The 72,089-nt window shown below is 37.0% G+C and overlaps 2 protein-coding genes across 4 annotated transcripts in view; one reads left to right on the top strand and one right to left on the bottom strand.

Annotated features, from left to right (window-relative positions):
• Window positions 1-1,009: 1,009 nt before the first annotated feature.
• Window positions 1,010-40,972, bottom strand: LOC115420736 (synaptic vesicle glycoprotein 2B-like). 2 transcript variants are annotated; one of them, XM_030136220.1, is made up of 15 exons: window positions 40,788-40,972; window positions 20,705-21,284; window positions 19,148-19,374; window positions 15,613-15,793; window positions 12,889-13,040; window positions 12,395-12,528; window positions 10,774-10,863; window positions 9,753-9,866; window positions 8,548-8,636; window positions 7,183-7,258; window positions 6,881-6,969; window positions 3,317-3,450; window positions 2,714-2,914; window positions 2,480-2,639; window positions 1,010-1,935 (listed from the first exon to the last, which is right to left on the bottom strand). In XM_030136220.1, exons 2-15 carry the CDS (start codon window positions 20,938-20,940, stop codon window positions 1,752-1,754), a joined length of 2,067 nt encoding a protein of 688 aa, XP_029992080.1. In that variant the 5' UTR covers window positions 20,941-21,284; window positions 40,788-40,972; the 3' UTR covers window positions 1,010-1,751. The 2 variants fall into 2 exon arrangements, with proteins under 2 accessions (XP_029992080.1, XP_029992081.1); XM_030136221.1 differs by lacking the exon at window positions 40,788-40,972 and adding an exon at window positions 33,873-33,884.
• Window positions 40,973-62,006: 21,034 nt separating this feature from the next.
• ctcf (CCCTC-binding factor (zinc finger protein)) overlaps window positions 62,007-72,089 on the top strand; it is a 19,512-nt gene continuing 9,429 nt past the window's right edge. Inside the window, exons 1-11 of one of the 2 annotated variants that reach the window (XM_030136215.1) lie at window positions 62,007-62,116; window positions 64,003-64,034; window positions 64,670-64,850; window positions 64,972-65,117; window positions 66,479-66,598; window positions 66,682-66,861; window positions 67,951-68,157; window positions 68,840-69,002; window positions 70,061-70,231; window positions 70,342-70,475; window positions 71,488-71,608. In XM_030136215.1, the coding sequence (XP_029992075.1) occupies window positions 64,682-64,850; window positions 64,972-65,117; window positions 66,479-66,598; window positions 66,682-66,861; window positions 67,951-68,157; window positions 68,840-69,002; window positions 70,061-70,231; window positions 70,342-70,475; window positions 71,488-71,608 (1,411 nt within the window). In that variant the 5' untranslated portion in view covers window positions 62,007-62,116; window positions 64,003-64,034; window positions 64,670-64,681. The remainder of the gene's footprint in view (window positions 62,117-64,002; window positions 64,035-64,669; window positions 64,851-64,971; window positions 65,118-66,478; window positions 66,599-66,681; window positions 66,862-67,950; window positions 68,158-68,839; window positions 69,003-70,060; window positions 70,232-70,341; window positions 70,476-71,487; window positions 71,609-72,089) is intronic. The other variant, XM_030136217.1, reaches the window with a different exon arrangement.

Consider the following 72,089-nt stretch of genomic DNA (forward strand, 5'->3'; position numbering starts at 1 on the left):
GCAGATTATGCACTTCAGGTGTTTTATTAAGGGCCTCTTTGGACAGATACCGGAGGGATGATACTGGTAATACTCACACCAAATTATGCAAACAAAGTACATTCATGTAGTAATAACTGCAGTATTTCCATCAGCAGATACTACAACAGGAATAAACAGTAACCACATTGTCCTGCTTCATTGAACTTATCTGAAACTGAAGCTGATGAATAAGTATCATGTACAAATGTATAATGATGAAAGTACAGATGAAGCTGAACGGTCAGAACCAGAACCACCTCAGTTCTATGGGTAAAAGCAGGACTAACATGACACAGACCACATGAATCCAACCATCCAGACCCAGAGGAGATGCAGTAAAACATCCCAAAAAAAAAACAAAAAAAACAGAAAATATCCCACAAACAGGTGCAGAACAAAACCCTCTGAAATAAAAACATATGAAACATCAAACTGTACAAGAGTCCCATCGACTAAACACACGGAACAGATTTAACCCTGGAGTGGACACATGAAAATGAAGATGTGATAGAATTTACCCTGAAGCTGAACAAACATGACATTTATGATTCATGTATTTATTATTATTCTATCTTCTATCCTTTTCCACTGTGGCAGAGGTGACAGATCCCAGATCAGATTCAACAGACTCACATCACAGCCATCCACTACGTCTGCATCATCATCTCAAACCTTAAGGTCAAAGGTTAAGGCCACGTCCACACAAAACCACAACTTTTCCTATCCTATCTTTCTCTTTGTCGTTTTCAAAAAAGTGAGACAGAGTCGTTTCAGCGAAGAAGACATAGAGCATATGCATAACGCTTGCTTGGCTCTACTTGGTTTGGTCCCTCCTGGTTGCCCTTCTGGTTTCCCCTCTCTGTGGTAGATTAGCTGTGGTTGTCTGTTGCTCATTGTAAAGAAAAAGTAGCCGAAGATTTTCATTCAATATTTCCAATAAGCTCAATAGCTGTTGTAGCACGGGCACTACTCTGTAATTCGCCACGGTTGTTGTTGTGAAGTGCTGTCTTGCGTCTGGGATGAACGATTCAAGAGGTGGGGCTATGACATCATTGTTTTAGAAAAGTTGCGGTTTGCTCGTGCAGACGAAGACGTGAAACCAGCGTTTTCAAATTTATCCACTCTAGGACCCAGTTTCAAAAAGTTGCGGTTTCAGTGACTAAAAAACACTGGTTTCATGTGGACCAAAGGCCTATCTGATACAAAACTTTTGCAGATATGACCTAAACCATCTTGGTATGGACAGAGCGTCAAACATGCAGATGTGACGTCACAATGACCTTGAACGACTGTTGAATTCTGACCAAATACAAACCGAAAACTAATATGACCTTTTATAACATGAAGTGTAAAGTGTGCATAATATGCTCACCTGGATACCAGAGGGTTCAAAGGACAAGACAAAATGTTTATTTAATATCGACAAATAAATTCAGTAACGTCTGACATTATTTCCCATCATGCACATGGAAGACGATTCAGCCCAAAGTTGTATTGACATAAACTAACATTATTTCTGACAAACATTATGAGTGTGTTTTGTGTAAATTCATTATGTTCTAACTGTTCTTTTTCTTCTCTTAAACCTACACAAAAATATGAAACATTTCACATCATATGAAAATAAATAAACACAGAACAGCAGTGATTTATTTCTGTTCAATCTGAACTCAAACAGCCTCCCAGAATAAGCAGAAATGTTTGGCCCCACCCCCTTGCATCACATGACCTCACAGCAGGATCTTCTCTCGCGTGTCGGGTAGTCTGAGCGCCACCAGGCCGCCGCCCACCAGTGCAGCGAAGGAAAGCAGGATGGGAATAGCTTTGGTCACACCCACGAAGCTGGCGAAGATGGAGCTGCCAAGAACCGCCGCCAGTTTACACAGAGCGTTGAGAACGCCAAACGCTGTCGCCCTGACAACAGAGACAAAAGATGCAACTATACATGGAGAACATGGGGTTTTATTATTATTGGTCATTTTGTTGTTTAGTTTGGTCAGTATCTGTTCATTTTGTTGGTTAGTTTGGTCAGTATTTGTTCATTTTGTTGGTTAGTTTGGTCAGTATTTGTTCATTTTGTTGGTTAGTTTAGTCAGTATTTGTTCATTTTTGTTCATTTTGTTGGTTAGTTTGGTCAGTATTTGTTCATTTTTGTTCATTTTGTTGGTTAGTTTGGTCAGTATTTGTTCATTTTTGTTCATTTTGTTGGTTAGTTTGGTCAGTATTTGTTCATTTTTGTTCATTGTGTCTAGAATCCTTCAACACTGTCTTCACATTGGTGTCAGCTTGTTACAGATTCACCTTGTGTGATTTAACTTATTTATTTATTCTTATTTATTATAGTTTTCATTTGTATCTCCTCCAGACAGCCACAGTTTCATCTCCACAGACCCTGTGGTCCTGGTCTTGGCTTGTTGTCAGACTCATTCCATTAGTAGTTCAACCTTAAATGCGGTACCTCTTGGACGCCGGGTACAGCTCCACCGTCACCACCTCGATGCCGTTCCAAGCAGCGACGCTGACGCCGCAGAACAGACACTGCAGAGCGATGATTGCTGATTGGCTGGAGCTCAGAAACAGCAAGAATGTACATCCTGCTGATATGAGCATGGATCCACCTGAGAGGACAGAGGACAGATGTGGTTAAGGACAGAAACAGTGGTGGTTTTAAAAGTCAAGGTTCCAGCCCCACCTATGATCTTCACTCTGCCGATTTTCTGCATGAACAGGGCGGAGATGATGTTACCGGGCAACACAGCCAGACTCCCCAGGAAGCTGACCAGGTAAATGAGGACGTCGTTTTCCTCCATGGTGTCCAGATGGCAGCCATGTTTGTTGTGTTCGAAGGTGGTGTTTTCCAGTCTACAGTCGATGAACTTCTCCTCCCACAGATCTGAAGAAAACACAAGAACGACAACAAAACGCCGGCAAGGACGGTGAACGATTCAAACATTGGAAAGAAAAAGAATGATTCAACCAACGGAACGAAAAATAATGATTTAACCAACAAAACAAAAAGGAACTCTTTCTGTTTCTGTTCACTTTCTGTCTAGTTGTAGACAGAGCCCCTCATTTCACTGACAAAAACATCCGTCATCTGATTCAAATACAAACTGCATCTCTTTATGCCTTTGATAGATCTGCATATAGATTTACACACACACACACACACATATTTACAGATAAAATACAATCAATGAACTACACAAGCCGCAAGAACACAGGTAAAAAAACAGTTAAAAAAAAAAGGTGAAACACCCCTAAAACCTTAAAGTCATGGTGCGTCTGGACGTACCTGTGTTGTAGAAGACGGTGGATCGGATGGTGCAGTTCTCGAACACTGTGTCCGTGGACTTGATGTCCTCGAAGTGACAGTCTTCAAACAGCGAGTCCACGAACTTCACCGACTTCATCTCTATACTGATGAACCTACGGGGATGGGATGGACACAAACAAACCAAGAGACGCAAAAATATGGACTTCTACTGCCGTGCCCACGCAGAACACAGAGGCAAAGTCATGGCTTCCCCCTGATGGTGACACTGGGGAAACACCATGGACTCATCTGTCCAGATTTACCCTGTGATACACAACATTCAGTTTTACAGGTTTTACTGTAAAATTCTTGTGTGAATTTGTTTTTGATTGTCATCATCAGATCCTTTTCCACATCAGGAACTTTAACTGTACCTGAATTCTGAAAAACCTCTGAGTGTTTCCTGGAATTCTTGGGGGTGGAGCTATGTGTTGAATGCTGACTGGTGGAACACACTGTCACACGTATGTTCACCCTCCATGTTTAATCCAGTTGTGTCTTTGTGTATCAGGTGTTTTTGTATCGTGTGTGTGTATGTAACAGGTGTGTGTGTGTGTGTCAGGTGTGTGTGTGTGTGTGTGTGTATCACAGGGTTGGTTCTGCGTCATAACCATAGAAGTTCAGTCATATACAGTGTCACAGACTGTATATGTGGGCGAAGTTTGTCAGAGGTGAAACTTCCATAAAGATAAACTCACTGGTTTTGTCACATAAACAGTTTCTAGCCTGTGGGCCAAAACAGGCCACTAAAGAGTCCAATCCCCCCTGTGGGATGAATTAGTGAAATGCAAAAACTACACTGAAGATATTACCAATCAAGGATATTAATAAAAAACATTAAAAACATTTTTACCAGGCCCTCTGAAGGGGAGGAAATGGGTATTGTTTTTGGTTCGGTTTGTTTGTTTGTTAACACTTTAGCTGCAAAACTACTGGTTGAATTCATACCAAATTGGGTTTATAGATTGCCAGTGACCCAGAATAGATGTCATAACATTTTGGGAAATGTAGGTCAAAGTTCAAATTTTTTGTGATTTTTTAAAAATCTTACCATTTACTTATAATGGGCAAAATATGTGTGAGGGGCGGGGTTTGTTGTGCCTGGCACCACTTGTTTGGTTGGTTTTTTGTTTTGTTTTGTTTGTTTTTTTGTTAATTTTGTGGAATAGCTTGTTTGAATTGTTGATTATTTTGTTCATTTTAGTTCATTTTCTTAATTATTTTCTTAGTGTTTTTTGTGTTGATAATTTTGTTCATTTGGTTGATTATTTTGTTCATTTTTGTAAAAAAATCTTTTTCAATTTTGTTCATTTTGTTGGATATCTTGTTTGATTTGTTGATTAATTTGTTCATTTTCTTGATTTTGTTGATTATTTTGTTTGATTTATTATTTTATTCAATTTGTTGATTTTGTTTTAGTTAATTTTGTTGATTATTTTATTCAATTTTGTTCATCTTCTTGATCATTTTGTTAGTTTTGTTGAATGTGATGATTATTTTGTTAATTTTCTTGATTATTTTGGTCATTTTTATTCATTATCTTCATCATTTTATTCATCCTTTCTGAAGTTACACACTCCATTTCTGTTGACATTCGCTGACATTTGGTCAAATTAAACTGTTATCGATGCAGAACTATGAGTACTGATTGCTGGTTCATGTTGGAGTTGCTGAAGCTGCTGATTTGAGGAAACATCCAGGTTAATTTTGAAGCAGGACTGATCTTATTGGTTGTCAACGTGGTGATAAAAGTCAACATGAGGATATTTTTTCAGACCCAGTGACTGGACGTCTTTATTCACGCTGCTGCAAATGGAGGTAAAAGTGTATTTTCAAGAACCAAAACGTAAGTGATCTCTTCTGAAATCCGTCTGATCCTATTCCAAAACCAGGGAGAATGTCTTTACCCAGTTCACCGTCATGAGGAGTGAAGCTGCAGAACATGGACGTACAATGGTTAAAAGTGCAGTTCGTCATACCAACCTGTCATGGACGGAAACGTGAAGCGTCCATAAACCTGCACGGTTTACTGTCTTCACAATGTTAATGACTCTTTACTGACCATTAGCATATGCAGTTAGCAAAACCTGTTAACATATCGCTAATGTTTTAAACACACAAAAAAATGCTAATTTGTGACAACAACATAAGAATGAAATGATTGATAGAGTAGAAGAATAGCACTTATATTTGCTGTTTTAAAGTGTTAGTGATGCTTTTTCAGAACAAGACAAGTACATGTACATTAACCCTCTGGTATCCGCCCATAGACGTCCTTCTAATCACCGAAAGCACATTATCTGTAGTCTGGTCAGCCATCTCGTTTTCTCAGTGTAATCAGTACTGAGCAAATGGTCTGGAACCGCTCCATTTGCTGCGAGTTATGCCCAATCTATTTTAAATCGGCCAATCACAAGTCTTGGGGGGCGGGTGTTTCGCAATGTGTCATACACACTGACTTCTTTTTGTTGCGAGTCAAAGTCAATGCCAAGTCCACAAACCTCTTTACAACTGTTGTCGGTTGTTTGATTCAAAACTATGGATTGAATTACAGATTACACCCAGTCCATCTTTCTCAATAACAAAACCATCTGGAATCGCGGCACTTGAAACCAAATATGAAGGCGGGACTAACAGGTGCCAAGTAAACCAATCACAGATAAGATGGACGTGACGCTTTTGTCAGAGAAATTTAAGAATGCAGGGTGTAATCTGTGATTCAATCCTTATTTTTTAATGAAACATGTTAAATTAAACTACATCACTTGCGTATTGCCCCCACAGGTGATGTATGGTATTACACACGTCACTGCGTTGCGCATCAAAAAAATGGATAACACATTTTGAGACGCAAGCATGCCTCATGTCTGCCAATGCATCTCGATGCGCCGCAATGCGTTTGTGTGCCTTTGTGTCGACAATGAAACAGCCCTTAGTGAATTTAACATAGTTTACAATGTGCTGATTCAAGTGGATGGGTCAGAATTTTAAAATTCATGTAAAAATGAACAAGTTTTGAATTCTGACCTAAAACAAATTGTAAAAAAAAAAAAAAAAAAAAAAAGTAATATGACCTTTAATAACATGAAGAGCAAAGTGTGCATCATATGCTCGTCCGGATACTGGAGGGTTAATATGTCATGTGTTGATCTATTAAAGCCTTTGTCTACCCCATCATCTTCATGTTTTATGAAAATAAACAAAATATTTCAAAATTTTGCAGAAAACATGTTGTGCCCTTTTATAAAGTGAAGTGCAAAGTGTGCATAATGTGCTCACCTGGATACTGGAAGGTTAACATATAGTGGGGATATTTCAGATAATCAATATTTTGATCGTTAAAGCAAACAGTTTGATAGTTTAAATTGGTAAAACTGTCTATACAAAGTAAAATTAGCAGAGAATTTGATATTTTTACAGTGGAATATAATGAATATATTCATTTGAAGTATTTTCATTCACTGCTGATGTAATGCAGGTGTGTTTTAACTCTGTTGCAAATCTGTTTTGTTTGTTTGTTTTGCTTAGCTTTGTGAGACTTACTTGTCACGGATGTATTCCTCTTCTTTATGGATCTGATTCTCCAGAGAAAAATTAAAAAGGAAATTCTCCACTCGCACTTTATGGAACACCTTAAATGACACAGAAATGAGTGGAAATGACTAAAAACACCTAAATGAATGTTGACTTTAAGTGAATAAGATGAATTCCATCCACTAGTGCCATAGACATGTGCATCTTCCTGCTGGTATTAGAAGAAGAACATCCCTCAGTTTATGTTTCATTTGTTCAGATTACAGATAATTAATGATCAATATCAATAATGACATGAATGGATCCATTACCTTGACTTTGGACTCGTACTCCTCACGTTGAAGGTGTTTGATCATGTCAGGAAACCACACAGACAGTCCATAGTAACTGCACAGAGACATAAACAACTATACAATTAAACACAAATGCATCGTTATGTGATTGATTCTCATCCTCAGAGGAGCTTCAATCCACATTTATGCCTCATATGTATAAACAGACCTGAGTTAAACCCACAGGGAATATGTGTGTGATCACTAAATCTGTGACAGATCTGTGTTTAGAGTATAAAGTCTGTTCAGTTTCCTGGTTGATTTGGTTATGTTGGTGTTTGTTGTAATACTACTACTACTACTTCTACTACTACTACTAATACTACTACATACATACTACTACTACTACATATATAATACTACTTCTACTACTACTACTAGTAGTACTATTCCATATCTACTACTAATACATATCTACTTTACTACTACATACATAATGCTACTTCTACAACTACTACTACTACATATCTACTATTACTACTAATACTACTACATATCTACTATTACTACTACATATATAATACTACTTCTACTACTACTACTACTACTACTACTACTACAGATCTACTATTACAACTACATATACAATACTACTTCTACTACTACTACTAGTACTATTCCATATCTACTACTCCTACATATCTACTATTACTACTACATACATAATGCTACTTCTACAACTACTACTACTACATATCTACTATTACTACTAATACTACTACATACATAATACTACTACTACTACTACTACTACATATATAATTCTACTTCTACTACTAGTACTATTCCATATCTACTACTACTACATATCTACTATTACTACTACATACATAATGCTACTTCTACAACTACTACTACTACTACCACATATCTACTATTACTCCTAATACTAATACATACATAATACTACTTCTACTACTACTACTACTACTACTACATATCTGCTATTACTACTAATACTACTACATACATAATACTACTACTACATACATAAATAAATACATACTACTACTACTAGTATTATTCCATATCTACCACTACTACATATCTACCATTACTACTACTTCTACCGGAACCAGTGACCAGATTCTCAATATTTTGACTAAAATATTGAAAACAAAAATGATTTTAAATAAATGGTTTTAACAGTTAACATATGCAGTCATTTTTTTTGTTTGTCATTGGACATAAATCCCAGACGTTCCCTGTGGGAGGTTTTGGTTAAGGCGTTTTCAGACAGGAAGGGGTTAAATATATAATTGACAGCTGATTTCATGTCGTGCAGTTTAACCGAGGCCTTCCCTGTCCTTAGTACCTGTTGGACTGTTAACGTGGTCCACTCACCTGAAGGCCATGCAGAACCAGATGACCGCCATGAACAGTGTCGCAAACCTCAGCTCAACAGAAACAAGAGACGCAACGTTCTTCAGAACCTGGAAACAAACACAGCGGAGAACCACGAATACATCCATTTAACTCACACGATATGTACTGCCACACCCCCATTCATATAAATAACAGACAGACAGGCCTCATAGTTACTATACACCAACATGCACGAAAAATACAGTAAATTACACAAAAAATATACTGACATACTCAAAATATGCACTAGAAATATACTGAAATACTCAAAATATACACTAAAATGCACTGAAATATACTCTAAAATACATGAAAATATGCTAGAATACTCAAAATATACAATAAAATGCACTAAAATACATAAAAAAATATTGTAAAATACTCTAAATATACACTAACATACAATAAAATGCACTGAAATATACACCAAAATATACAAAAAATATGTTAGAGTGTTTAAAATATACAATAAAATGCACTAAAATACACACTAAACTGCAGTAAAATACACAAAATATATGCTATAATACACAATCAGTATATGTGCAGGTTTGATGAAGCTGAATTTCTGACTTTTTAAGACATTTATCTCAGCAGCTTTGGTAAAATTTCATTCCTTTCATTCACATAAATAATAGTTCAACAGGCCTCCTAGTTATTATACAGCAGCATGCACAAAAGAATACACAAAAAAACACAGAAAATATAATGAAATACTCAAAATATACACTAAAATACACTAAAAATATAATGAAATAATCAAAATATACAGTAAAATGCATTGAAATATACACTAAAATATACAAAAATATGCTAGAATACTCAAAATATACAATAATATACACAAAAAAATACACTGAAATACTCTAAATATAACCTAAAATACACTTAAGTAACTGTCCAACAGGCTTCATAGTTACTGTGTTGAACCAGTGTCAATACATTGGACTAACTCTGTACGAAGAAAATATAGAAATATCATTTATCTGTGGTAGTTAAGGACCTTTGAGTGTCAGATTTAAGGATTAATTATGACGTTTAATGTGAATGACTTCAGGATGATCCCACTGAAGCCTGTTTAGTGTCTGGTGGTTTTCAGTGGAGGATGTTGTGGATCATCATGTGACTCTGAGTCCATGTAAATAAACCCTGGATGTTGTTGTTGATGTTGTTCCAGTACATACCAGTTTACCCAGGGTCAGTGAGCGGACGGCCCAGCGTTGGATGGGCGTCCCCGTCGCACTCTGGATCTCAATGAACTCATCCTCTGCTGTTTTAGGAGCCTTGATGTGAGTCACCTGAACCACACAAAAACAGATTAATTCTAACAGCTCCATCTAAATCGGAGACATCGGAGGTCCTACAGTCACACCAATAACATAATAATAACATCATAACCTAGAAATAATGGCAAATACAAACTTTACTCTATGCTTTAGAGAGAAAAAAGTATATTACATTATGAAAATGTTAACATCTACAAACTACAAATGTGAATAACATGAACAACCTTGAATTTGATAAGAAAAATAAGAGTCATTTTAACAATATTATGCCCCAACTTACAATTAGTGCATGTTATTTACAGATCACAGTGGATCTAAAAATACACAAAACATTTAGTAACAGGCAGACTATTTGTACAATTACACTGATTTTCCTTAAGACATTTCGTGTTGTAATAATAATAAATAAAATGAACAAAAATGTATAAAAGAATTGACAAAATGAACAAAATTCTCAACAAATCGAACAAAAACCCCCAAAATGAACCAAATAATCAACAAATTGAACAAAATAATGAAAAGAAAAACCGCTAAAAATCTAACAAAAACATTTATTGTTCATATTTGTTCACATTTTTTGTGAAAGATTAGTTTGTAAACATAAATATTTCCCATGTCATTTTTCTTTTTTCACTCTAGAACAAACAGAAGCATTAATCAAATCAATTAGTATTTGTCATTATTTATATGTTACTGTGTTATTATTTTACTGGTTCTGATCCACTTTAGATCATATTGGTCTGAATGTGGAACTTGAACTAAATGATTTTAACATCATTTACTGTTAATATCTTCAGTGTAAGTTTCTCATTTCATGGGCTGTATTGGAGCCTTTGGCGGCCGGTTTTGGCCCACGGGCCGTATGTTTGACCCCCCACCCCACCCACCCACCCACCACTGTAGATGTGTTGATACTCACAGTGAAGACCTTCTCCGGTTGACCCTTGGCCCTCCAGTTGGTGTCATGGACCTGCTTAAGGATCATCCAGGCCTCATCATGTTTGGCGTTCTGTTCCACAAAAAACACACAGAAAATGAAAAGTTACTGTAGGTGAAATAAATCTGAACCTGGCATGTGAAGCACTGACTCTAGATGATAAATCAGTTCGTAAATCTCATCCTAACTCACTGCCAGGTCTGTGCATCTTATACACACAATTTACCAGCTGATATTTTCAACACACTGGCCAAAGTACTTTACACACTGATCCTCATGCAAAAAGCCACACACAAACAAGTGGGGGAAAGGAGGCGGAACTTATAAATAGCCCCGCCCAGTCACACAACCCTTTGCCCCTCCTGCTTACTGGTACCCCGCCCACCCACGGATTGATTTGGAGTCTTAACTTTCAGTCTTTTTAAAAACTTTTCAAAAAATGCAAAACTTGAGAGAAAGGCACATATGAAGAACAAAAAAGGTATAGAGCATGTGTGTGAAATTTGAAAAGAATCGGATGAAAAGAGAATTTAAAAAATGGGTTGGACAAAAATATTAAGAAGGACGGACTATATACCCCCACCCACACCTCTGGATCTAAAATACACTTAAATATATGCTGAAATACACTGACATACACAACAACAGATGGTAAAAAACACAAAAATACACTAAAAATACACTTGAATCTGCTTAATATATGCTAAGACACACTGAAATATACAAAAACAAGGTAAAACACACACACTAATGCACAAAAAAATACACAAAAGTGTCCCAAAAAATCCACAAAAATCCACTTGAATATATGCTAAAATACACTGAAAAACACAAAAAAGATGGTAAAATACGCAAAAATACACAAATATATATAAGGAATATGGTGGAATACACTAAAATATTCAAAAATACACTGAACTCTACTTAAATGTGTGCTAAAATACTGAGAAAAGAAGGTAAAATACACAAAAAAATACACTAACATGTACTGTACAAGAAATTCAGTAGAATACACTAAAATACTCAAAAATACACTCAAATCTGCTTAAAAATATATTAAAATACACCAAAATACTGAAAAAAGATGATAAAATACACTAAAATATGCTAAGATATACTAAAGAAATTTAATGCTGGAGAAAATTTAAGACAAAATATAGGAGAAAATATAAGAGAAAATTTAAGAGAATGTTGCGTAATTGTATCAACATTAACCAAATGTTCTGGATCTGTGTATTCACTCGGGAGTCGTGTGTATTCCCACAGTGATTGATCGTGCAAAAATGTGTGTGTTGTTCGATCCCACAGAGATTAATCAGGTATAAATGTGTGTATTGATTGATCCAACTGTAATTGATCAGGTATAAATGTGTGTATTGATTGATCCAACTGTAATTGATCAGGTATAAATGTGTGTATTGATTGATCCAACTGTAATTGATCAGGTATAAATGTGTGTATTGATCCATCTCACAGTGATTGATCAGATATAAATGTGTCACTGAGCTCCTTTATTGATCTGGGCTGAAACCACCAGTTGCTGAATTCTGACTTTATTGATGATGTATATATCCAGGTTTAATAAACACCATCTCAGTCTGACCTCCAACAGGAAGCGAGGGCTCTCGGGCATGAAGGTGAGTCCGACCAGGGAGGCGATGGCGGGAAGAGCGGCGACCAGGACGAAGACCCTCCAGCTGTGGAACTGGAACTCAGTACCCATACTGAACCCCCAGCCTGGTTTAAACAAACACACAAACACTGGACTAGAACAGACACGTGTCCAAAACAACACACATCATGAACACAACATGTGTCAGCTCTGATTTAAGGATTTAAGGGTCGTTTGGTCAGAATTCTGTTGAAAAAAAATTTTGTGCTAGGTCAAGTGTTAAATGTTAAAACGTCTCAGTGTGCATTTTGTACTCGCTGGGTAGAAGGGTGTTAGTGTAGGAATTTACCCTAGTTTATAATGTGATGATTTTAGTGGATGGGTCAGAATTGTGTATTAGTTACCGTATCAGGGTATGGTAGGTAGGTTGTGTACTTGTAGTTGTGTAGTTGTGTATTTGTAGTTGTATATTGTGTAGTTGTTACCGTATCGGGGTATGATCCCCCAGGCAGTGAAGGAGGCGTAGATCCCACCGATCATCCAGAACATACACAACCAGGACAGATGTTCTCCACGTTTGTCCATCTGTAGAAACTCAGAGAAATAGGAGTAGACGATGGGAACCGTTCCACCGATTCTGAAACACATGAGCACATGAACATGATCAGTAGTTCAAACAGACTGGAACTCAATCAATCAAATTTTATTTATACAGTGCCAAATTATCTCATGACACTTTACATGTAGAGCTGGTCAAAACCAGACTCTCAAACTGTCCACAGGTTAGTTTGGTTATTTTACCTAATTAACAATAAACAATAAACTAAAGAATCCTTCTCATTTGTTTGTGTTGATACATTCACACCTATACAAACACAAAAAACAGTTTATCAAAAATATTTCATGATAATATTTGAGATTGTGTACATTTTTCCTTTTTTCCACTTGTGTATGAATATTTTTGTGACACTGGTTTATAATTATTTATAAATGATTAAATGTGTTAAATTACAGACTTTAATAAGTGTTATTTCATAAATATTTATTTATTTTATTCCCTCTTGTCCATTTTGTTTATTATTCTCTTAAATGTGTTGTTAATTTCCTTCATTATTTAATTTTTTTTAATTATTGTATGAAATTGCTTGATTGTTGTATTAATTTTGTTTATTATTTTATTAATTTGTCTTCATTTCATTTATTATTTTCCCTATTTTTATTTCTTTTATTTTCTTGATTATTGTCCTCATTTTGTTCATTATTTCATTCATTTTTGTTCATTTTGTTTTGTTTATGTGATTTATTTACCAGTAAAAGTCTATGAAACTATTAAAATGCTTGCAATTAACTGGTGTACAATGTTTTATAAATGATCTACCTCAGATTAAATGTGTTACATATTACACATTTTAAGGAGATGAAAGTAAACCTGATGTTTTCAATGTACATGATAAAGAGTTATTAGTCATAAGTCAACAATTTTTTTTTTCTGAAAATAATCAACCTATGACCATAAAAGAATGCTTGCTTGACAAGGCACTAATTTTTTTTTTTTTTTTTTTGCATTAGTTTAGTTTAGTTTTTGTGTAAATGAAAACAGTCGTGTTATTATAGTAATCACAAATAATGAGCCATCAGAGTGCTTTTCAGAGTATTTCCCTCAGATCTGCAGTATTTGGGTGTTAGCACTGTGCTCAGTCTATGACCTGGTTTGCAGATCCCTGTGGACTCCCTATGGTTATTCTGGGATGGAGACTGTGCTGTGTCAGTGCAGTCAAACCCCAGCCTCCGTCTGCATTTACACATGGGTTTGATCTGTTCTATCAAATCCTTATTGGAGTCTGCGCTGACTCGGATTCTCAACAAACCAGTGAAATAAAGGCTGAAACCAGCTGATACTGCAGGATCAGTAAAAAGACCAGATGTTCACCAAATGTTTACATCAGTGCACACAAAGAGGCTGTAAATGATGCTCTGAATACGTTCTATTAACCCTTATGCCCTTTTTAATTTCTTAAATGTACACACACACACACACACACAAATAACTTCTGTAAAATCATGTCAACATTTTTTTGGGAGGCTTTTTTCAATAAATCTGTTAGATTACAGTAAAAATGTCAATGTTTTCTTCAACATAAAATATTGACGAATATACTGAATGCTGAAAATTGTTTAATGTTTAGCAGTTTTGAGCAGGGATGAAGTTTTTTAAGAGATTTATGAAAAAAGAAAAAATACATATAGCTGTGTGATGATTTTATATCAGTTTGTGTGTGTGTGTGTGTGTGTGTGTGTGTGTGTGTGTGTGTGTACATTTTTGTCATGAAGATAAGGAGGGGGGGTAAAACGCATTATGGGAGTTTAAAACACATGTAAGAGTAAAAGACACTAGATTAAAAAGTTCTTACCAATTTCATGCTGAGATACACAGATAAAATGATCAACACAATTTTTAAAAAAGGGAAGAAAGTACAGAAATGTCTGAAGAGGGAATAAGGGTTAAGACTTAAGTCACATGAAAGACATTTGATCTTATTAGGAAATGCCTGGTAATTTCAGTGGAAACACGCCCAGGTTTTTCTAAATCCAGGGAAAATGATAAAAGCCCTGCAGTGGAAAGAGAGAAAAGGAGTAAATACTGTTTATCACATGAGTTTAATATGGGCATTTATCAAAACAGGAACTTTAATTTTACCGTGGATTCAGAAATACCTCAGAAATTACCTGGTAAAAAACATTTAAAAACCCTTGAGTCCAAAAGTTCCTGGTGGGGGGGTTAAATTCATTCACTGATAGTTGTATTTTGTTTAGTGTGGCTTAGTTTTCTTAATTTGTTCAATATTTTATTAAAGTTTTGTGTAGTTTTAATAATTTTTTTCCCTTATTTTGTTTGTTCAGTTTGGTAAATTTGTTCATTATTTTATTACATTTTTGTTCAGCTTTAATATTTTTGTCATTATTTTACAAAATTTTTGTTCAGTTTAATATTTTTTGAAAATTAATTTTGTTTGGTTTTGTTTTATTTCAGTCTAGTGATGTAAAATCAAACTTCCTATTCTTGTCTTCTCACGTTTTTCCATTATTTTACTTAATTCATGTTTAGTTTTCTTATCTCTACACTACTTGAACAAACCTGAAAGTACATTTCTATGCATTTGCAGAAACGCTGATTTGAGGTAAATCTAAGGGTGTTAAAGGTGCGTTACCCGACTCCTGAGAGCAGCCTGAAGAACAGGAAGAAGCCGTAACCCTGGGCGAACGATGACAGGAAGGCGAAAATGCAGTTGATTGCCAATGCCACAATCAGACAACGGCGGCGGCCAACTTTGTCAGCGAGGCCCCCCCATAAAAACGCTCCCACCATCATACTGAGAAAAACCACCAGACCTGCAGAGAAAAGACAGAAACTAAAGAACTATATACTCAACAGACAACAATATGTGCAAATGAATCAGTATAAATCTAGACTGATGAATACAATATGTGGAGTACCTCAGGGATCAGGTTTAGGTCCTAAATGCTTTAATGTAGTATATACAACAGGTGCATGGCATCAAATGTGTTAAAATTTGTGTTATTTGCAGATGACACATATTTTTATTCTAGTGGAGAATTGCAGCAGCTTTTGAATTAAATCAAAGTAAAAACATTAATACATATAAAAGGAAAATATATAATATAATTTATAAATAAATATAAAGATGAGGAAAAGCAGTTTAATCAAAGACAGTAAGGTCAGTGTTTAAAGAAAATGTAAATGTATTGTTTTGGGGTTTTTTTAATTTTTGTTTTGTTCTTTATTTGAACTGTGTAATGGGAACATATACATTTATACTTGTATAACCAGTATCAGTAACATGTACAACGGCTCTGATACTATTACAGTGACGTGGTTTTTCTTCAAATATTAGGCTATTATTAATGATGACAGGGACCATTTGTGACCCACATGGTCTGAGGTTCATTATTACACACTGAGGTTTTCTCGTCTCAGCTGTTTGGTGTCCACACACTCAGCTTTTTCTTTAACTAACATTTTAAACATGGATGTGAAACGTGTTTCCGCTGACAGCCATCCCATCTGCTGCCAAACACCGACGCCCTGACAGATGGTCATCCAACAGGGGAGAGAACTGCAACAACCAGCCAGATCAGATCAAACTCACATCTGAAACCCCACAGAGACACTGACTGGAGAACCAGGGTGTCAAATATACACCTTTAAAAAAGTGAATAACATGAACAACCTGAAATGTAATATAAATCAGTGTAATTGTACCAATATTCTGTCTGTTACTAAATGTTTTGTGTACTTGTAGATCCACTGTGATCTGTAAGTTATAATGTACATGTGGAAATGATAAACTGAGGCAGAATATTGTTAAAATTACACTTATTTTTCTGATTGTGGTTGTTCATGTTATTCACATTCTATTGTGAATGGATAGTTTGTAAATGTAAACATTTTCATCATGTAATTGTTATTATTTTCCTGGTCTGATCCACTTTAGATCATATTGGTCTGACATCCCTGTTATATATTGAGTTAAAGTGCATAAGCTAATACTGACCGACCTTGTTTATCTGATTCACACCCTAAAATCCTGTATTTAAGGCCAGAAGATGAGGTGAAAATATGGCTCTTATGTAAGTGTTACTGCAGAGGCTGGTGTTGTGACGCTGAGATTGACCTTCCAAGGTCAGAACCAAGACCAGGATCGATGAGTGGACGAGTCCGACTGCTGAGTCAGAACACAAACACCAACAGGAGAAACTGAGGAGAGATGGGGGGTGGGGTGGGGGGTGGAGTAGAACCAAAGAGAACAGAGGAACACTGGAAGACACGGGAGTCAAACAAAACCGGCAAACCTTAAAGGTACATGTAGTGAATTTTCACTAGTATCTGTCTCAAAAGATTGCGTATCATGTGGCTGCACAAACAACAAACACCAACACATATTTTAACTCAATCTGTCTCACTGACTGATACTGGTTTACTCACACTGATCACCTGGAATCAATGATGGTACATCACTTACAGCCAATGACTGCTCCCCATAGGTTCAGACCCCGCGCATAATTCACCTAATATAAAGGTCCAGTTTTGTGCATTTTTGGGGATTTTTTTTATTGAATTTGTGCCTCTCTTGTAATACACAAGGAACAAATAATGTGGTAAACATGACCCGTACAGGTTCACTGTAATGTGAATAATCTGAAATATGTGCAAACTGAAATGTCTTCAGAAAAATAAGTGTAATTTTAACAGTGCAACGTTATTTTATCTTTATATCTTTGTTTCTTCCAGATTCTTGTGCAGAAGACCAATAATCTTAGAAACACTCTTAAACAAAGGTATTAAAAATGTTCCTCCCCTTCACAGCCTGTTGAACCAGCAGCTAAAAAAAAGTTTAAAATGCTTTTACTAAAATAATTTAAAGTATAAATGTTAACAGCAGCGTTGCTGTCATTTCTAAACTAATTATCTAATGTTTAGTTTCAAAGTGAACTGAGCAAACAAACCTGGTAAACTCATCTTGTGTACTTCTACAGTCGTATCCTACCTAATACTGAACTATGTCTGTGAATGAACCCGATACGACCAAAGGGCTGATTCATCTGTGCCTCTCAGCACCCATTAGCTAATTACACTGCAGTACTCACACCAGGATTTATGTAGAGGAAACGATTTTCTCCCTGATCAGCATCAGCTTCTACTCTCATCATATCAACTGCATTTAATGTCAGCAAACACCATCAGTCAATGAGGCTAATAATGTGTGATTATGACCACGGGTGTTAATAAAAAAAGCTCAAAACCTCATAAATACGTCACTAATGTCATCTTCACAGATGAAAGATTTAGTAGAAAAATTCAGAGTAAATTCAAAGATTATCATATAAAAACAGTTCCACTGTCCCTGTATGTCAGCGTCATGTTCTATATGAATCAATCCCCAGTTGTAATAATGTAATAATAATAATAATAATATTAATAATAATAATGGATTAGCTAGATTTCTATAGCGCTTTTCAAGGCACCCAAAGCACTTTACATTATTATGTTAGAGTCCTGTGGTCTGGACGCAGGAGATCAATCTCCCAATAGAAGTGGGTGGTACTTACACTGATGGAGAACTCAAATAATTCATAGTCCACATATGACATCTATCAGTGAACAATAGGAACTATACTGGTATCTGTAACCAATTACATGTTATAAGCCATTAAAATATCGACCATCAGAAGGAAAGGAACATTTTTAATATTTCAAAAATTTACAAAAATTAAAAAATCTAAATTTGTCAAAACTGTGAACAAACTTTGTAGACATTGTCCCAATGAAGATACAGATAAAATTAGAAATTACTCCGGTAAAATTTTAGACTGAAACATCTAAACCAGGGTTTTTTGATTTTTGAAATTTCTGAAGTGAAAGTAAACGTGTCACATCCGATTATTCCATTTATCTGATTAGAACAGTATAAAATATAAATTACACTTCATTCCACTCGTTTTCAAATATGTCATTTTTTGTCTTCTTTCTTAGCTTTTTTGTTTGCTGTTTTTGGTTTTAAGTTTGAAATAAAAAATAAACAAGCAAACAAAAGCTGGGCCTCAGATAAACAAATAAACAAATGAATGGATCAAACCAACATCATCTAAACCAAACCAGTGGACCCAAACACACCAGACACCAACATCTGACATTAAACAACAATGCATCCTTCCAATCCTTACCCAGCATGCCTTTCTCTGCATTGGACAGGCATAAATCCTTCTCTGCAGACGGAAGAACAAAAGCCACCACGAAACATTCAACTCCGTCGGCCATCAGCGCCAAACCCAGGACAATAAAGAGTGTCCACTGGAACCTCCCGTGTCCACAGTCCTCCATGATGTCCTCGTACTGTTCAGAAAGTTCCTGTAGTTCAGACACGGCGCTGCCCGGGGTTCGAGTCTTAGCCCTAAACAAGAACCAGAACCAGAAAGACCATAAGTGGTGGAAAACCGACTCTGAAACAGACAGGGGTCAGTGTAAAAACAGAACTAATGTCCATGTCCTGTCCTGCTTCAACTCAAACACTGGAGGTGTTGGTTGAGACAATGAAAAAGGCCAAAATAATAATTAAGTTGACTAAAATTTTATATCATTCTTATTCTGCTGATATTCCTGAGGTGGTAAAAACACGATCGTATGAGTTTGATAATGTGTTGTGCAATCGCACCAAGACTAACAACACACTTAACGCACTGGGGCAACTCAGAGGTAGGGAACAGTATGAAATCAGCCAAAATCCCCAAAAAATACATTTAAGTATGTGGTTGTGATGTGAAAAAGTTCAAGGGGGGTGAATATTTAGGCAAAGCAGTATAATATAAAGGATGCATTGTTTGATCAAATGGGATACAAGTCCATGAGAACTGGTAGAAAAGTCAAATGAGTTAAGAAAAAGAATAAACATAAGAAAAAGAGGAAGAACAAGGAGAACAAGAAGACAGTGTGAAACATCTACGTTTCCGTCAGCTGAAGTGAATAAATTAGACATAGTTTTGACAAACAGTGTCAGAGATAGTGTTGGACGTAATAAACAGAGTAGAAGAAAGACAGGTTACAAACACCAAAGGAAATATACATGAATCCAGTTGGGGGAGTTTCACTTTTATAGTTTGGAGTCCAAAGGTTCTTTGGTTAAAATGCCACAGGGTGTAGATTTGATGTGGATGCCAGGTTCCTGTGTACAGGTGTGGTTCTAGATGTAATTCTATGTGTAGTTCTGGGTGTAGGTCTACATACAGTATACAGTAGTTGTAGATCTAGGTGTAGGTGTAGGTGTAGTTCTAAGTGTAGTTATGGGTGTAGTTCTAGGTGTAGCTGTAGTTGTATTTGTTCTACCTGCAGTTGTAGTTCTAAGTGTAGTTGTAGCTGTAGTTATAGATGTAGGTGTAGTTCCAGTTCTAAGTGTAGTTGTGGGTGTAGTTGTAGTTGTAGGTGTAGTTGTTCTACGTGCAGTTGTAGTTCTAAGTGTAGTTGTAGCTGTAGTTATAGATGTAGGTGTAGTTGAAGTTCTTGGTGTAGTTGTAGTTCTAGGTCTATGTATAGTTGTAGTTCTTGGTGTAGTTGTAGTTCTAGGTGTAGGTATAGTTGTAGTTCTTGGTGTAGTTGTAGTTCTAGGTGTAGGTATAGTTGTAGCTCTTGGTGTAGTTGTAGCTCTAGGTGTAAGCTTAGTTGTAGTTCTTGGTGAAGTTGCAGTTCTAAGTGTAGTTGTGGGTGTAGTTTTCTGTACAGCGTCTCACCGTGCTGCCCTCTGCGCCGCCTTAACCTCGTCCGGATGTGGAATCCCCTGATACTCCCCTTCGTACATCTGATCCTCTTCATCATGGCCTTCAGTGACATCACTCGCTGCATCCTCTTCCTGTGGGGGGTAGTCGCCCTGGTAACCATACCCGTCATGGCCGCCTCCTTCTCCGTATGTCCCATAGGCATCTCCTCTACCCTGGTTGTATATTTGGTTTTGGTAGGGGTCGGCCATCTTGATTACTAGGCCTGCTGGGCTAGCACACTAATGTTCCAGTAAATAAACTGTAGTGAACAGGTAAATTCAGCAGGTACAGACTGGTGTAAAACTACAGCTGCATACTAGTGGAACAGCATGTGTTCATTTACTACAAACAAGCTAACCTACTGGCATCACAGTCATTAGCATTAGCTAACCTACTAGCATTAGCACGATGACTGTAACTGAGTGGACCTAAGTGTTAATGACAGGATTGTGTTGCTACAGGAAGGTATTTGGCAAATATTAAATGACAGTTTCTGTGGCAGAAGGTTTGTGTTGATTCCAGCGTCATCAGATCTCGTCTTCAGTTTTCATTCCTGTCAACAGATGAACATAAATTAGTTTATTCAACAGAAAAACCTGCTCCATAGTTATCATTCAGCATATTTTAGTTGAAAAGAAACTAGACATCTGCACAGAACACATGACTGTAAGTTCTCCTCCCATGACAGGATGTTTTGTCCAGTCACAGGTGTTTTCAGACAGGTAGCAGGTTAAATATGTGATTGACAACTGTAAATACCAATCACTCCTTAGATTCATTCAGAAGTAATGATGCCTTCAGGTGCTGTTGGGACGATGATCCTTTCCACATGTGAATTTGAAATTACCAATGTTTTGTGTTCAAGTACTTTTGTTGTCATAGTGAAATGAAAAATGGCTGAAACATAATTTATGATGAACTGATACTTACGTACAACGTGTTAATTCATCTGACACAGCACTATTTTTGTCATTTCTCTTTTTGCAAATTGTGTATAATATAAATGTCCTAAATCACCAGCTAACAGCAGCAGAACAATAACCTTCCAGTATCCAGGTGAGCATATCATGCACACTTTGCACTTTACATTAATAAAGGTCATATTCCTTTTCACAATTTGTTTTTGATCAGAATTCAAAAGTTGTTCATTGTTCCATGATTTTTAAATTCTGACCCATTCACTAAAATCATCAAATTGTAAACAATGTTAAATTCACAACAGCATCAACAACTCATGCAATGGCATACTCCATAGTTACATTCATTTTTCTACAGGCATGATGGGTAATCCTGTCATCTGCGTCTTCTCATCCTCATTTTAACCATGTTTTACACTACTTTAACCACCTTTTACTAACTTTTAGACTGTTTTAACCATCTTTTAGACTCCTTTTACCCACTTTTACTCTGTTTAAACCACCTCTAAATTTGGTTTTACTGTTTTATTCTAGTTCGTACGTCAAATAGTTTGATTTTACCATCTTTTACATGTTTAACCACCTATTAAGCTGGTTTTACCAATTTCTAGTCTGTTTTTATCATCCTTTAGACTCATTTTACCCACCTTTACTTGGTTTAAACCATCTCTAAATTTGGTTTTAATATACTTTAATTTAGTAAAGATCTTTAAGTCTGGTTAAACCATCAAATGGTTTGGTTTGACCATCTATTAGACTTGTTTTTAACCAAATTTTAGTCTGTTTTAAACACTTTTTAGTTTGGTTTTACAGTTTTTGTATATTGCTTTTACCAATTTCAGGTCTGTTAATACCTTCTTTAAGTTTGGTTTGACTATACTTTCATCTAGTTTGTACATCAAATAGCTTGGTTTTATAACCTTTTAGACTAATTTTACCTACATCTCTAAATTTGGTTTTGTTATATTCTACTAGAATATAAAAACAACTCCAATTGCTTCTTTCCATCTTGGACATGAGTGGTTTTATGAACCATATGGAAGCGTCCTCAGACAGGAAGTGAGTGTGTGACATCCAAAACTAAGCTCCTACCCCTGAAACACATTCAGACTCAGAGGGATGAATGATCAGACCAGACCAGATGGGACTGGACCAGACCAGATCAGACCAGACCACAACAGACCAGACCAGAACAGACCACACCAGACTAGACCTGACCGGAACAGACCACACTGGACCAGACCACACCAGACCAGTCTAGACCAAACCAGACCAGATTTGATTGGAACACAGCAGAATGGACCAGACCAGACCGGACTACACCAGACCAGACCACACCTGACCAGAACAGACCAGACCGGACCAGACCAGACCTGAAACTGCCTTGGTTCTGTGTTAAACACCTGCTCTGAACGTTACATGAATAATACCTCTGTGTTGTAATCATACTGGACCATGGGGCTCTTCTTCCTGACTGTGTGATTAATATATTCGACATATATTCCACAGATCAGCCTGGATGGAGGACACAGAACACCAGGGAACCGGCAACTCCTCTGGAAGCCTCCACATGGTCCAGATGGCTGCTCCACCTCTGACTGCAGGCGGCAAAACATTAAGAGGTGACACTAAAACCAAACATGACTCAGTCTCCTCAATGTTATGTTTCCTGTACATGAAGTGAAGGTCTGGGGCAGAAATGAGGGAAACGAAAAGAAATCAAATGACCAGGGGGACAGTTAAATAAATCAAAATGCAATAGTGGTCTTTGATTTGAAGGCGGGGTGTCAAACATACTGTACGTCCCGTGGGCCAAAACCAGCCGTCAAAGAGTACAGTCCCTCCTGTGGGATGAATCTGTGAAATGTAAAAACTACACTGAAGATATTAACATTCAATGATGTTAAAATCATTTTAGTTCAGGTTCCACATTAAGACCAATATCATCTTAAGTGGATGAGACCAGTAAAATAACAGAATAATATATAAATAATTACTGTGATCTGTAAGTTGTAATGTACAGGGTGGGGAAGCAAAATTTACAATGAACATTTAGTTGTTTTTTCTCAGCAGGCACTACGTCAATTGTTTTGAAACCAAACATATATTGATGTCATAATCATACCTAACACTATTATCCATACCTTTTCACAAACTTTTGCCCATATGAGTAATCAGGAAAGCAAACGTCAAAGAGTGTGTGATTTGCTGAATGCACTCGTCACACCAAAGGAGATTTCAAAAATAGTTGTGTCCATAAAGACTGTTTACAATGGAAAGAAGAGAATGACTATGAGCAAAACTATTACGAGAAAGTCTGGAAGATACTATTAAAGAAGAATGGGAGAAGTTGTCACCTGAATATTTGAGGAACACTTGCGCAAGTTTCAGGAAGCGTGTGAAGGCAGTTATTGAGAAAGAAGGAGGACATATAGAATAAAAACATTTTCTATTATGTAAATTTTCTTGTGGCAAATAAATTCTCATGACTTTCAAAAAACTAATTGGTCATACACTGTCTTTCAATCCCTGCCTCAAAATATTGTAAATTTTGCTTCCCCACCCTGTACGTGTAAATGATAAACTGAGGCAGAATATTGGTAAAATAACACTTATTTTTCCTAATAAATTTCAGGTTCTTCATGTTATTCCAATTTTTTAAAGGATAGTGTGTAAATGTAAACATTTTCATAATGGAATTTTACCTTTTCCCTCTAAAAAATCATAAGTATTTATAATTGTCATTATTTACAGGTTATTCTGTTATTATTTTACTGGTCCAGCCCAGTTCAGATCATATTGGTCTGAATGTGGAAGCTATGGAGTCCTCAGAGGTCAAAACCAGACTGTACTGTGAGTGTCAGCCTCTTTATAGCCACGCCCCCAGCCACACCCATCATCCTCAGCTGCTATGATAACACAGGTGCATCTGATCACCACAGAACCTAAAGGCTGGATCAGCCTGTAACAGAGCTCACCTTCCATTCCACTGTTTTACTAGACCTCAGATGGTGTTTAGTTAAGTCTGTGTGACCCTTAATGGTCTCAGGACATTTATCTTCGTTGACCCAGTGTTAATATAGTAACAGAACATCACCTCCAATATGTTCTTATACAAAATACATTCAAACCTCAGAACTCCAGTGGTGTTTCCTAAATTTTTTACCTCCTTTCATAAATCCACAGTTTAAGGTACTTTGAAATGACATCAATCTTAATCCAAAAACACCAATTAACACCCAAAACCTCCAGTCACACTGTAGAAAAAAAGTATTTGAGAGTCCAGAGTTTATTAAAAGATCAGACCTCAGCTTCTTTGTTCTATTCAAGTGTTGTAAAAATGCAGAATTCTGACTTAAGAGACAAACCCACAGATTCAAAAGACAACAGATGTATTTTAAACCACCCAGTCCTTTGTGTATAACTGCTTCTGTTTGGTTGAAGGGGTTGTGGTTCCACAGAGCGCACAATGCATCGTATTTCAACAAACCTGAACGTCTTACATAACGGACGTCTAAATTTAACCTCCATGTGGGACCAAGAGGTGAGTTCTGAACAAACTGGGAACTGACAATGTTTGAAGCACTGAAGGCAGATGAACATCACAGAAACACATCATTATTATTATTTCTTTAACAGGGGTCTGTTAGAAAATACATTTCTAACAATAATGACAAATGTCATAATATAGTTTTATGTTGAGATAAATATCATATTGATTATTAATATTGATGTTTATATGTAAAATCATCATAAATATGACATCTTAAAGCTGTAGTCATGATGTGTCCCAATATTTATGTCCACATTTGTCAATATGATATTTGTACCAGAGCAGATGCTGCAGTGGTTAGCACTGTCACCTTGTCCATTCATGTTTGAGTTAGACAGTTATACTAATGCGGCTAACAATATAGTTTATTTACTTCACTGCTGAAATGTTTCCTAACTCTGTTTATTAATTTCTTATGCTTTGACCAAAGCATCAGCAGGTGTGTCGGAGTGTGTCAAAATATCAATATGACGACGTATCGTGATATTTAATCTTAAAATGGATTATCGACGTGCTCTCGCCACATATCGGTTTCTTAATTATTATTAAAAAAATAGCCGCTATACACTTCTTTCATTGTTCCTCCTTCATGAGTCGCATCACCGTTTTACATGTCATCCAGGGGGCGCTCCTCACGTGAGTGGCTGAAAATTGTGCCGAAGTCACAGAAGAAAAAACAAACAACGGTGCTAATATTGCGGACTTAAGCGGTGAAGTTAAACTGAAAGATGAACCAGTATCATTTAAATCCAAAGTATGGACTCACTTTGGCTTTTCTAGTATGGATGGGACAATGCTGGATAAGGACTTTGCAGTATGTATGAACTGTTTCACAAAAATACGATACAAGGGCGACATGACAAACATGCACACTTGAGAGACATGAGATGTCCTGTTTTCTGAATGAGTTTAAAATGAGGCTGATCTCATGAAACTGCGTTGTATGTCACGCCAGTTCTTATGGCATTTGCCGTGCTATACATATGCATTCTGGACCTTTTGTGTGTTATTTAACACTATTTGATGGAGTGTCAATGTACATCAAGATCTCAGGTTCACATAACCATAACCCCTAACCACATTTGATGCATCGATTCAGGTTGGACAGGGGCTAATAACGGCATGAACATACACACAGGAACACTTATAATACATACAGATAACACAGCAATTAAAAGTGGGGTGTATATTTACGAGAGTCATGATATCACGTTCTTTAAAATAGTGTCACTGTTTGTCAGGCACCTAAAAAAAAATCCTGTTTACAGTTACGTTGAACATTGTCATTGTTTTTGCACTATAGCTGTTTGTACTCTGGTTAAATTATGCTGCAAAATACAAATTATGAAATGTACTTTGTGGTTTCTTTGTTTGTTATTGTTTCACCCCTATGAACACACAGATATATCATACATTATTAAGAGCAATATATCAATAATTGCAGTATCACCATATCGGGATAATATCATGATCGTGAGCCATGTATCGCATATTGTATCGTGAGGAACCCTGAATTTCCAAGATCTAGTCAGCACCACTGTTGTACCTGGTTAATTCAATCACACCGATGTGACAGATGAGACTCCACTGGAGGATTTTCCACTTTGTTTGCAGCTTCTGTAAATGTTAAAGCAGATTACAGTGATAATGTGATCCATGAGTGTCCTGTGGCTCTGTTTGTCCTGTGGTTTCCGCCACCTCTGACTCCCCTGATGAAGCCAGACCATTACTGCATTAGACCAACACCATTAGTGGTCATGGTGAAGGCCACTGGATTTAGTGCTCCGCTTTGTTCTACACCGTGATGTTTGTTTATCTTCCAGTGCTTTGTTCAACTGTTTGTTAAGCTTCATTATGTTCTCAGGTTTACCCTGAAGCACAACAACTGAAAGAACCCCACTTTATTTAACTCTTAAAGACCCAAAAATCCACCTTTAACCAAAACCATCTACTAATGTAACTGTTTAATACCTGCTGATCCATTAATCCTATCAATACATGTAAATAATTGGTGTAAAATACAGTTTGTCGTCTTTTCACGGTCATCAGATATGACCCAAGTGGATGTTCAGAGGCTCCGTAGTTACCGTGGAAACACTGTCATCTTCTACAACATTGATTCACCAGTAAAACCCACTGAGTTGAATCAGTGACAGTGGATGGAGACATTGGATTTATATATATTAAATAATCAATAAAATGACAAAAACAAATACATTTACAAAAAAATAAATAACATAATAATTAACAAAAACACTTGAAGAAATCAAAGAAATGAACAAATTTAATAACTCAATCAAATAGAAGCAAAATGAACAAAATAAACCACAAACTGAACAAAGTTGAAGCAAAAATAATAAAACAGACAACAAAATGAAAAACCAACAACAAAGTAATTTATAAAATAAAGAAAATGAATAAAACATGGAAAATATAGGCAACAAAGTGATCAAAAATGAACAAAATAAAGTTGTTTTATATTCAGTCAATGATACATTTTACTGAAAAAAAATCTGTTTTTCCTCAGTTTTTTCTGTTTTGATATAATAACCTTTGAATTCACTCTGAGCTTTAATGAACATCTATATGATCAGCAAATTAAATATAGAAAATATACGATTTACACTTAAAATGTAAAATACAGAGGATACTATTGGAATAAATGGAGATAAATTCCTTAATAAAGGTTAAATATATAAAAAAGAAATAGATTTGGAAGTTGCCACAAAAATATCTGTTGTTTTTTGCAGGTTAATTCACAGATTCACATCTTTTCAATACAAGAGATGAAATGTTTTCAAGAATAACTGCATTATGACATGCGGTTCTCCACTTCTAAGTCACTTTGGTTTGTTCCATCATTTAGGACATTTCTGTCTTTATGTTGTTGTCGTTGATGTTAATTTACCTTCATCTTTTGGACACTGAGCCGTGGTTTCTTGAAGGTATTATCATTCATTTAGACTGTGAAGGCAATGATGCAAAAATAAAAATAACCAATAATTCCCCTCAAATGCATTTAACCTAAATTAAAGTGAAGGGCAGGTTTAGAAAATGCATAGTGTAGAAAGTACAAGAGAACAAACATAAAAAGACCTCAAAAATACTAATCATGTATAATCCTCTACAGCAATGAAGTATCTATTACATCATGGACTAAAAGAGGTGTGAAGTAACAGATCATCATCCAGAGTTTTTCGGAAGAAAAACCTTAAAACTAGACACATTAGAAAGACTGGATGTGACTCAGCATCAGTGGTTCATGGGTTATTTTAGATTATTCTGTCTGATATGAACAGGAAATTAAAACTGGTCCATCTGAGTTGGTCTATCTGTCACATGACCCCTCTGAACCCCACAAAGACCATCTCTGTCTAATAAAGCAGATAATGAATATGGAAGCAGAGTGAGCAGGGCCGTCTCCTTCTGCGGGTTTCCATTCTATTGAAGGTCTTTTATGGATTATGTGTAAAAATTATCAGTTAGTGATTCTCCTGCTTTAAACATGCTACGTGTTTACACAGATGTGTTTTTCGACAAAAGCCAATATAATAAACACAGATAACATATGACCAAGATTAGTCCTCAAATCTGATTAACCCTTTAGTGTCTAACAAGAAGAAACACAGCTGAATGTTACTGTCCATATAACACTGACACTATGGGGCAGGGGTACTGCCTGGCCCTCGAGGACCAGGATTGGACACCCCTGATTTAGATGTTTCCCTCTTCCAACACACCTGATGGTCGTTATCAGGCTTCTGCAGAGCTTGATGATAGGCTTATTATTTGAATCAGGTATGTTGGAAGACAGACACATCTAAAACATGCAGGACAGTAGATCTCAAGGACCAGGGTTAGTGACCCCTGGTCTAGATCATTCTGAGTCTATGTTCTTATTATTATTTTTAGTTCTTTCTACTCATTTTTATCCTATGTGATAGTCTCTGTTCACTTTCTGTCTAGTTGTAGACAGATTCAGTCTGATTCAAATACAGACACTGCATCTCTTTATGCCCTGGATAGATCTGCATATAGGTTTTTTATGATAAATGATAATTAGATTTATATACCGCTTGTCTATTAACTCATGCTGAAAGCACGTACAATGGATCCATTATTCATTCACTCATATATTCACACATTGGTGGTGGTAAACTACAGATGTAGCCACAACTGCTGGAAGCATGGCTGCCAATCTGTGCCAACAGCCCCTCCGACCACCACCAAGCTTTCATATATGAGTGACACTGGAGGCAAGGTGGGTGGTGAAGTGTCTTGCCCAAGGACACAACAACACATGACTAGGACAGAGCGGAATTCGAACGGCCAAGCCTTCAATTATTGGACGACCTGCTCTACCTCCTGAGCCACGGCCACCAACATTACATATATATAGAAATATACACACATTAATATAATATTTACAGATAAAATACAACTATCAATGAACTATAAAAACCACAAAAATACAGATAAAAACAGTAAAAAAAAAGGCAGGCGAAATTCAACAAAAACACATGAAACCACACTAGTAGAACACCCCAAACAGCACTATCACTATTATACACAATTACTTACAAGAATTCACCACTAAAACGCTGACAAAAGTAATAAAAATCTTCCATGTCTCTCACTGACTTCACTCTGCTCTGCCCATTTCCACTCCTCCCCCTCAGCCAATGCAGACCTCTACCCTGATGTGTTATAGACCAATAGAAAGAACCCAACCTCAGATAAAACATGACGGTTGGATTCTGTCAATAGAATACTTCAGGAGTTCTGCACTGGAGACACGATCATCTAAAAAGGGTTTTAAACACGTTAAACACAGACACTGGGAGAATTTAAGCCTTACTTTAGGATAAGGACACAGTGATTATTAAAATGTTAATAATGAGGAACTTATTATGACACTCATCAAAAAACAGATTAAAACAGCTGAGTTAAAGTTAGCATCCACAGATCACAAAACAAACAACAAAAAATACAACCCACTATTTCCTCCAAAGAGATGAGGTCAAACTGGTGAAAAACCGAAGCACATGTGACAGAGATGGAGGGTCGATGACAGCCCTAAGGCCAACAAACATATTGATTAAAACACTTCAGATGATGATGTTCTCCAGGTTGATGATGGAGCATTCAGAACAGAGTTTATGGTTTTAAACAGAACACCAGGTTTGAGTTTAGCAGATTTCACAGTTCCCTGTGTGGCCACAGTATCTATTCTAGTCTGACAGAGAATAAAAGCAGGAGGATAATGCACTGACATCTGAATTCAAAGAGATTCAGTTAGGATTAGGCCTGAATCAGGGCTGTCAAACTCATGTCAATTCAGGTTCCACATAAACCCACTGGGATCTCGAACAGACCAGACCACTAAAATAATGCACATAATAACTTTTCACTTAATTTTAGTGTGAAAAAAGTAAAAGTACATGATAAAAATGTGAATAACATGAGCAATCTTAAATACCTTAAGAAGAATTAGCAAATTTTGCCAATATTCTGCCTGAGTTGATAATTTCCACATGTACATTATAACTTACAGATCACAGTGGATCTACAAATACACAAAACATTTAATAACAGGCCGAATATTGGTACAATTACTTTTATTATTCTTAAGACATTTCAGGTTGTTCATGTTATTTACATTTTTTAAAGAATAGTTTACAGATCTAAACATTTTCATCATGTACTATTTTACTTTTTTCACATTAAATCAAGCAGAAAGTTTGGAGTTATCATTATTTATAGGTTAATGTGCTGAACTAAAATAAATTTGACACCAGTGATGTTTAAGTCATCAGTGTAATTTTTGCAGTTGGGGCTGGTTTTGGCCCACGGGCCTTATGTTTGACACCCATTATGTAAATGCTGAGTTATAGTGACAGGACGCCACATATGACAAAGCAGAGGCATGACAAATACAACAGGCATATGGTCTGAAATCACAGCATCACACACAGTAACAGCATGACTTAAAACCACATCAACGTTATCGTGTCGGACTAGATTCAGTCTACGTCACACAGGACGTCAGAACGTTTACATGTACAGTTTAGTTGACCTATGACTGTAGGTCGACTAAACCCTTTAATCCTTCTGATGTCGTCGTCCAGGTCCACATGTACATGAGTATAATGGGTTTAGAGTTAAATCCTGTCTCCTCCTCTACCATAGGTGGCGATATTCAGTCGTTCAACTTGTTTAACCTATGCCTTCACAGACACAACAACAGCCAATAGTGAGTTAATCACCAACCCACAGGTTCAACTGGATCCTCAATGGACAACGGTGGACATTTGGACATGGATCTATAACTTATGTATATACACACTGGTACACAGGTTAGTTTTAAAGAATTATGACTAAGAACTGAACCAGAAAACATTCTTCCTGTGTGGTGAAAGTCTATCTGTACACCACCGTGCCATCCCATCCCATGCCACAGCACCGTTTTCAAGTACAGGAACTTGAAAATTACTTATGAACAGCAGTAAATTGCTTGTACTTAGTTACTTTCAACCTCCATCTGCCTCCTAAAAGGACTCTGCCTCTCTTAATACCATTTTGAAAACAGAATTTGTTGATGTACAAAACAGACTCCAACACAAACTTTACATGAGCCCATTATCCAGAGAAACTTACATGTTAAACCTTGATACGGTCAAATCATAATGAAAAAAACACAAGTTTTCTACTGCTGTTTTCTACTGATTTGCATCTTCTGTTTGTATCTATGATGTTAGGATTTTTCATTTTACCTATATGCTTTATTCCTTTGTATATATCATTTATTCCGTCATATATCCTCTATTTCCTCAAATATATCCTTTATTGCCTTGTATATATCCTTTATATGTCGTATATATTTCTTTTATCTGTAGTATAGAGTTTGCATTTAGTATATTTTAGTATTTCTTCATAGCTTTTGTATGTTGCTTTGTATTAGGGCTGTAGCAATACACTAATCTCGCGACACGATACACGATATTCGGCTCACGATTCGATATATATCACAATATTCAGCCAACGATATGATTTGATGTGCTTCGATACGATTCGATACACTTACATAATTTTCTGAAAGATTTTAAAGGGACAGAGTGTTTTGGTGACATCTTGTGAGTGTTCCATTGACTTGGATTGAATTAACTGAACTGAAAACTGAAAGCATCGATCAATTACACAATATATGGCTCTGACTGGACAGAGAGTCTACAGCTTGCAAATGCTGGACAAAATGAATCAAAGATCTGATTAGAAAATTTGTTTGATTTACTGAAAGAGTGCAAACTGCGGCTTCCAAGCCTTTGAAAAGTGCAGAATCTGTAATCCCCTTATTGAACTTTTTATAAACGTATACAAATCAGAACTCCCAAGAGGGATTCTATCACAGCTTTATAAGAATATTTCAAATCTTAATAATCATTCCACCAAATACATTAAAGAACTAGAAAAGCACTCGGAGAGCACAGACCCCCCCCCCCCCCCCCCAATCACCACCAAAATTTCCTGAAATTTTCATCCAAATCCATACATAACTTTTTAAGTATCTTGCACATGGACAGACAGACGGACGGATAGACAGACAGACAGACAAACCAACACCAGCAAAAAACATAACGAGTATAATGAGGTAAAAATGGGAAAAGGAAGGAGGATATGTAATAACAGACGAAGACTGGGAGCGGACGTGCACATCTCGCTTTCCTTCTTTTTAAACCCGAAATGCTCCCACACATCTGCCTTTAAGTATGAAGGTGCTGGATTTATATTCGCCCCCATTCTCCTAAATCTCTTAGTTCTGACTGCGTAAACAGGAAGAGAAAGACGTCAGCGTCTGTGTAAAGAGAGTATCTCGATGGGTAACTTGCTAGAAATGCTCTACAGCGACACTAGCAGCTGGCTGACCTAATCACTCTTCCTGCAAAGCGAACAGAGGAAATGGGCAGTGAGCAGAGTGCCAGACAGAACACGGGGGATTTGAATGGGGCTTAATGTATCGATACTCGTGGCTGAAAAATCTATACTTTCTGGGGAAACAAAATATCGATATATATCGCAGAATCGATAAAATCGCTCAGCCTTACTTTGTATGGTCCTGTATTTTTCAGTATATGTTCAGTATAATTTGTGTGATAGTTTTATATACAGTCTTTCTTTTTGCACTGTTTGCTGCTAAACAGAAACAGAGCCGATAAACTGATTTTCATTGTTCCTGTAACAGTATTCTATTCTATTCTGTTCTATTCTATTCTATTCTATTCTATCTGCTGTTCATTGGATCAGTACTAATGAGCACATGCTACCTCACTATTCATTTTTCATGCGTTTAATTACATTATTCATGTAACTCAAATGGACAGTAATAATTCAAAGCTGCAGAATGTTAATTGCTTGACTCTCACTCTCACCCTCTGTGTTCATTAACTAGTTCTGAGGTCCATCTGCTTTACTACACCGGTGCTGGTTAATGATGTAGTAAATACTAGACCTAACCTGTCTGGTGACAAACAGGCAGGTCTGACCCATAAGCCTTTGCAGCCCGCCTGTGTAAATTAGATGACATAATCCCTGTTTAAAAGCATATTCTATTGTTAGTGTGTACTTGTTTGTGTACAACGACTAACCAAGAATAAAAGCAGTCAACCGTCCAAACCCGATCTGAGCCGACATCTGTTCGTTCACTAATGATCTGTCTCATCCACGCAAACCAAGACACCAAGAGGAAGGAGAGGAGACGTCGTGTCTAGGGTTTCAGCTCAAACTACTTACACTTACATGTTATGTTCATTTTGCAGATGCTCAGTGACACTCATGTCTTTGCACAGACTTATTCACAGAAATGCCAACTCTGTAATTCGCATTAACACTAATGGTCTGAAATCCTCTCTCTCTCTGGACAAAACAGTGTAATTTTTTAGTTTTTTAAGTGACTAACATACAGATAAGAAACGAAGGAAAACATGAACACACAGAACATATACTACCCCTAGAATAAAAAAGAAAAAAGGAATTATACAATGAAAGTAATTTTTACAGTACAATTCCATTTAACTTTCTACATTAAAGTTTATTATTGCATTTTACTGATCTATTGACCTTTTTTTTTTTTTTTAACTATTTGTGTTTCCCTATAATGTATTTGCTCTTGTGTTCCATTCTTTGAGGGATTCTATTTTTACTCTCTGTCATACTGCTGCTGCACTGCAATACCCCAGATCAATAAATCAATAAAAGGGATCAATAACATCTATCTATTTGTCAATCTATGATGATGATACACTTTAATTTGAGCGTAAGTAGGAATAATATGTAAAGGTGAACAACTTGCATTTTTATGACACTTGCATATGTCATTTATACATAAAGTAAGCAGTTCAGGACCCAACACTGACCCCTGTGGGACTCCACAGCTAATCAATTTGGCTGATTTACACTTACCTATCTGTACAAACTGTTTCCTATTACTTAAATGGTTCTTCGTCCAGTTTAGAACAGTCCCTCTCATCTATCTATCTATTATAAGAGTAAATGTTAAAGTCTTCCAGTGAAATAAGGCTCAGTTCTGTTGAGATAAAACTGGAGATAAATTCTCTGCCAGCTGTGACCAGAGTCTCCATTATGACTAATGTTCAGTGACTCCAGATGTTCATGGCCACAGATGAATGATCCAATACACGCAGGATGAGCACTGGCAAACACACACAATAATCCTGTTCTGTTGGACTGGTGAGGCCCAGGTATGTTCAGTAGAAGTCACTAAAATCAAGAAAACCCCCACAGTGAACACCAAATCCAGGTGGGTGGACCGACGCCCACACACACAAATGGACCGCCTTATAAATGTTGCAGGTGCAGCTTGTCCTGTCATGAATATTAGATGAAACTTTGGTTTCCTTCAGGCGAGGAGCTCTCACATTAGTCTGGAGCTGCACAGGCTGATGAGAACATGGTCTTACAGACATTTTTTGTGGACATTCGTTGCCATTCCCTTCCGGTTTCCATGTTACATATTGTAGAGACGACCTGACGTCTGTGATTCACTGGTGTTTCCACAACAGTGGGTTCACACTTTCTACTGATTTGAGATTCTGTCCAGAACACCGTCAAAGAGTGTCACTCTGAGCTACCTCGACTGGCTCCGGTCAAACATGTTTAGTATGGGACTGGATACACATGATGAGGTCACTAACAACTCGTCGACTAATAATTTAGTCACTGACTATTAGTCGACTAGTTGTTGCCACCCTATAGAACACCCCCTCTGGTTCCAGTCCAGCAGGTCTGTTTACATGCAGTAGTAGATCCATTTTAATATCATTATCTGGATGAGTTAGTTCCAGTAGGAAAACTATAAATTTTAGTTGAGCTAATATGTTCACATGTACTTTTAGAGTCCAGTTTGTCAGAATAACACAATAATTCGTTTTTTAAGTATCATGTAAATGTACTGACTAATTCAACTACAAATGTGATATTGATCAAATCTCTGCCTAATGTCTTGAATTTGGAAGACACCATATAATGTGCAGAATACAAATATCATTGGTTACAGCTGCAGTGCACAATCATAGGGAAAAGTTTCCAAGATTATCTTCCAGTATGTCTAACAGGAAACAAGAATTCCACAAACTGGGCACAGGAGGCATAGACTTCAGCCAAACAGGGGTAAAATATGTGATCGACAGCAGTCAGATGTGACTCTACTGCTGTACCTTACAATGAAGTTTGCAAAAGATGTTTCTTGTTTCTACAGCAGAGTGAACAGACCCAGGTTTGTATAGTCTTGGTCCAACATTCTGTTTGTTGGTTTAGTAAAGTTCTAGTGTCCACATGTGCATTTGTTTGTATTAAGATCCAAACTGGACACCTCTAAACATCACAAATTTAATCTATAATGATATTCAGCCTTTAATAAAAATAAATAAATAAAACAGCTGCAAACTGAAAACGAGGTAAAACAACCAAATAGCGACAATATCACTAGCATCACCAGAGGCTACTGTGGTTCTCTGTTACACAGAAAAGACATTTTGCAGCAGAAGACACTAAGGGAAGTCAGTTCGATGCCAATTACACCAGAAAGACTCAGCAACACATCACTCCTAATCCAGGCTCCAGCCCAGAGGCATTGTGGGAGTTTTACTGTACAGTCCTGTCTGTATTTCTGCTTCTGTAAGTTGCAGTGGATATATATTATTTAAGGAGTAGCTCATCTGTCTATAGCGTTACACCCACACTATGCTCTGCAGCCAAGGCTGAAATACTACATTTTACGTGAATCACAGTCAAAAGCTAAACCCAGTGCAGTTCTACCAGTTAAACGCTAAACCCAGTCCAGTTAAATGCTAAATCCAATCCACATCCATAGGTCAAACCCTAAACCCAGTCCAGATCCACTAGTCAAATACTAAACCCAGTCCTGTTTTCCAGTCCAACACTAAACCCAGTCTACTTCCACCTGTCAAACTGTAAACTCAATCCAGTTCCACCAGTCCAACATTAAATTCAGTCCAGCTCCACCAGTCCAACACTAAACCCAGTCCAGTTCCAGCAGTCCAACGCTAAATCCAGTCCAGTTCCACCAGTCCAGTACTAAACAGAGTCCAGTTCCATCAGTCAACCCTAAACTCAGTCCTGATCCACCAGTTAAATGCTAAACCCAGTGCAGTTCCACCAATTGACACCACAGATCAGGGATTTCAAACTCATTTTAGCTCAGGTTTTACATTCAGCCCAATATGACCTGAAATAGGCCAGACCAGTAAAAAAATCACATATTAAAATACATATTAAAATACTGCAACAACAAATAATTGATTGAAAAAGACACAACAAGATGAAAAGGATGCAACAAGAAGAAAAATATGAAAAAAACGCAAAAAGATGCTATAAGATGAAAGACACAATAAGACTGAAAAGGCAAAGACAAGACAAAAACAACGCTAAAGATCAGAAAAATGCACAAAAAAAATGCAAAAATTTGATTGAAAAAGACGGAATAAGACAAAAAAGACGCAACAACACAAAAGATGAAAAAGACAATAAAACGAAAAAGACGCAACAAGATGAAAAAGATGAAAAACGGTAATAAAAATACAATGAACAATGCAAAAAAGATGCAATAATAATAAAATTTCATGCAACATGCTGAGATTTTATGTAATAGAACTGTGTGAACAAGGTCAGAACAGGAGATACTTGAGCTGCACTTCTCTTCTGTCACTATATTGTATTTTGAGAACCTTTTCATCCCAAACTACTGACAGGACTGAACTCCTGATGTGATAAAGCAGCAGAAAGACAAAAACAAACCTGCTCTGGGAGGAACGTCCAGACTCATCCAGGTCATTTAGACCAGATTAATAATGCATCAGGTTCTATCTACAGCAGGAAGACAAGGCAGACGCTCACATCCAGCTCTGGATCAAACTGGAGCACAAGGAACAGCAGCATCATCAGATCTGAGACCAGCTGCTTTTACACCAACACCTCAGCTACAGTTTCTATTTGCATATTCAGGTTCCTCTGTGATAAATATAGCATAAAATAACAGTCGGAGACATCAAGTCCTGGTTCTACTGTGCTGTTTTGATGTTCAGTCAAATCCATGACCTGAGGCCCCTTTTACACCTGGGAATAGAATGCAATCTGTGTGTGGATAATTATCAGGAAAAACATCAGTGAAATGTCAATGCATTGATCTGAGGTTGGTGGAGCTCCACAGCATCACATCTTCACCTACATCATTTCTTTCTGACTGACTGATAACACAGAAGAGGCTCATCACAAATGTTGATGAAAATGAGAATAAATGGAGAAGTCACATCCTTGGACCCAGACAACCAGGGCAGAGGGTGGGATTGGACTTCTACTGGGAGTTCTCAGGGGCTGTTACCATTTTATTGCTATGGTTGATGTTAATAATGATGATACTAGCATATTATTATGGGTAGTATTGTTGTCATTAATATTAATAGGCAAGTAAGTATAGATATAATATGACTGCATCAATTATGTTGCAATTATTATAACATCATATGATATATAGGTGGTAGTAATAACAATAATGTTATTGTTGGTATGATTGTGTTTTGATGGTATAATATATATTGGTGTAACATAATATATACTTTATTCTCTATATCTAAGACTATCTTTGTATGTATGTATGTATGTATGTATGTATGTGTGTATGTATGTATGCATGTACATATGCATGTATGTATGTGTGTATATATGCATGTATATATGTATGCATGTATGTGTGTGTATGTAAATATGTATGTGTATGTATGTGTGTGTGTGTATTTGTGTGTGTATGTATGCATGTATGTATTAGAGCCTGACTAATCAGGGTTAATCGGGCTGATTATAGCACATCATCGATTAATCAACATCGATCAATATGTAACCAATGTATTAACTTTTTTGCTGCACAGAGATTCTGTCACTTTGCTCTCGTGTGTCTGTGCTGCCCGGAGAGTTAGAGGAATGGTAAAGCATGGTCAGTTTTACTTTCACTTTGACAATCATGGCATCGGCCCCAAAAATCCCATATCAGTCGGGCTCTAGTATGTATGTATGTATATATGCATGTACGTATGTACACTAGTCAACATTTTATAGGGATCAGGACTATAACTTTGCTATATTCGGGGGTGTAATTCTGGAAACTTGACAGTTTATTTTCCCAGTGGAGTACAGCCTGCGGATGCGGATGGTGGCCACACACATTATTGACATCACACCGTATGTGTTTCAGAACATTCTGAGTGGTTTCAGTGAAAACAGAATTGGAAGAGTAATTGCTGTGAACTCTAATTTCTAGGGTTGTATCACCCTTTTGCCTGAAAGTGCAATAAAAATTTATGTTTTTTTACCTTTTGGTCCATTTTTCTTTACATGACTAGCCAAAGTACACACATAATATATGAAGTCACCCAAAATATTATACAACATCAATTATTGTGCAAATATAAAACTGATCCCTAGCAAATGTTGACTAGTATATATATGTGTGTATGTCTGTATAAACGCATGTATACATGGATCATGCATGAAGCATTCTGGAAGGTGTTTTCATATTAAAAGTCTGGTAAAGCTATTAAACAAAGTAATATCAGAATGATGATGCTGTGGTCACAGTCACAGGTTATCTGAGGCCACTGGACCAATGTGACTGTGAATTCAGAATAACATGTTGGAACCTAATTCAAAAGCAGTAATATTGTTGTTGGTTTTTTTTTGCTGTTTAAAGACAAATTTGATGATAAAGAGCGTGTCAAAACACCCAAACCTACATAAGCTCAAGAAATTTTTAATACAGGATGTGGTGAGTTGAGACATTTCCACCTATAAAATTCAGATTTTTATTAATTTGTCTGTTTTAATCTCCCACTAACATCAGCATGTTTCACCACAGTTTGGTCACATAGTTCAATTTACTGCTCTATTAGCATGTTTAAGACCAGGGGTGTCAAACACACAGCCAGCAGCCCAACACCAGCCCACCAAAGAGTCCAATCCCTCTCATGGGATGAATGTGTGAAATGCAAAAATGACACTGAAGATATTAACAATCAAGGATGTCAAACTTATTTTAGTTCAAGGTCCACCTACAGACCAATAGGATCTAAAGTGGATCATACCAGTAAAACAACAACATAACTGTGGTAAATAATAAAACATGGCAGGTCCAGAAACAACAATATAAGAAAGATATACGAAAGAAGATCTTAAGAAGCACACATACACAAACCAGTCATTGTGCAGAACCAAAAACACTTCCAACAACTCCTGTTTCCAGGTCATTTGACACTAGTGAAAAGCTCAATCCTGGAGTTAGATTCCCTCTAAATGTCACACACTGAGCCTATAACGAAGAACCTTTAAACATCTTTAAAAACATGACTTATGGACTGGAATATTAGTGAGTTTCTAGACGGGGAATCGTGACAACACAGAAGCAACCCAAGTGCCTTAAATGGACCAGGTTACTGCTCAGAATGAAGTCTATGCTCTGCTGCAGATGAGTGTTTATTCCACTGCAAACAGAAACTGTTACAAATACAGACAAGAAAAAGGATGTAATGTGAGATGTGCATTGATTACATAATGTTGTCAGTAAGAAATCCCTAGTGAATAGAAGCACCGGTACTTCCTGTCTTTATTAATACATTCACATTTTGGATCGACTTTCTGTCTTTTAATGGACTTTTAAAGGAATATTAACCTTGCTTGGTTTAATATTTATCAAAATAGTGAGTTTGCATCCTTCACTGACACTGAAGTCCAAGTTCTGAGGTCATACTAAATATAAAGGAGTAAAATATCCAACGCGTCTGCAGTTAAATACATTATTCATGCAATGTATTTTATCTGAGGATGATATTTAATGTACATGAAGTAAAATAACCTTTTCTGTCATTCCAGTCATTCAAACATATCTGATTATGTCCCAAAACACACAAATAAACATCCATAATCTCTTTTATCATCTCACAAGCCTGAAAAACATAACGGTTATTAAAGTCAAACCAAGTCAAATACAATACAATAGTTTTCTTACCAGATCTGAGCCAATCTGAAGTTTCCATCCAGTCAAACGTGTCCTGACTTCACATCAAATCTGCATTAAAACATAAGGGGAAGCGTTAAAATCCTCAGATGGAGTTTGTTTGTGTTTCTGTGCAGAGCATCACTTAGACTCAGCAGCCGACACACAGTGACAGGACTTAAGGATTAGAACAGGAAAGGGTAGCACCTCCCTCCCCCTCCTCCTCTCTGCAGCACTCCTCCCTGTCGCCACCCCCCCACCCGTCACATGTATAATGGTACAGTCCACCTCTGTACTGCAGTATATGATGGAACATGCCATTTGGACGACTGCTGGGGAGAGGGGGTCAGAGTGGAGGAGGAGGAGGAGGGAGGGGAGATTGAGGCAGATGGGTGGCCGACGGGAGGGGGATGGAGGGATGGATAGATAGATGAGGAGGAGGTGGAGGAAGTGGCCCCCGCCCCAACAGATGTGTGCAGAGTTTCTTTCTCTGCTCTGACAGAACACATTTTTATTTTCCTCCCTATACGTTCTGTAGTCTTAATGAGCTTTGGCATCATGATGGATGGATGGACGGATGGATGGATGGATGGATGATAATGAACACAAGTAGGAACAAAATATAAAGGTGAACAAGAGGCAGAGAGAAATTACAAATTTAAAGACAACTCTCCATAATATTGAAGGCAGTCAGTTAAACCAAATAAATAACACCAGTGTCCCTGTATGTCAGCATCCCCTTTTCCACAGCACTTCTGTTACAGGAATATTTCACCTTTATACCGGAACGTCTGTGTAAACAAAATGGTGGGATCATTTGGTCCCACCTTTATTGCGGATTTGTAACACCTCTGGAGGTAGTAACAGAGCCGTGATAAAGGTGGAATCATGATCCTGGAATGCTATGTAAAAAGAAAACCTCTTGTTCTTCAACCAAGGTGTGATGTTTTGAGGACGTATGCATGTGCAACCCCTGCGTTGGGGGGAATTACAAATGAGCACGGGTCATGTACAGTAAACAAACATATCAACGTGACCAGAAAGATGTCAAACTGAGGAGATGCCGAGATCCACGAGCTGTTGTCACTTTGGGCAGAGGACTCATTCCATGCTAACGTTTGTGAAACAGTGAGAGACGGGCCAACGCTGCCGAGGTTAGCTATGCTATGCTATGCTCGGGGTATTTTCAACGCACAAGTTATACATCACACTATATGCTGCATCACCGCCCCTTTGATTCCGGAACGCAGGTCCGCTGTGTAAAAGTCCAGCCTATCTAACCTCTATTACTCCTTTGACTTGGTGGCAAAAAGGTGGGATCACCATCTCCCCTTCTTTCTGGGAACTCTGTGTAAAAATGGCTAGCACCATGTTCTATCTGAATCAATCTCCAGTTGAATTTGTGAGGTTGTCAGATCTGTCTCTATGTTAAGAGTCCTGTGGTCTAGATGCAGGAGATCAATCTCCCAATAGAAGTAGGTGGTACTTTCACTGGAGGAGAACTCAATTAACTCAGTCAAAGTCCATATATGACTTCTATCAGTTGTCAATAGGAACTATATTGATATCTGTAACCATTTACATGCTATAAACCATTAAAATATGGACCATTAGAAGGAAAGGAACATTTATAATATTTAGAAAATTTGTCCAAAATTCCAAAATCTAAATTTCTCACAACTGTGAATGAACTTTGTAGACATTGTCCCATTGAAGATTCATATAAAATTAGAAAGCTTTTTGTCAGTAATTCTATTAAAATTAAATGTCACCTGCAGATGTCACTGAATAAAGTGTATATAGTGTCCAATAACTGCAGACTCCAGAGTGAACCCTGGCTGAATGGGAGCCTGGACAGTGTGACATTCTGTGCAGGTTCTGAAGGTCCTTTTGTATTTAACACACAGAAGCTGTCATTCAGTGTAGAGTTGAGCTTAAATGCCAGGTCTGAGTATAACTGTTTGTTTCCCTTTCAGCCTGTGTGTACTAATGAGCTGACAGTACATCCATATGGTCAACATCACAGCTGTATCCAACCTCCCATTCCACCAGAATACATGATTACTGCGATGATACCTGAGGTTTACACTAGAATACAGCTGCACCAGGACGGCAAATCAGAGAAAAAAAAAGGAACAATACTTCCAACAGTAGTGTTTTCAGGGTCACGCCTTGTGCCATCACTGATATTTGAACCTTTTAAGTGATGCTCTAAACCAGGGGTGTCAAACATGTGGTCTGTGGGTCAAAATCAGGCCGCCAAAGGCCAGTTTTGGCCAAATTTTCTTCTTGGTTTAATGTGAAAAAAAATAATATTACATTATGCCTATAAATAATGATAACTCCAAATTTTTGTCTTGAAAATATGAAAATATTCACATTTACAAACTATCCTTTAACAATAAAATGTGAATAACTTGAACAAATATGAACCTGAAAAGTTTAAAGAAAATTAAGTGTAATTTGACCAATATTCTGTTTGTTATTAAAGGGTTTGTACCTTTAGAGATCTGATCTGTTACGCACATATATAAATGATAAGTTAAGGCATAATATCGTTGAAATTACAGTAATTTTTCTTTTTAAAATTTAATTTTTTCAGGTTAATTACATCTTTTATGTTTGGATAGTTTGTAAATGTAAATATTTTCATAATTTAAAGGGGTTTTTTGCACTTCCTCCTCAAACACAGATCACCTCATCTTAAAGGTAAATATGTTAATAAAACCAGTCTTTTATCATGTTTTTATGATTATTATTTTCTTTATAATTGCACTTTTTCTGTTTTAAAAACCCTTAAAAAAAACATTTTTGGGTGGTTTTTGGGTGATTTTGGGTGGTTTTTGGGGGCCAGGGGGTTAATTTTATTTCAATTAATTTGAAGAGGGAAAATTGATTTGTAAAAGGAGTAAATCACAAAACAAGCTCGGTCATCAAATGAATTTAACTGGTACTGTGGGGTTCTACTGTATTAGTGAAGTTTAGATAAAGCAGGACCCTCAGATCCCTGTCAGGACATTTTAGGTGCAGACTTCATCTACCATGTGGACAATGTACTGTCTTTGTTTTGATTCAAGATGTTGTGGTCCAGCCCAGACTGTCATGATGTTTCACTTCATACGTGGCCAAAGCCCACCCTCTCTCATTTATCCATGGTTTGGACCAGATGGCCCTAATCCCACCCCCCCCATCAGACTCACTGGCTGTGGTTTCTTCTGCGGTCAGTGGGATACATCACACACACACACACACACACACACACACATACACGCGCGCACACACACACACACACACACACACACACACACACACACACACACACACACACACACACACACACATACATGTAGTAGATGGGGAATCTCCTTAATCCAACTGGTGCTTTTTGGCAGTGCACTGTAAATCTGATGGCAGAGGATTATATCAGATAAAATCAGTCAGTCAAACAGACAGGAACCACATCTCACTGTCATGGAGAGTCTGCGTTCACCTGCTAAACACATCACAGATAGAGTTGTCATTCCAAAGGTTAAATGAGGAGCAGATCACAGTTCTGACACATAACACAAGTGTTTAATGACTTCTATAACCACAGCCCACATCCAGACTCTTCTAGTCAAGGACTAAGGTTGCACCAATCCAATATTAAGATGGGATATCGACCCTGATATCAACATTTTAGCTGGATTGGGATCTGTAAAAGCAACCGATCTGTAAGACTGATCCTTCCCCTTTAAAATTTTGTGACACGGGCGACCTCAGGCATGCCAAGAGTTGAGTGGAGTTGCTGCAAACACAGACAAGCAACATGGAGCGAATTAAGGGGTCTGTGATTTGGAGGAATTTCAACCTCAACACAAAAACTAGCTCAATGGCAGTTTGTAATGCTTTTAAAGTGAATGCTGCCAGGGGTGGTGGTAGCGCTGCCAAATACAACACGACAAATTTAATTAAGCATCTACAGAAGCACCACACAAAGGAGCATGAGGAATTCCAGCAGCTCAACAGATCAAAAGGAGGTAGTACACAGCTAACGTTGGTACATACATGCTCGACAGACTGTAGCTTCTTAAATCCTCAATGATATCAGATCGTCATCTGGTATCAACTGATATGCAAGGCCCCAGCATCGGTATCGGAACTGAAAAAGTTAGATCGATGCATCCCTATCAAAACTCAACATCAGCCTCAGTCAAGACATCAGACTCATCACTCATGTGCAATGGGAATAATGGCAAATACTAGTTACAAACTCCAACATTGCACATGAACACCCCCTCATGTTGTATTTTTCACTGGAGAACTGGGAAAAGTTTGAGGGATTCATGGCCAATGATAAATGATGCTTTTATTAACGTTCTGCTGCTGTTTGCTGATGAATTTGCTCATTTATAGTATACACAATGTGAAAAAAATCAAAAATAAAAATGCTGTATCAGATGAATGAACATGTCCAAAACTGTTTTACCCAAGTATCAGTTCACTCTAAGTTGTGTTTCAGCCATTTTTCATTTCACTACGACAACAAAAGCACTTGAACACAACACACTGGTAATTTCTAATTCTCTGGTGGAAAGGATCATCTGAAGGCACCATTAATCTGGATCTTGCACAAAGATGACTCAGGATTGTGTTCCAACACCAGTCAAAACCACAGCTGTTGGATGACGCCATGTTTCTACAACTGTCAAAGTAAACCACACTATGATATTAATAGGACATTATAATGTAATGAAAACACAGCAATTCTTATTTCAATCCCTAAGAAAATATATTTATGCATATTGTGACAACCCTGCTGTGATACTTTTGTCTTCAATGTCTACATTTAGATGCTCCCATACATGTTAAATAGTACACATTGGACCTTTAAAACCCATTTGTTCATCCTGTTGCTTTCAAATGTCTCAACCAAACACTCCAAAGCACTCTTTTATGAAAAACTACTCAAGTCAAAAGACATTCAGAAAAATGAGGAAAGTGAGTCCTGGCACTCCTCATACAGTAGTAGAAAAAAATTTTTGGACACACTTTAAATTTTACAGAATCTCAAATATTATCATTAAGTATTTGTGGAAAAATCTTTTTATGTTTCTAAAGGTGTGGATGCATCAGACTGACTCAAATAAATGCAAAAGATTTGTTTTGTTTGTTGTTAATAAATGAAAATATCCAAACTAAATCATTGTCAGTTTCATCATGTCATGTCCTGGGTGTGTTTCATTTTCTACTCAAAAATCCAGTTTGGACCTAGAGTGATTGTTAAAGGAATAAATCACAGATGCATGATGGGAGCAAACCCTTTTTTCCACCATGTTACATTGGTATGCCAGTTCTTTGGGTCGTACCATGCAAAGGTCTTTTTGTGATCATATTTGGACAAAGGAGATGCAGAGTCAGAGAAAAGTGACAGTCATGGTGAGTTTATGCTAAATGCTAACTTCGTAACGTGTAGAGTAGAACATTTTATCAATTATTTCATTAGACCCTTCCAGACCAACATTCCCAGGAACTTTTATTAACAGGAATTTATTTACCTGGTAAAACAATATTTTGTTTAAAAGGCCACTATTTCTTCAGTTTTCTCTGTTTTGATAAAATAACCTTGGAATTTACTCTGAGTTTTAATGAACATCTACATGATCAGTCAATTAAATATAGGAAAATTCAGGATTTACACTGAAAAATAAAAAAATACAGAGGATAATATTATAATGAATGGTGTTAAATTACTCACCAAGTTAAATCTAGAACTGTAAAATTAATGTGGAAATGGAAATAAAATAGTCGTAGGTCTTTAAGACTTTAAAGGCTTAGCAGATGAAGCTGTTTTGATGTTTCTTCCATGTACTGTTTCATCTTCATGGGTCTGTATGTGTTTTAGTTTGATTGACAGCTCTCCTGCATCATTCATCTGCTCAACTGAAGACATCTGATCTTATATTCACTGTGAAACTCTGCGCCTTCATCAGGGCCACAGATCTGAATCTCCTGTGGTTCTCCAAGCTAAATGGAAATGTTCAGAGGTTCACTCATCAGCACACGAAAGCAAAAGAAAACAGATTCCTCATTTGAGCAAGCCTTCAGATGGGTGACTCTGCAAATTCCAATCTGACATTGATCCAAAAGGATTGCATTTCTGAGATTGATCTGCCTGCTCTGGCACAACACATTGCATTCAATTGGATTAGTTTGCAATGGTCTGCCAAATTAGAAACCCCACCCACTCTCTACTGTCTGAGTCCACTCAAGTAAATACTAATTAATAAAAAAGGATTTTGATAAATATACCTGTCTTAATGAGCTGGCACAATCCTTTCTCCATCTCATTAAAACACACTCATACTGTTGAGGAATGTTGACACAGCCGGCATACTAAGACTAAAACTAAACCAATTTACTTTTCATTTTTGGTGACTTAAAATCAGCTGGTCCTGAGTGTTTTTAGTGAATGCATTTCATTACAGTTTGACTGATTATTATTGTAATTAACCCTTTAACCCCTGATGTGTCTGTGGTGAGCATTCTGAATGTATGATTTATTTTAAATATTCATAAAAATTCAACTCTTTGCCCAATTGATAAAATTTCCAATCGTGCTGATAGAATAGACCTTGTTCTTTCCATAGACATCTGAACATGCTTACTATACTCCCTGCTGCCTGTGGAATGATGGGTAAAACACAGAGCAGTGAGTGAGACTGACTCACTATAAAAATAGACGTTTTGGGCTTTTTTTTTCTTTTTTTTTTTAACACCATTTTCCCCTGTAGTTTTTAGTTTTTACTGTTGTTTGCAGTGCTGTGGGGATTTCACTTTATGTTTTTTTACTGTGTTTATGTCATATCAGTACTGGACTCTTATATGTTTTGTCTGTCTTGTGTGTCATTTCCTGTTTTATTTTGTTAATCCTCCTCTTGTGTCATGTCTGGTGTCTTTGCTTCCTCTCCCTGATTGTTTCACCTGTGTTGATTACCTGTCTCCGCCCTGATTTGTTCCACCTGTGTCTCATTGTCTTCCCTCCCTTCTGTGTATTTAAGCCCTGTGTTTTCCCCTGTCCTGTGCCAGTTCGTATTCCTTCCTTGTGTTGTGTTTACTTACCAGCGATTCTCTGAACCTGGTCGTCTGCCTGTCTGTTCGTTCCTGACCCGGTTTGTTCCTCGACTTCTGAGCCTGCCTGATTCTGCCTCACTGGTTTTCAACTTTTTGCCTGGACTCACGGTTAGTGCTTTGCTTTATCCCCATGTACCGTTGCCTGTTTTTTGGATCCTCTGTGTATGACCTGGTCTGTCCCCTGACTCTTCTCTGCTTACTCCTAGTCGGGTTCCCCTGGTGTGCTCCCGACCCGGGCAGAGAACTCCCCTTGCTGGTCTCGGACGCCGTGACGAGCTCACACAGTCTGACCTGCGAAGACTCCTTAAAGAAACCTTTTTGTAAACTGTTAATCCTGTCCGTGTTTAATAAACACTCATTAACTTTACTCCCGTCTGTTGGTTGTGCATCTGGGTCCAAGTCTTGTGTCTCTGGTTCTAACAGTTTATACCTATTTTTGACCATGTAACTGCTTTTTGGAGTTCAACCAGATGTCAAAAAGCAGCTGAACTGAGTACTAAAAAAAAGAGCCCAAAACAAAATCCTACAATACAATACAGTGTGTTCCAGTTCACAGTTCATGTTCAACATCCTAAATCTCTTACTGATGTACATTCTGAGTGCCTTATTTAGTAAAAACCTGTCAAACTTCAATTCCAAACTTCAATGTGTGTTGGATAATGTGACAGGTGTAGAGGACATGCAATACATGCATTAAGCTCCTCCCACTAACAAGACAATACAGGAAATATGAGCAAAGCCTTAAAAAAACACACAAAACATGACTAAATGTGTTGTGAACTATTTAATTTGACCTTTGGCCCCATGACAAGAAACAGCACAAACAGAAACATCTGGCTTGTGTTGAGTCAAACCTGGTTATTTTGGTCATTTCTGTTCAATTGTTGTTGATTATTTTGTTTAGCTCTTTAAAATTGACTATTTTGTTCACTTTCTATTTATTGATGTTTTTGTTCAACTTGTTGATTATTTTGTTCATTGCATTATTGTTCTTTTTTTCATTTCTGTTCATTTTGTTAAATATTTTATTTATTTTGTTTATTTTATTCACTTTGTTAATATTGTTTTTCATATTTGTTCATTTTGTCAATATTTTATTCATTTTATTTGTTTTTTGTTCATTTAGTTAATTATTTTATTCATTTTGTTGATTATTTTGTTCATTTTTTTCTTATTTTGTTGGTCATTTAATATATTTTGTGATTATTTTGTTCATTTTTGTTCAATATATTGATTTTTGTTTTTTATTTGATGCTTCTGCAGGTTCGTTACACAGCAACAACTATAATCCCAATGGAAGAATTCCCAGATTTCCTCCTGCTCTCATTCTTTCATTCTTCCCTCCTCACTTCCTCCTCTCTCTCCTCTTAGTCCCACCCTGTCTCTGTTCAATTACACTCCCAGCATGCATTTCTCCCCTGCATTATAAATCAGGGCAAAACCCAAATAGCTTTTGCTGTCTCTCTCCTACTTTTCTTTACTGCGGTCTGTCAGCTTGTTTAACTCATAATTTATGGATGCATTATTGAACACCCAAACTCAATGCAAAAGATCAAAATACACTTGGCACCTATTTCACAAATGGAGTTGGAGCATTTCTCAACATTATCTAAAGAGCTTTTTAAAACCTGACAAATGCATTGGCTTCGCTTGTGGTGAATGAATTAAACACACTGACACTAAAAAAAAAACCCCCACGATCAGATTCCCAGAAGATTCATCTAATTTAGCTGATAATGGATGATAAGAGGAGTTTGGCAAATATTACAACTCTTTTGGAAGAAAAATTCACCACTGTCAGAAATTAATGTCTTTGAGGGCCAAAAAAAAAGTGGAAAAAAATGAACACCTGAATAAATAAATCTAACTGTGTAAACAGGGATGGGGCCAATCCGATCCAGTATCGGTATTGGGTTCCGATCCAATATCAGTATCGGGTTCTGATACCAACATAATTCACAAATCGGAAATTTCTAATCCAACCTGCAGAGATTTCCAATCAATGAGCCATGTCTGTGCTTCAATGTTGTCTGCTGAAATGACACCATTCGTGATTCCATACCAGCTGCTCTGCGAGCTGGCTGCAAAATGTGGAATAGATTTCCTGAACAGAGGCGTGTCTCAATGAGATGCAGAGAAATGAGACACGCCTCTGTCCAGGGAATCCATTCCAGTGTGCAGCCAGCTAGCAGGTGTGCATTGAGCAGCACGGTGGCTAACCGACTTCTGATCACAACATGTCGGCTGTGTGGAAATATTTTATACTACAAACACCGCAAAGCAACACAGCAACATGCAATATTTGTAAAGCCATTGTACAGAGAGGCAGAAGCTCCGTCTCAACCTAGGGTTAGGGTTAGATTGGATTTAATAAATATTGACAGTCAATTTTAAACCCTTACAATTACATATTTGTTTTCAGGATGGAATATTTCGTTAACAGGATTTCCTGTTTTTCTGACCTTATACTTACCTCGTTGCCTTTTGGGACATACATGCATACATTCGTACATACCATATTTACCTGTAGAGAGGAGTTTATTACAGCCTCATATAAAATCAACAATAATGATAATATTACAGCAAACAGAGCTCTGGTATCGGAATAGTATCGGCAGATATCCAAATTCAGGTATCGGGATCAGATCGGAAGTGAAAAAATGTGGATTGGTGCATCTCTATGTGGAACATCTACAGCAGGTTCAAACTCATTCCAGTTCAGATTCCACATTCAGACCAATATGATCTAAAACAGGTCACACCAGTACTATAATAACAGAATAACATATAATGACAATTACAAACCTTTCTCTATGTTTTAGAGTGAAAAAAGTAAAATTACATTATGAACATGCTTACATCTACAAACTGAGAATAATACGAACAACCAGAAATTTATTAAGAAAAATAAGTGTAATTTTAACAATATTATGTCTCAGTGTATCATTAACATATGTATATTAACAATTACAGATCACAGTGGATCTACAAATACACAAAACATTTATCAACAGGCTGAATATTGTTAAATATTATTTTGTTAATTTTAATTTGATTTCTTGATCACTTTGTTCTTTTTGTTGATTATTTTGATAATTTTTACTGAGTTTGTTGAATATTTTATTCATCTTGTGATTAATTTGTTAATTTTGTTGATTATTTCTTTCTTTTTTTTTCATTTTGTTGACTATTTTTGTAATTTTCACTCACTTTGTGGATTATATTAGCCATTTTGTGATTAATTTGTTAATTTTGGAGATGATTTTGTTCAATTTGCTGATTACTTTGTTCATTTTGTGTATTTTTTTGTTCAATTTGTTTATAATTTTGTTCATTTTTGTTCATTTCATTAATTCTTTTCTTCATTTTGCTAATATTTCTGTTCAATTTGTTGATTATTTTGTTCATTTTATAGATTTTTTGTATTCAATTTGACTTCATTTTGCTCTGGATCACTATTCAAGTAGTTCAGCTTCATTCTGTTAAAGCACAGGATGGTGCTTTATCATTAAAATATTACAACAACTTCCACAAACCAGTCACTGAAATGAGTAGTGAGATGAAACACCTCCAGGCTTGTAACAGCTCTGGTGTTAAATAATACTAAAATGTCAGTAGTAGTGGTTCCATGTTGTGGGGTAACAGCCCCAGTGTTTAGTATTCTGCCTCAGTACACAAGGAGGTAGATTATGTAAGAGCTGGCAGATCTGTTATCAGCCAATTACATGTGAGTGACAGAATACTGCTGATATGAGACATACTTTGAATCTTATCCTTTTCTATATCATATAATTAAATATTAAAACCAAATCTGCCTGTGCGGTCCCTTATTTTTATTCACTATGATGTATGTACTTCACTATGTTCATTTTTAATGGTCTCAGACTGTGGAATATGCTTCACTACTAAAATAAGATGAATATTTATCAAATATTTATTGCCAATTAAAATGCATGGTTGTGTGATAATGACTGTCACTGTGCAGAAATCAGCGATGAGAGGATGATGAGGGATGGAGCAAAATAACAGAGAGCTGTTTACTTGCCTTATCTCCATCTGGATCCGAAGAAGGGATTTCCCTCTGCTCCCTATCTTCCCCTTTTTATGGAGGCTGGAGATCCCAAAGCAGTGATGCAGAGAGAGAGAGAGAGAAAGAGAGAGAGAGAGAGAGAGAGAGAAGATGAGGGAGGGGGGTTAAGTTTCTTGATGCAGTCTAGGCAAGGTCTGAATACTTATCAGCTGTGTGTTTGCCTGTAAATGTTCACAGGAGAAAAACAGTGCAGATTCCCTGTGAGAAACTGCAACCACAAACATCACACATCTATCTCTAACCATTAGTTCAGTTTAACCCTGAAACACCCACAACTGTTTTTGTGACTTCCACATGAAATTTTCTCTACATCTAACCTTTCTTCAGTGATTTACCACTATTTATTATATTATTATCATCTGCATGTTGCATTTATCAGTATAAATCAGGCATTTTCCTATGTTTAATTTACTGATCATGTAGATCAGAGATGTCAACCTCATTTTAGATCAAGTTCCACATACAAACCAATACAGACCTGTAAAACAATAACATAATAACCTATAACGTCAACTCCAACTATTTCTCCATGTTTTAGCATGAAAAAAGTAAAAACTACATGATGAAAATGTTTACATCTATAAAATATCAATTTCTTAAGAAAAATAAGTACAATTTTAGCAATATCATTCTCCAGTTTATTCTTTACAACATGATTTAACCATGTGACAGGTCAATTACTACAGCAGTATGATCTCAAAACACAGCATCACACACTTCAAGGTTAAAGACGGTAAAACCATGTGTTAGAACCACATCAAGAGTGTCCATATTCTTGTGTAGACTAGATACAGACTGAACAACTTGTTCATATTTGAGGCTATTACATCCTCTGCAAGACCAGAGAAATGTGTTAGTTTTTTAGAGGTGGTGAAAACAAGAACAAAGTTTGTTTTGTCCAGAATATTTCACACTTCAGAAGAAACTCAAGTGATGAACTCCTATTCCTCTACTACTCTGCTTTTCTCAGTCAGACCAGAGCCTTGGCGATTTACTTCAGGTGCCCCAGTTTCATACAGGTTAATTCTCTGGTATTGGTATCAAAGCACGTTCAATGGTAGCTCACTGATTCTAATGTGTGCTATATGCGAAGGCTAACCACTAATGCTAGGTGCTGTAAAATGCATAGGCCAATAAAAAAGCTAATGAACCTTTAACCTTTTTTAACCACGCCCATCTCAAATTACTAACCAGTCACACAATAGTTGTTGGATACCACCGAGAAAAACTTTCTGCCAAGATGATGGCTGTTGCTCAATACACGTTCTTGTCTGTTCTTCCGTTCTTGCAATCTCATGAAACATCATCAATCGCGGTCCATGTACTGTTCCATTTCAAAGTTCACACAAACCAAGAACACATGGAATACCCGGATGCTGTTCTTGTCTGCTAGCTTAAACCAAGAATGCACTGGTTGGTGACTCCTGTGGACTTGGCTGTAAACATCCCAGGATGCATTTCGTGCTGCACTAGCATGCAATGGCGGCTTCTGTGACAACTTAATTCAGAAATGTGTTATTGAGTTGATGATGTCACCAGATGATGTGATCAAATGTTTGAACACATACCAGAGGCAAAATGGGGAAAATACATCTGTACTATGATGATATGGGATCCAACGATATTTGTTCCAGTTTTGAAAAACATACAAAATGTATACAAAATATGAATGGCATGTGAATATTTACACAAATATATTTAAATCAAATCGAATGACATTGTGGTGGATTGAGGGTAATATGTTAGAGAGCTGACAGAAATACAGCAGAGCCAGGGAGGAAAGTTCACAAGTACAGAGCCGTCCAATCACAAAGAGACTTGCATTCTTAGTAAGTACGTTCTTACCAAGACCTTACTCAAATAAAGATTTAATGAAAAAAAAACAAAACAAGACCTTACTCTGCGAATTTGATATTTACAAACAATGTCAAGAACAAAATGGCGCCGTTTATTTCTCTCAGCACTGGAAGAGAACAAATTCAACAAATTCTCTTTTCGTGTGGAATACCCTTTAAAATTTGTCCAATTGGGTGTAAAAGTTCAAAATACTCACTGGACTCACCAACAGTCATCCACATTTCCATTACGCACAAAATATTCAACACAAATGACGTAAATAAATCCTTTAGAATAAGAGTTTTGTTAGCTAGCATTTAGCATCCACCAGGGTTGTCCGGGCAGGAGGCGGGGCCAGGGCACTGGACGGCACGAGCCATTAAGGGCCGGAGGTCGGAAAAGAGAGACGGTTCTAGTGTCCAAAGTGAACCAGGTTTCCAAAGCAGGGTCTGAGATTTAGGAGTGTTTGGAATCATTCACCTGTAGAGAATTGGCATTTACTGAGAGCATCTGTTAAAACAACAGAAACATAATCAAAGTTTGGAGAGGTAGGCATAGGCCACGCCCACAGACGCCATCTTTACTGTTGTTTTTGTTCTCATTCATAGTGTATATAGTGTTTACTCTTGTGCTGTACTTCTTTTTTACTCATGTTTGCTATCATACTCTATTGTTATTGTATGTAAGTCATGCTGCTGCTACACTGTAATTTCCCAGTTTGGGATAAATAAATTATACCTACCTACCTTATTTATTGGTTGATCAGTTTTCCTTCAGTTTTCTGTTTATTTTTGTCCATTTGTTCATTTTATTGACTATCGTATTCTTTATTTGTCTTTTTTTGGTTGTTGTTGTTGCTTTGGTCATTTTTGTTTATTTTATTGACACTCATTCTTTTTGTTATTTTTTTTGTTACGATATACATTTTGTTCATTTTGTGTTAACTATTCTTTTGCATTCACTTTAATCATTTTGTTGATTAGTTTGGCCAGAATATGATCATTTTGTTGATTAGTTTGGCCAGAATATGATCATTTTGTTGGTTAGTTTGGTCACTATTTGTTAATTTTTGTTCATTTTGTTGGTTAGTTCGGTCAGTATATGTTCATTTTTTTCATTTTGTTGGTTAGTTTGGTCAGTATTTATTCATTTTTGGTTATTTTGTTGGTTAGATTGGTCAGTATTTGTTAATTTTGTTAGTTTAGTTAGTATTTGTAAAAAAAAAAAAATTGTCACTTTCTTTGTGAGTTTGGTCAGTATTTGTTCATTTTTGGTCATTTTGCTGGTTAGTTTGGTCAGTATTTATTCATTTTGTTGGTTGGTTTGGTCAGTATTTGTTCATTTTCTTAGTTAATTTGGTCAGTATTTATTCATTTTTAGTTGTTTTGTTGCCCATTGTTCATCTGTGGGAGGTGTTGGACCAATAAATCTGATCCATGGAGATTCACCTCTCTTTTTCCAGGTCTTCATGGATCTACTGTTACGTCTTGGTCCAAATACCACAAACACCTGCAGTGGTTCTGGTGGAGTCCAGGCCTTGCGTCAGAGCTGTTTTTGTAGAAAAAGGGGAACCTACAGAATATTAGACAGGATGTAGCCTAATAATGTTCTTCTCCCATGGATGGTGGATTGGTTGAGCTCTGGTTGTTTTTTAGATACTTTTGGTCAGTTCGAACCACTGTGGATGAGGAACACCAACAGCACCTGCAGCTGTAGATGCTCTGACCCGGTCATCACTGGTACAATATGGACCAAAGTCACTCAGTTCAGTATGTTGATCATTCAGCTTCAACCCACCCACTGACAGATGATACCATTGTAACCAGATAAGTATTATCACTACTTCATTCATGGTAATACTGTCATGTTATGTAAACCTTTATGCTGCAATAGCCTGTGTACAAATGGTGCAGATCTGTTTGATATTCCACACACTGTCTGTGTCCATACACATATTGCAAACAGTTTCACTGGGACTTTAACTCACATCCTTATATGCAGCCAAACACACATGTCATAGCTGGAGTCCATCCATTATTCCACACTATACTACTGCAGTCTTTCATATTTCATGGTTATGGGACGCAGGCGCACTGACGTTCACACTAAATGAACACACATACACACATTTTTCACACACCAAAGGCCTTCATCTGTTCTGGTGCAAGGGGAGAACATGCATTTTTATTTTGGATCAGTCTGTGGTTTTATGATGTCCTTTTATTTATGACACATAGCCAGAAGGCCTCACGAATCATTTATGAAAAAGACTGTAGACACTTCTTTGGTACAGATCTATCATGGACCTTAGATCACAAATGTCTCACATTTTCTCTCAGTGTAATTTTATATTAAATATGCTGACAACTTCATCATTAATATTCATGACTGGTTGGAGTATTTTTTATAATATTAGATTTATACTGTTTGGATGTGTGGCAGACACTTTTAAGAACAAAAAGTCAAGTCATTAATTTATGTAGAACATTTAAAAAATAATCTAAATTAAGAACAATACACATAAAAAACATACAGTAAAGCAAGCAATAAAAACAAAGTACTAACAACCAGCATATCTGACCTAAGTGGAAGTGCACACCAAAGATAATTCATGCGTTTTAATCAGGATTTAAAACGCTCAATAGACTGTGCAGCTGTAACCTGCAGGGGGGGGGTTGTTTTACAGTTTCTGCGCTGGACAGTGTCAACTTAAAGATTCAAATGAACCGCCATCAACCAAAACCATCTACTGATGTAACTGTTTAATACCTGTTGATCCACTAATCCTATCAATACATGTAAAATAATTGGTGTAAAATACAGTTTGTCATCTTTTCATAGTCATCAGATATGACCCATTTGGACATTCAGAGGCTCCGTAGTTACCGTGGAAACACTGTCATATTCTACAACATTGATTCACCAGTAAAACTCATGGAGTTTGATCAGTGACAGTGGCTGGAAACAGTGGGTTTATGTTCAGTTAATGAGATATTTGGCTGAATAACTTACTTTTTCTTAAGTTTTCTCTGGTTTGATATAATAACCTTTGAATTTACTCTGAGCTTTAATGAACATCTACATGATCAGTGAATTAAATATAGAAAAAATACATGATTTACACTGAAAAATGTAAAATACAGAGGTTAATATTAGAATAATTTGTAATGTTTTATGCATGTACTCTGAGACCTCTGCGTAATAATTCTTATTACCTGAATGTGTGAAAATGGCAAATAAACTAGCTTATCTTAATAAACGGTGATAAATGGTGAGACCAGTGTCCAAGTCAACTAGAACACTGCAGCTGTTCAGTTTTATTGTGATGTAACTTCAGGATATTTTATTGAATCCAAGCCTGGACCTGCACAGCAGCTTTATTATTTACTTTAACCCATGAAGACCCGGTACTTTAGAGGCAGTTCTTAAATGAATTTTTCTTTCTATTTAACCTTTAACAGTTTTATCACTGTTTATTAAAATATTATCCTTTGTATTCTGCAGTTTTTAAGTGTAAATCAGGTATTTTCCCATATTTCATTCACTGATAATATAGATGTTCATAAAAGCTAAGAGTAAAGTTCAGGTTTATGATATCAGAAACAGAGAGAACTCTAGAAAAAGTGACTTCTTCAGTCAAATCTCTCATTAACTGGACATAAACCCAGTGTGTCCATCCACTGTCATTGATCCAAATCCATGGGTTTTACTGGTGAATCAATGTTGTAGAAGATGACGGTGTTTCCACGGTAACTACGGAGCCTCTCAATATCCAAATGGGTCATATCTGATGACCATGAAAGGATGAATAACTGTATTTACATCAGTTATTTACATGGATTGATAGGATTAGTGGATCAACAGGTATTAAACAGTTTAGATCAGTTGATGGTTCTGGTTAAAGGTGGGTGTTTGCATCTTTAAGGGTTAAGGGACTTTAACCTGAGGCAAAATAGAATAGAACAACAGAAATGGGAGCAATAAACTCAAGATATGATCTCTAACATGTGTAATACTCACAAACTGCACTGGAAACCACTAACTGTATGAAACATCCATGTGATTAATGTCCCATTTAGCCCATTAGAAGGGGTTTTCTTCTTACATTCATAATGACATACTGACCTCTGATGGTAGAGTAGAGTAGGTGCATCATGGTACGTGTTAATATCCTGCTGCTACATTCCACAAAGTAATTCTATTATTCCATACTTTTAATGTATTACAGCAGAGTTTTCCCTTGGTTTTCAGATTGCGTAGGTGCTGCCTCCATTCCAGCTATTTGTGAATTTTGTGTCAGATTTAGACACGCAGGGAGTTTGGGGGAACATTATTGCCTTATTGTTGGAGACAAATGTAGAAAATGCAGAACATGATAAACAACATTCATAGAGGTGATTTTACAACCCCAGTTCAAACCCCAAAACAAATAAAATATTTACAAAGTAATAAATAATATGAAAAAATATGCAAAAAAAAAAAATAAACTTGACTAAAACTAAGTAAAATAATAATAAAATTAGCAACAAAATGAACAAAAACAGCTGAAGTGATAAAAAATGAACAAAAATGAATAAATGAATGAATTTAACAAAATAACAAGTAAAAATAAGTAATCCAATTTTTATGCAGTTTATTAAAAGAAAAACTTTTTTGCAGCAAAAAAAAAAGCCATTTGTTTACATTACAAACATGACATTTAAAGGGTTAAAAATATGACAGTTAATGAGTATTTGGTATTTTTGTTTATGGCTCAAGTTCATAAAATATTTAAAGCAAATATCAACAAATATCAGCAAATACAAGAACATCCCTAATCAACAAAATGAAGATAAATACACAAAATGAACAACACAACATTTAAGAAAAAAATGTACAAAAAAAAAAAAAAGCAAAAGAACAGCTGGATGAATATGAACAAGATAATCAACATGAAAATGAATGAACAGAAAAACAAAGAAATATGTGTTTAACTCAAACAACCTGAGACAAAAAAATATATATTTCATGTATCACTTTAATGTGTACAAAGGGTTTATCATCAAATCAAAATGACTACATGGTAAATGGACTGAACTTATATAGCACATTTTCTACACCTTAATGGTGCCCAAAGCACTTTACAATTCCTCACATTCACCCATTCACACACACACTAGTGGGCGGCTGCTGCCATGCAAGGTGCTGCCTGGCCTTACTGGGAGCAATTTAGGGTTCAGTGTCTTGCCCAAGGACACTTTGACATGTGGACAGTTGGAGCCAGGATTCAAACCACCAACCCTTTAGTCACTGGACGACCCACTGAACCAACTGAGCCACAGTCGCCCAAAATGATGACATAATCAATAATTATGCATTTTTGTTTAATCTATAATATTTATATTGAAAGTGAAATAATAGGTGCTATACACACACACGCACACACACACACACACATATATATATTATATACATATATATGTGTGTATGTGTGTGTGTGTGTGTGTGTCTGTGTGTGTGTGTGTGTTGCAGTTCTGTCTATGAACCAGCAGATGACACTGTGCTGCTTTGTCTCTGATGCTTCAAATCAGACTTTATGTTTTCATGCTTTATTTAAAAAATTTGCTGAAAGAATCAGAAATCACAAAAGATTTAGGAGGAAGAGTCAAAATTTCATATTTTTATACTTACAAGCTGATGTCAGCTAAATGCACAACTGTAATGATTAAAACAGAGTGGGTTTTTTGTGTATATAATCACAAAAAATTTCCTCATAGTATAAACATTATACATAATATTAAAATTAAATATCATTTCATAGTTTTTAGAAATGATTATAAATATTCCGAACTGGTCTACCGAACAAGTGACTGATAAATGAAATATGGTTGAATTATATTAAAAGGTACAGTTTTAAGTACATCCTGTTTGGGTTTTGTGGACTGAAGGTTTGTTATTTGTGCATTCAGCATATGGTCATATACAAGCTGTCCTTAGGATGAAAATCTGTACAGGTAATAGTTTATAAAAGATTAATTTCAGCTCTGGAAATTGAATCATTATCATCAAGGATTAATTATCAACACAGTCAACCAAATAAACAACACGAATTAAAAAAAAATATATCAAAACAGATCAATAAAATGATCTGCATGAACAAAATGAGCTAAATATTAACACAATGGACAAAAGAGGAAAAATGAACAAAATAAGGAACAAAATTGTTTGGAATTTGTGATTTATTTGGATGTTGTGAATTAATTATATGGTTAGTTTTCCAGACATACTCCAGATGTTCTTCCTGAAATAACTGTCTGTTTATCTGGACTGGTACTAGAAACCAGAACTAGGACTAGGACTAAAACTGGAACCATTGGCTAGACTAATAAATAAACGTCTAGAATAATGGAGGTTATGGAGGTTGAATGACAGAATAATGCTCAATGTTCCATCAGTGAGAGCAGTAAAACTTCTGTTGTACAATGTTGTTTATTGTTTAACCAGTGTGCAATGTTGTTTGTTTGTTGTTGTTGTAAATATAGTTTTTCATCGCTAATTATATTTATTCCTCTTTCTAACTTTACTCTAGTACTTATTTTTGCCATTTTTTTTGTAATTATTATAACTACTACTGTAATCATTGTTACTGTTGATACTGTTATAACTTTTATTATTATTTACTACTAGTAGTACTTGTAACGTGTAATTGCGTGTTTTACAACTGCTTCTATTGTTGTTTTTTTCTTCTATTCTTAAACCTATTTGCTCATTCTATCATGTGCTGCTACTGGAACCTTAATTTCCCAGAGGGATCAATACAGTTGTATTTGATCTAATTCTTGATTTTGGTTTGATTTAGTGATTTATTCCGAACATGCAATGAAATTTAACATAAATGCACTAGCAAAACATACATAATGATACAAATATCAAGAATCATAACAATCTCAGTCAGTAGAAAAGCACAATTCCATTTACATGCCCGAAAAGGGGTGAGAAGTGCAATTTATTTAATCTCTCCCCCTCTCCCTACAATATTATTAGTAGTATTTGTCCCTCTTCCTTTTATACTACTCTTTTATATTTATATATCTATTCACATACACACAAACACACATACACACACACTCATTCATCCATATACACATATATACGTTTATACATATACACAACATACAAATACACATATAATCTTTTACCAATGCCTTACTTAGTTGTGCTAGCGAATAAATAAACAAATAATAACTAACTCAAGGAAGGAAATATATACATAAACAACAGTGAACATATGGTGACAATTAATAACCCTCTTCCCTATATCTTGTGAAAAACATATTCTATAAGTGTTTTTGAATTGTCTTATGTTTGAACATTCCTTGTGCTCCTCCCTCAATCTATTCCATATTTTACACCACACACAGATATGCTATAACTTTTCCTAGTAGTGCGCACCCTCTGAATTTTGAAATTAAATCTACCCTTTAAATTATAACTTCCTTCCCTTTCAGTGAATAATTTCTGTATGTTTCCTGGTAGTACATTATTTTTGGCTTTGAATATGATTTGTGTTGTTTGTAGTTCTATGATGTCTTTGAGTTTTAGCAACTTTGACTGTAAAAAAATAGTAAAAAAATAATGTATTTGTGTGATCTGTGTAACCTGCCTTGTGAATGATTCTTGCTGCTTTCTTTTGTAGAATGATTAGTGGATATATTGTACTGTTGTAGTTATTGTCCCCAACCTCTGCACAGTAACTTATATATGGTAGAACTATGGAACAGTAGAGAATGCAGAGTGATTTGTGATCCAGAACCTGTTTTGCTTTATTTAATACTGCTATGCTTCTTGATCATTTGGATCATAAATATCTTATATGTGGCTTCCAGCTGATCTGCTCATCTAATTCTTATCTAATCTGATGAAACCTAATTTTATCTAATCTGACCTAATAAATACATAACGTTTAATGCATATTCTTAATGGGACAGTAGGACTCTGAAGTGTGTATTTCTGTGTTTATTTGCACTCTTTACATCAGACCTGCTCCTCACACTGTGATAAATGGTGTTCAATGTATTCCAACGGGGCGCCCCTCCTGGCCAATCAGGGTGTGTGCAGCAGCTTCGACACCACCCCCCAGCGGCCGCACAGGCGCACTGAGCTCTCAACTGCCATTTTGTGGCAGAGGCTACTCTGCTAAAGCGGGAGAGGGATTAAAACAAACTGCGAAGAAGCCCGCATCTCTGAGCGGCCTGCCAAAGTTTGTAGCACACACTCTGTGCTTTCGGCCGAGTTAAACAAGAGGAAAAAGCACTAAAAAGAGGTAAAGTATCACTACTTTTCTGATAAGGGGGAGTTTGCAGGATCTTTAATCGGCCTCTAGGTGTCACGATGGGGCTCTGGGTCCGGGCAGCTCGTCGGAGAGTGTTTGTCTCCCTCTATCGTTATCGAAAAACCCGTCAAAATATGTATAAATAAGCAAAGTTCGAATAAATGTATGCATCAAGCAACATTTTTCGTGCGTATCTGTGAGAATATCGTCGAGAATAAGTTACGAATACTTCGACGATTTGCTTGGAGAGTTTAGGCCGAGGCGTCCATTTTCTCGCTTCTTTGTTTCCCGTCTTTACAGCCTTGACGACATGGAAACTGGCGGGTTTAACTTAGAGCTAATGTTAGCGTTAGCTTGCGTACATTAACCTCAATGTACCTGGAGTGTAACACAAGCATTGCCATACATACAGTAACAATACTATGGATCTTCTTAATTCACTACGGTTGATTGCATCCGTCACTGCAGGTTTCCCGTAGTATCTACAGCGCGTTACATAACTTTATCAGAGACCATTATTGGAAGAAATCAAGGTTAATTTAGCTAGCTACGTTAGCCTGGTTAAGAGGCCCATCCCCGCCCAGTACGGATGCAACCGTAGCGCTAGTAAACGAGAAAATCCCCAGAAATAAGGCTAAATCAGCGTTGTAATCTCCATCCGTCGTGTCTGGCTTTTGTCGCATATATTTTCAGAGGTTGCGTTCGTTTCCCGTGGTGAGCCGTATACACTCGGAAACGGCCAGGCCTGCGCGGTTAAAAGGATGACGAGGCATTCTTGTAAAATGATTCCCGGTGATTACAGCCGTTTCACAGCCAACAAACACGCCGTGTCTGTCCCACAGATTAGCCGGAATGGAGCGACGCGGTGCGGTTCTCTGTTTTCTGGTCATCGTGTCTCGGTCGGAATAGGCTGTGGCGGCTGTTGTTGCACCCTTCGCCCGCTTGTCTCTGATTCTAAGCCCACCTAGAGCCTCATAGACACAGATATATGTTACAGCAGAGAGCTCCCTCTACGACTCGGCTTGGAGAGCTACAAAAATACCGCTATAGGAACGTAGCACAAGGAGGCGACAGCTTCTTGCTTGGGTGCTTAATAACGCTGGAAGATTGTGAAAAAATCCCTTGAAAGAATCTGGGAGAGGCCTCGCACCAGTGTTACTAGTTTTCAGTCATTTAGCTTCATGAAGGCAGGTGGACACGAAAACAAACAGCTGATATGACCAGATAGCATTTATTTACACCCACTAGTGTACAACAAATGTGGAACTACTAAGTTGTGTTAAGTGCCTATATTTTAACACCACATTTCAGCAATGGTACTTTAGTATTAGTGATTATTAGTGGCTTATTGACCTGACCCAAACCACCTACACCCACAGCCTTCTGATACAGCTGCCTGAAATGTTAATGGAAAATGAATTCTCACCCAATGCATCAGTTGGTGTCAAAGAGTTTAGTCATGACACAATTTGGCCAAGTATAAAAAACACTTAACCCATGACATGCCTGACTTTTCTGTTAGGAATGGATTAAAACAGTTCAGATATTTACTACAGACTCACTGAAGTTTCAGGGTCTGTTTTAAGGCTGAAAATATCCGTAGGAGGCTTAAAGATGAAGAAAAGTTTTCTTGTGTTTGAACTAATTAAATATAGATTTTCTCTGATTTTAGTTTTTGTGCTGCCACTAGAATTTAATATGCTTGAATTTCTCATTTTACAGAGGCTTTTCTGTTGAAACACAAGTACTATCCTTCATATTGTTTTCTTGCTGAAGCTTCTTTTTTAGTGACACCACTTCATTCGCAGACATTTTGTGCCTTCAGCTGCTTCAATCAATGATATACAATAATGATGTATTCCCTTCTTCTTCTCCAGGTTTATAGAATAAGGGAAATCAGAAACTCCAGGTGAGCACTCGTCTTGAATAATAAATGTGACTGTTTGTGTGTGAGTTGTGTGACATGTCCTTGTTCCCTCCCTCAGGCTGACAGGGACAGTCAGGTAGCAGACAGACTTCTGATTCAGCTGCTCAGGGCTTTCAGCACCAAAGCAAAAGGGAGGTCAACAGTACTCTGAACCTGCAGACTGCAGAACAGTCTCCAGAAATGTTCAAATTTATCTGTTTTCACTGTCTCTACCAGGTAACACTAACAGCACTGAGGAGAGCTTATTTAAATAAGTCCATTTAAAATGTATGAAGGTGTATGTGATACATCGCAGTACAAACAAACAGGATATTATCAGTCTGAATACAATGAGAGCCAGTTAAACACTGTTGTGTCCAGTTCTGTCTAATTCCACATAATTCCAGATTTTGGAAGGTCTAAATCAGTAGGTTTCAGTGTATGTAGGGAGACACGCACCAGGACGACTCATCCGTTTCTTTGCACCATCTCGACCCTTTTCCCTCTCTGTGAACGTCGATAGAGTTTTTTCACAGGACACCACGTCTCAAAACATTTCTGTTGCCTCTAGAGAAAGGAATGAACCCTCTTGTGAATGTCACACATTTCGGAAGCTAATTGTTTCCATTCTGTGTAAGTTCTTACGCAGCATGGACGGGGGGCCAGCAGAGGGTGTAGGGGTGGTGGAGGTCCCTGCCAAAGACTTCCCCTCCATCCAGGCCGTCCACAGTCAGGATACCATGGTGGCTGACCTCCTCCAACAAGCTGCAGAGGCCGGAGGTGTGGTGGAGGGACAAGCTGGAGTCGTTCTGGAACAAGGTGTCCTGAAATGTTATTAAGTACAAATAATATTGAAATGATCAGAAACTGAATGTTTCAAATAGATTTTTATACTTACTGAAGATGCAGTGTTTAACTCCTCTGCGATGTAACTGTTTAGGTCATGGACAAGGGATGGTTGCAGCCACTCAGGCCCAGCAGCAGCTGATGGAGGCAGGGGTGGGGGTTGGTGTTGAAGGTGGAGCTGGAGTTGAAATGATGGTTATGGACTCTCTGGATCCTACCCTGTTGCAGATGAAGACTGAGGTAAGCTTCCTTATCCTTTAAAAGCAGAATCTACCAGTAAGTCTTAGGTGTGTGCATCTATTCCACAGGTGAGCTGTTCTGAATAATGCCTTTCTGCTGCTAATGTGTCCACACTGGAGTTCCTGCAGGCTGATCCCTTTAGTTCTACTGAGAGGATCTGGGAAAGGCCTTATATCAGTGTCAGTAGTTTTCAGACATTTAGCTACATGAAGGCAGGTGGACATGAAACAAACAGTTGTCATGCACTACCACATGACTAGATCACATTTACACACAATCAACTAACGGCCAAGATGCTTATATTCAATGTCTACAGTTTAACACCAGATTTTATCAATGTTTTTGAAAGATTAGGAAGAGTCAAACAGCTCTCAGACAAATGTCTAAGACAGAGAAGGAATCTACCGATGGAAACATGGATCGCAGGTGTTTAGACTCTAATGGAGCTTATGTAGAAAAGCAATTTTATTATTTTGATAAATAGACTTTTTTATTACATTTGTCTGGGGACTTTTTGGTTCCCTCGTCTTAATAATTTATAGTGACTTCTCCACATCACCCTGATTACAAACAAACACAGCCCTCTTCAAACAGCTGCTTGAAAGGGAACAGGAAAATAGAATCTCACCCAAAGCGTCTGTCGGTATCAAAAGGTTCAGTCATCAACAATTTGACCAAGTATTGAAACACTTAACCTGAGAAAAGACAGATTGACCAGAAGAGTATATGAAATTTTTCTACACAGGTTTTAACACATCATTCAATTCTTCTATTGTGTAGTTATTTTGGTCTTCTCTCAGATGAATATTATCTCTGGTAGATGTTTTTGACCTATCTAAATCCCACCTAAGCTCTCATTTGTCAGTCACCAGTGGACGATCAGGGATAGACTAAGTCCACCTAAATGGACCGCTGAACCACACAGGAAATCATTCCTGCCTGTGTCCATCCGACTGTTTACTTCCACCGTATAACCATATAGTCATAATTACACACAACTGTATTTTTACACGCTTATTATATATATTTTTTATTATCATATTGATAATATATTGTCTAGAATATATTGTTCTAATTTTGTGTCTTGATAGAGTATTTTAATATTTGTATATGTTCAGAGCTATATATATATATGTGTGTGTGTGTGTGTGTGTAGAGAGAGAGAGAGATGTGTGTGTGTTTGGGTATTTAGAGCTTTATATATGTTTATGTATTTTTTTCCTTTGTCTTTTCTGTTTGTATTGATAATTACTTTCCTGCTACTTTCTATTATACTTGACTGGACCGACTATAACACCCAGTAATTTCCCCCTGGGATAAATGAAGTATTCAGATTCTGATTGCATTAAATGTCTCCTCAGGTGATCGATGCTGCAGTGGGGGGGTCTTCTGCGACGGTGGGTGTGGTTGGAGGTGTAGCCGGTGCTGCTCATCAAGCAACTGTAACAACAGTGGATCAGACTCAGATCATCACACTGCAGGTGCGTGTCCCATCAGCAGCCTTTAACTGGGTTTCATCCTGTATTCAGTTTGTGATGGTCCTGTGTATGTGTGGTGTCCTCAGGTGGTCAACATGGAGGAACAAGCTGCTCTGGGCCTCGGGGAGCTCCAGCTGGTCCAGGTACCAGTGTCTGCCACTACCGTGGAAGCCCTGCAGCAAGGCACATTTGTAGACACCACTGCCATGCCCAAGGATGGAGACCCGGTCATCTGCCACACTCTGCCTCTGCCTGAGGGCTTTCAGGTACAAACACATCAGAACAGGGTTGCCCTGAACATTTAAGATAGAATCTGATCCACTCAAGAAATACACTAGAACCTCACAGTACCAATTTAATTTGTTCCATGACCAAGCTCGGTTTGAGATTTGCCCATTTTCCAAATCAATTTTCTTCATTGAAATGAAATATAATTTATCCATTCCTGCCCCAACAACCATCCAAAAATCAGAAAAGGTGCCTTTAGAAAGAAAGAAAATAACAATTATAAAAACATAATAAAAGAGAATGCAAAGAAATAAACTGGTCTAATTAACTTATTTACCTCAAAGATGAGCCGATCTGTGCGATGGATGGATAGATAGACAGATAGATAGATAGATAGATAGATAGATAGATTTTTTTACGCTCATATTTCAAGACAAAAATTCTCACCAGCTGTGGCTCATAAAGAAAATGACTGGTTCAGTTGTGCACTGGTACTGCCAAGTTCTACACTGAAAGATTTCAGATGCAGTTAGTGTTGAATAAAGGTGTGAAGTCCAGGTCTGATGATTGTGTGAATGAACTCGACACATAACGGTGCAGAATTTCTTTTGATCCTCATGGGTTTTTCAGTGTGAGGTTTTTGCGTCAGATCAGTCAAGTGAATCAGACTCTGCTTTATCATAATTCAGTCACTAGGCATGATGAATGAAACGCAGTTACCCAGGTCTCGATGTGCAGCATGAATGAACAGGATTAAAAAAATAGATAAAAAAATAGATCAGAGCGAAATAGAATACAATAAAAAGTACTGTAAAAACCACTAAAATAAATACAATCATGAACAAGGAATAACAAGGTTCCAATGCTCATGAAAAACTTGGAATATTTTGAAACTGCGAAATCTCAGTTGTGAAATAAAGAAAACACACTAATGTATGAGAAAAGAAAGACAGAACCTTTCCTTTAGGTAAATTTCTGTATCCATTGTGCCACATTCAGATGTTCATGAGGAAATGACAGGTCTGACAAACAGATGGGATGGAACACCTGCAGGAGGGAGTGACTCATGACCTGGAGGACGATGGGAGTCGACTGCTGAACGTATACTGTGTGCATTGAATGTGTAGGTTGTGAAGGTTGGTGCCAATGGGGAGGTGGAGACAGTGGAGCAGGAGGAGGAGGGAGGTGAAGCCCACCCTGAAGAGGAGGTGGAGGATAATCAGCTGCTCGTTGAAGGGGAGGACGAACCCATTCAGCCCCCGAACGATGATCCAACCTGGGCTAAAGATCCAGACTATCAGCCCCCGTCTGGAGCCATTAAGAAGATCAAAAAGGTACGTTTAGTGGATGATGCTGCCTTCAGATGCAATGGGAATTAATAAACCTATTCCATTATACACTTACTGTTGTTTATGCACCTCCTTCATACTGGAAAATTACATTTTACTTTTTCACATTGTAGTTTATTATTGCACCTTACTACTTAATTATCCAGATTTTTTTACCAGTTCTGTTTTTATACTTGTTATTTATTATGTATAGTGTGTTTGCTCCTTTGTTCTATTTTTTTTTTAATTCTTTTAATCTTTTATAGATCTATCACTCTGTTATAGAGCTATCTACGAGGGATTCATGGCCAGTGATAAACAATGTTTTTTTTAACATTCTGCTGCTGTTAGCTGTTGATTTTGCACATTTATAGCATAAACAATTTGCTAAAAATACAAATTAAACACTGCTGTATCAGATGAATGAACACATCCAAAACTGTTTTACCCCAGTATCAGGTCACTATAAATTGTGTTTCAGCCATTTTTCATTTCACTACAACAACATAAGCACTTGAACTCAACATACTGGTAATTTTGAATTCACTAGTGGTAAGGATCATTTTCCAAACAGCACCTGAAGGCAGCATTATTTAACAGGTGTGTAACCCTTTGTAGCTAAACCAGGCTTTATAAGTGTTGTGTGGTTTTAATGACAGGCCTAATTATTTGTTGATTTTTGAAAAAGGGTAAAAAGAGTCGTCTACGCTATGCCGAGGGAGATAAAGACATGGACGTCAGTGTGTATGACTTCGAAGAAGAGCAGCAAGAGGGACTTCTGTCTGAGGTCAACGCTGAGAAAGTGGTGGGCAACATGAAACCACCCAAACCCACCAAAATCAAGAAGAAAGGTCAGTGTAATGCTGATGACAGGAGGAAGGAAGTGTGTGATACAGGGTTTTTCCTGGAGGTATAAGAGTCATAGAAAATCAGAATGAAAATCACCAAAGCCCCAGATCTAAGAACTGAAGTGACTCCCAGGTGCAGCAGAGTAAGTTCTGTTCTAAACTTTTTAGACCAGGGATGTCAAACATGTGGCCCGTGGCCCAAAACTGGCCCGCCGAAAGGGTCCAATCCGGCCCAGGGGATGAATTTGAAAAGTGCAAAATATTACACTGAAGATATTAAGAGTGACAGATGTGGAACTGGTTTTAGTTTATGTTCCATATACAGAACAATATGATCTATAGTACAATAATAGAATAATAACCTACAAATAACAACTCCAAATTTTGTTTTTGGTTTAATGTGAAAAAATATCACATTACACTATGAAAATATTTGCATTTACAAACTTCCCCTTAACAATAAAATGTGAACGCCCTGAACAAATATGAACAACCTGAAATGTCTAAAGAAAAAAGTGCAATTTTAACAATATTCTGTCTGTTTCTAAATGTTCATGTAACATTGTGTGAAATGTACTGATGATAAGTTGTAGCATAATGTTGTTAAAATTGCATGTATTTTTCTTAAGAAATTTCTTTTTTTTTTTTCAGGTTTTTCGTGTCTTGAATGTGAAAAGGATTGTTTGTAAATATTTCCATAATTTAATGTTTTTATTGCACTAAAACAAGGAGATAATCTTGGAGTTGTCATTATTTATAGGTTATGCAGTTATTTTACTGGTGTGATCCACTGGAGATCAAATTTGGCTAAATGTGGCCCCTAAAAGAAAATGAGTTTGACATCCCCGTTTTAGATGGAGGGTCAATAGATGTATGCAGTTATTTAAATAAAAAAAGGGCCCCAAATTCAGCATTATTATGTAACCTTAACTGAAAGATGTAATACTTTCTAATTTGAAGACCTGCAGGCCATACACTTAAGCCTGTTACAAGTGTTGTTTAGTTGCTGCTTCACATCCTTTTGTTACATGTGAACTCTGTGTGGACCGTCTGTGTGTTAGGAGTGAAGAAGACGTTTCAGTGTGAACTCTGCAGCTACACCTGTCCTCGCCGTTCCAACCTGGACAGACACATGAAGAGTCACACCGACGAGAGGCCGCACAAGTGTCATCTATGTGGAAGAGCCTTCAGGACAGTGACACTGCTGAGGAACCATCTCAACACACACACCGGTAACACATACCTTATATATGATGTGCAAAGCTTTAGTTGTCAGCACTTCGTCTCAGTCAAACCTCTGCTGGTGGAACGTGGCTGTGTTTATGTTGTTTTTGTTGTGCAGGAACTCGGCCTCATAAGTGCACCGACTGTGACATGGCCTTCGTAACTAGTGGAGAGTTGGTTCGTCATCGTCGCTATAAGCACACACATGAGAAGCCCTTTAAATGCTCCATGTGTGACTACGCCAGCGTGGAGGTAAGAGCTGCTGTCTGTGTCCGCAGTGGAATGATTAACCCACGGGTGTCAAATATACGGTCCGTGAGCCAAAACTGGCCGCCAAAGGGTCCAATCAGGCCCATGGATGAATGTGTGAAAAACAAAAATTACACTGAAGATATTAACAATTATTTTTGTTGAGGTTCCCACTTCAAACCAATCTGATCTAAAGTGGGCCAGTAAAATAGTAACATAATAACCTCGAGGTAATGACAAATATAAGTTCTTCTCTTTGTTTTGATGTAGAAAAAAAGTTAAATTACTTGAAAAGTTTTACATTTACAAACTATCCTTTCACAAAAAAATGTGAATAATCTGAACAAATATGAACAACCTGAAATGTCGAAAGAAAAGTAAGTACAATTTTAACAATATTATACAAGCGACTACATATTTTATGTATTTGTAGACCCACTGTGATCTGTAAGTTTTAATGTGCTTGTGTAATTGATAAACTGAGACAGAATATTGTTAAAATTGCAGTTGTTTTTCTTAAGAAATTTCTTTTTTCTCACAGTTCATGTGCTCATATTTTTTTAAAGGATCGTTTGTAAACATTTTCATAATGTAATTTTACTTTATTCTCTCTAAAACATATAGAAAAGTTAGGAGTTCACATTATTTATTGGTTATTCTGTTATTATTTTACTGGTCTGACCCACTTCAGATCATATTGGTCTGAATATGGAACCAGAACTAAAATGATTGTTCATATCTCAAGCTTAATTTTGCAATTCACAAATTCACCCCCAGGCCAGACTGGACCCTTCTGCGGCCCGGTTTTGGCTCAGGAGCCGTATGTTTGACACTTTTGGGTAAGAGGAGCAATGAAGGACTGTGGTCAGAAACAGAGAGACTGAAAATAAGTTCCTCTAAAAAGATTCATCCCATAGTTTAAACTCCACAGTTCCTCAGCTCAGACCGGACAGTCCCAGGATATGGGATCTTTGTAGTTGGTCATAGTTTAATGTGTGTTTATGTGCAACTGTAGGTGAGTAAACTGAAGCGCCACATTCGTTCCCACACCGGAGAGCGTCCATTCCAGTGCAGTCTGTGCAGCTACGCCAGCAGAGACACATACAAGCTGAAGAGACACATGAGGACACACTCAGGTAAAAGGACACCTCTGTAGATTTACTGAAAACTCTGTCCCTTGAACATCAGGTCAGACCTGCAAAACACAACGTCATCTTTAACCTTTTAAAGATGATTTTGTCACCAGTGCCACAGTTTTGCATTTAATGGCAGAGAGAGATGGAAGATTTTTATTACTTTTATCAGCGTTTTAGCGGTGACTTCTTGTAAATAATTGTATATACTGGTAGTGCTGTTTTGGAGTGTTCTGTTAGTGTGTTTTGACATGTTTTTGTGAAGTTTTGCTGTTTTTTTTTTTTTCTTCACTTCATTTATCTGTTTTTTATGTGGTTTATATAATTCATTGATAGTTGTATTTTAGCTGTAAATATTATATAATTGTGTGTGTGTGTATACATATATATATATTTATATTTGCAGTTCTGTCCAGGGCATACACAGATGCAATGTCTGTATGTGAATCAGATGATGGATGCTTTTGTCAGTGAAATCAGGGGC

Source organism: Sphaeramia orbicularis, chromosome 6 (assembly GCF_902148855.1).
Source record: "Sphaeramia orbicularis chromosome 6, fSphaOr1.1, whole genome shotgun sequence".
Classification (NCBI taxonomy): domain Eukaryota; kingdom Metazoa; phylum Chordata; class Actinopteri; order Kurtiformes; family Apogonidae; genus Sphaeramia; species Sphaeramia orbicularis.

Excerpts from the sequence above, each read along its gene's own strand:
- LOC115420736 (XM_030136220.1), bottom strand. The coding sequence starts at position 20,940 with ATGGCCGACCCCTACCAAAACCAAATATACAACCAGGGTAGAGGAGAT. Across the intron at positions 9,867-10,773 it reads AACCGGAGAAGGTCTTCACT|GTGACTCACATCAAGGCTCC; the intron begins GTGAGTATCAAC and ends TGTGTGGTTCAG. Across the intron at positions 2,640-2,713 it reads CGGCAGAGTGAAGATCATAG|GTGGATCCATGCTCATATCA; the intron begins GTGGGGCTGGAA and ends CTGTCCTCTCAG.